Source organism: Ovis aries, chromosome 20 (genome assembly GCF_016772045.2).
Source record: "Ovis aries strain OAR_USU_Benz2616 breed Rambouillet chromosome 20, ARS-UI_Ramb_v3.0, whole genome shotgun sequence".
Taxonomy (NCBI): domain Eukaryota; kingdom Metazoa; phylum Chordata; class Mammalia; order Artiodactyla; family Bovidae; genus Ovis; species Ovis aries.
The window spans coordinates 46,494,872-46,558,545 of NC_056073.1; the positions used below are offsets into that span (position 1 = coordinate 46,494,872).

General features: G+C 44.2%; 1 long non-coding RNA gene across 3 annotated transcripts; it reads right to left on the minus strand.

Annotated features, from left to right (window-relative positions):
- Window positions 1-35,370: 35,370 nt before the first annotated feature.
- Window positions 35,371-36,980, minus strand: LOC121817384 (uncharacterized). 3 transcript variants are annotated; one of them, XR_009597753.1, is made up of 3 exons: window positions 36,755-36,980; window positions 36,231-36,466; window positions 35,371-35,785 (listed from the first exon to the last, which is right to left on the minus strand). It is a non-coding gene; the product is annotated as an uncharacterized LOC121817384 (long non-coding RNA). The 3 variants fall into 3 exon arrangements; XR_009597754.1 differs by having other exon boundaries at window positions 36,652-36,980; XR_006057266.2 differs by having other exon boundaries at window positions 36,231-36,980.
- Between the last annotated feature and the right edge of the window lie 26,694 nt (window positions 36,981-63,674).

The following is a 63,674-nucleotide window of genomic DNA, read 5'->3' on the forward strand; positions in this document are numbered from 1 at the left end:
AAGACGGAAGGGGTAACGGTCCCTGAGCCCTGTGACCAGAGTCGCATTGTAATTGGCCTCCGAGATCACTTATGGTGATCAGGGAAGTGGTATACTTCTGAATAATTATGAATAATTAGGCACATTTATGAATAATTACACTGATAATAACTATCCAACTTATTCCATTTTAAAGTTGTAACTCAGTCATCATGTGTTGGGTAGTCATTGCCCCCCTCCTGCCTTCTGCATATTCATGGTCTGATCCAACTGCCAATCTCACCGAGTCTGGAGCTTCTCTGCAGGTCAGGGTGGTGACAGCAACAGCCAGGTCCTGGGCTCATCCTGGGGACCAGAGATCTCACTGGCAGGCAGGGTCGGAGCCTCATGGCCTTCACAATTGACTTGGAAGCGTCTGAACAGCAGAAAGCAGCAGCAAGGACATAGGAAACCCGTTCCTGAAAGGCTGGAGCTCTGCCAGCTTGTGACTCATTAATCAACATGCCCAGGGCTTCAAAGTAACGGCCCGGGGCTCACTGGTGCTTTCAAAGCTGATGGTAGAAAGAAGCTGTTGTTTCCACCATGTGTCATTGTAAAGGATACCAGTAAACTGTACAAGAGCTGTCTCTTCGTGGTATCTTCTGATCAGAGTTCTAGGCTGCTTAGAAATCAGAAGTCCCAGCTGGAAGATGGAATTCAAAGACTGTGTGCTTCCCCAGGTTTTGAAGCAAAATGTGCAGCGGTCTTCTTGCCTTACTCTTGTTTCCTCTCATCCTACTTTCTCTTTTTCTTCCTCGGTCTCTCCCTCTCCCTCCCTCCTACACCTTTGCCAACTTCTCTGTCACTGTCATGCCTTTTTCTGTTCCAGTCTTAACAATGACATCATAAAAGTAAGCTGCTCGATGTTGTTTAATCGCTCAGTCATGTCTGACTCTTTGCGACCCCCTGGACTGTAGCCCACCAGGCTCTTCTGTCCATGGGATTCTCCAGGCAAGAATACTGGAGTCGGCTGCCATTTCCTCCTCCTAGGGCTCTTCCCAACCCAGGGACTGAATCGCCTGAGTCTTCTGCATGGCAGGCAAGCTCTTTACCACTGAGCCACCAGGGAAGCCCCCAAATAAGCTTATATTTCCCCAATTCCAAAAGTAATATGTGTTAACTCGGAAATTTGGAAAGGATTCGGGCATAAGGAAAATGGAATTTAAAAAGTCAATATCTCAACACCTGAGAGAACCAGTACGAATTTAATATTATGAGGTTTTTTTTTCCATGCATATTTTATACAACCAAGGTTATATTACAAAACCTATTTTGCATCCCAAAATTTTCTTTAACATTTTGCATAGAATTGTATTTTCCATATTATTAAACCATAAGCATATTCCAGTATTGTTAAAATTTATGTTTTAAAAATTTCAAGTTTGATATGGCCAAATGAAATTATATGAAAATGTGTATGAAAGTCATTTACTGATGCTTTGGATATCCATATGTCCTATTTTTTGGTAGTTTGCCATATAATCTTGTGGGGAAGTCTTTTCATTCTTATTTCCAACTCTGTTATTTCCATGTTCCCCTCCTCTTAGATTAAGACTTGACATGGGCGTAAGGAAGTACGAGGCTCCAGAAATGAGACACTGGTTTAGCATAATGACACTGGTTTAGCACACAGGCTTATGACAAACACACAATCTTTTGAGGGATGAGCAACAATAACATCCTGCAGTTTAACTCGAAACAAAACTTTTTGTGCAGAATTAACCATAACAGGATTCCGCCTTGGACCTTGACTAAGGGGACTTGGTAACTGAAACACCTTCTAATGCCTCCCTTCCTGAGACTTGATTACAGAAAAACAGAGGCCTGAATGGCGTTTTGTTGAGCTTCTGAACAGTCGTTTGCAAGGACAGCTTCGGAGGCCTCAGCACTACCTGGTGAGCTTTGTGAAAACGTGTGTTCCTGAGTCCACGTTGATACCCTGACTGAGTGGAGCTGGGGGTGAGGATCAAAGCGGGAAGTGAAGCAGGCGGCAGAGGTCAGGTGCCGCGTGTGTCATGCCAAGAACCCTGGACTGCACCCTAGAAGCGACAGGATTCGTGTGAGCGACCCAGACAAGGGGTCATAGGAGAAGGGTGAGCCCGGTGCAAGGGAGCAGAACAAACTGAGCAGCTGAGTCCAGCGTGCAGAGGTCCAGCCTGAGGGGAGGCTTCTCTTTCCTTCGTGAGGCAGGCAGCACCCCTCTGTAAGCTGCCACCACGCACACCATCAGCCTCTTGGAAAACAGCTTGAGCCCAAGTGTCAGCGAGCCCCCCACCCCCTTCCCCTCTGCCTTCTCCCTCCACACAAAGAGGCCATTATCTCCCGCCAACCGCTACTTTTTTTTTTGAACGAGATATTTGGATAATGATTCTGCTGCCCAGCCAACCCCTCCTCCCCCACTTTCCCCGCTGCCAGCTAAATTCTAATGATTGATGGGGGCAATACTTGGAAATTTTGAGATGTGGGGAGAGGGAGAAGGGAAGAGGACCACCGTGGACAAGGAGAGGAGGGGAAGCAGCTGCTGGAGCACCCGGGACATTAGAACGTGTCGGGGCTGGTAAATGCTTCATTGAGGTGATGATGATAAACATTTATCTCTGAGCATATATATGCATTTTACCTAACGATCTCAGGCGTCCATAAGGAAATCACAGAAACAGGCCCTAAATGAGAATCTCTTAGGAGTGGGATCTGAATTGTAAATGCCTGCCAGAATCTCACACATCAAATTACAATAAGCAGAATGATATTTTAAGCAGCTTAGTACTTAAAGGGTAGAGGGCGGATCTTCCCTGGTGGCTCAGACAGGGAATTTAAAGAATCTCCCTGTAATGCTGGAGACCCCAGTTCTATCCCCGGGTCAGGAAGATCCCCTAGAGAAAGAAATGGCCACCCACTCCAGTATTCTTACCTGGGAAATCCCATGGACAGAGGAGCCTGGTGGGCTACAGTCCACGGGGGTCGCAAAGAGTCAAACATAACTTAGCAACTAAACAAAAACCACCGCAAATAATCATACAATCCCTAATATCACTTTCCTCTGAGAATTCAAGATTGAATCCCGGGCAGTCCAGTGGTTAGGATGCCACACTTCCACTGCAAGGGGCACAGGTTCGATCCCTGGTCAGGGAACTAAGTTCTCCGAAGCCACATGGTATAGCCAACACAAAACAAAAATAGAATTCAAGATAGTTCAGAATTTTCCAATGCCTTGTGATCGTTTTGGATGTCACTTATTTTAGGGAGACGCATCATTTTTCTGGGACAAACATTTACAGATGAACAATTCTGAATAACAGAGAGCTTGTCCAGTAGAGTAATAACCGGAATGATAAGGAACAGCATGAGCTGACAGGAGGCCCAGCTCATCCTTCACTTTCTCCCCACACCCACCCTAACAGGCTCCTCCAGGCCCCCTTTCACACTTGAATAGAGATTTCAAGAGGCCAGGAAGCCTGCCCAGTTCAGGCAGCCTGTAAAAGGCAGAGACAGGAATTTGAACCCTGACCTACCTACCTGTTTACCCCTAAGCTCTTTTACTGAAGGCTCAGGAGCTTACAGCAAGGTTCAACTTACCAAGAACTCAAAAAAGAAAAAAAAAAAAGAACACTATTGAGAAGCAAGTAGAAAAACAGCCCATTTTATAAAAGGAAAACCACAATGCTAAAACTTAATATTAAAATACTTAGTATAAAAATTACATATGTGTGTGTGCTTAGTCGCTCAGCTGTGTCCGACTCTTGCAACCCCTTAGAGTGTAGCCTGCCAGGCTCCTCTGTCCATGGGATTCTCCAGGCAAGAATACTGGAGTGGGTTGCCATTTTCTTCTCCAGGGGATCTTCCCAACCCAGAAATCAAACCCAGGTCACCTACATTGCAGGAAGATTCTTTACCAACTGAGCTCCGAGGGAACCCCCCCCCAAAAAAAAAAGTATATAAAAATTTATTAAGAAAAAAGAGCTAAAAGAAAACCAGGTTGTAATGTAAACAAAGTTAAAAATAAAAGTACTTTATTATCAAGACATTAGGAACCTAATGTATTATTCAGTCTATTTGAAACTGATATGGAATTTATAATTTTATTTTTTGTTGACAAACTGGAGATAAAATAGTGGTAACCACTCTTTAAGTTTGTATTTTTCTTCTTCTTTTTTTTTTTTTTTTTTTGGCCCACCCATGAATCATGTGGGATCGGGGTTCAAACCCATACCCCCTGCGGTGGAAGCATGGAGTCTTAACCACGAGACCTCCAGAGAAGTCCCTGGAGCTTTCATTTCTAACACAATGGCTCAACTTCATTTTGCTATAACTTCTATCTTCCTATGTCCACAGGCTGATGGACTAAGATGAATTGTGATAGGATTGGTAGAACTCCAAGAAATGTCAAATAAAGCGTCTTACGTGTTGTTTCTGTTTTAATTGTGCAGCATCTTACAGGCTTTGGTCTCTACCAGAATGATCAGCCTGTCACTTGCATTGTTTGACTATTGATTAAGTTTCAGAACTGTGTTGACATAAGTCTGACTGTAAAAAGGAAGTCAGCTCCCCTGCCTCCTGCCGCCAGGATTCCCAGTCCCAGGCCAATGCCTTTTTGCATGATTAATGTTGTTCTGAAAAAGCTACAGAATCAATAAACATTTTCTGAAGCAAAGATATCTACATCCCTGAAGAGGGGTGCCTATTTAGTTTCCCACTCAATCTACAAAATGCATTACCCTTTGGAGTGGAAGGGTCAGTCTTGGCTGCTGGATAAGAATAAGGAATTTTGCTTAGATTTATTTCTTCTTTTCAGAGTGAAAGCTCTATGGTGAGGAGGACACCAAATAGTCTCCCGGGTGGCCGGGAGGACTACCCACACTCACTCTGGTTTATGAACACCCCTGACTGACCCAAGTTAGACACAGGAGGTATCAGATCCTTTGGAGCTTCTGCTTTGAATGCTTCTTAAAAGAACAAAGCTGAGGGCTTCCCTGATGGCTCAGTGGTGAAGCATCTGCCTGCCAATGCAGGAGACTCCGGTTTGACCCCTGAGCTGGGAAGATCCCACAACGCACGGATCAGCTGAGCCCGTGCCCCACAGCTACTGAGCCTGCGTTCTAGAGCCTGAGATGCGCAATTACTGAGCACACAGGCCTTAATTACTGAAGCCCGAGCACTCCAGCCTGGGCTCCAGAACAAAAGAAGCCAGCACAATCAGAAGCCCAGGCACTGCAGCTAGAGAGGAGCCCCCACTCACCACAACTACGGAAAAGCCCGCAGAGCAGCAAAGACCCAGCACAGCCTAAAATAAATAAATATATTTTAGAAACCCTCTTTGTTAAAAAAAAATTGCATCTCTCTCTCTCCTACCCTCCAGCCCCCGCACCCTTCCCCCCCACCCCCCGCCTCTGGAATATAAGATTCTTGGGAATAAACAGCATCATCTCCAAGCATTTAGAAACCTACCTTGTTCTGCCAGACATCATTCCACTAGGTTGAGAAAAATCCTCTTCTATGCTGAGGCTGTGTGACGCCTCTGCCCTCTTCTACTGAGGGAAGATGTCCACACACACAGCTGCTACAGACAAACCCAACTGCGTCCAACAGACACAGGTCCAGGGAGGCACAGAGCTGTCAGAGCAGCAGACGTGGATGAGATTCAGGTTCTCTGGAATCCTCTTTCTCCCACGCCATTACATAGAATTGCCATCAAGGAGAAAGTCTTGACTTCAGGTCTTTTCAAGATGAGGGCACCTTTCTAAGTAAAATGAATGAAATAATTTGGAACCAAGGTTCAACTGTATAAAGGGAAAAAAAGAACTCCCCACCAAGGTCGGGACTCTTGGCTCTCCCCCGCCCAACCCCCACCTTTCACGTGCTCAGTCCCCCCGCCCCGTGGCCAAGAGGTCCCGCCTTGAGTCACATCTGACACTGAGCCTCTGTCTTGCTGCAGGTCACTCCGGATCCACGGAAGGATAAAGAAGAATGGATGGATGCTGGAAGGCCTTTGTCTCATACCAACGGGATTCTTATTGGAATTCTGGTCTCTTGAGTCAGAGCTGACTCAAAAAATAAAGCAAGACCAGGCTTCCCTGGTGGCTCAGAGGTTAAAGTGTCTGCCTCCAATGCGGGAGACCTGGGTTCGATCCCTGGGTCGGGAAGATCCTCTGGAGAAGGAAATGGCAACCCACTCCAGTATTCTTGCCTGGAAAATCCCGTGGACGGAGGAGCCTGGTAGGCTACAGTCCACAGGGTCTCAAAGAGTCGGACACGACTGAGCGACTTCACCTTCACCTTCAGGCAATGCCATGTGATAAGCAGAGAAATGACTGCCAGTTCCCTCAGCCTCAGTGAGGCTCCTTCGGGACCCTGTCAACACGAGGTCAGCACGCTGGATCTGATCTCAGAGTTGCAACAGAAAACTTTCCCTGTGTGCTGAAGAGAGTGGGAAGACTAAATCTTCTTGAAGGGGACACCATGGCCCTTCCTTCCATGCAGCAAGGATTCCCCAATCAGCAAGCTTCTGAGGCTATTTGGGGCACAGCTCTTCAGTGAGAATTCTCTCCGTGCCTGGAAAGAATGAAAATTAGCAGTCCAACCATGTCATGGGAACAACCTGGGACATTACTTAGTAGATCTAATTACATGAGAATAATTTCATTAGCACCAGGTTTCAGTTGAATATGCTACAAATGTTCCCCAAAATGTGGATTTCCTTCCTGGAACCTATCCATAATGAGATTTTTGTGGCTGAGGGTTTATTCCATAGGACAATGAACACACTAAGCAGCCAGGCATGCTCGGGCTTGTATCTGTCATTGTTTATTTATAAAGTCTTCCTATAAACATCAGGATAATGTCATTGAAGTCATGTGGGCAGTGTTAGAGAGACTATCTAAGTGGTGGACACGTTTGCAGAGGCCAGGGATTCTGGCTCCTCATTGACCTCCCTTCTCTCCCAAGGTGGGAACTAGGGGAGCCCCACGATCCTCCAAGGCCCCTCCCAGGGACAGGGAGCACTTGCTCTCATTATGATGCAAAGACCTGCGTTTCCTGCTATGAACAGGCTTCAGATAAATCTAACCAATAAGATCTTTCCTTCCTTTCCTTCCTCTTCCCTCCTTCCACATCTTCCTTCTTTTCAATTTCTCTCTCTTCCTTTTGTTTCCCTTTCTTTCACTACTTCTCTCCCTCTTCTGCCCTCCAACTCTCAACACACTGGAGAGTAATCATTCAATAATGAATCTTGTACACACACACATATATTATATAATGGAATATTCAGTTCAGTTCAGTCACTCAGTCGTGTCCAACTCTTTGTGACCCCATGAATTGCAGCACACCAGGCCTCCCTGTCCATTACCAACTCTGGAGTTCACTCAAACTCAGGTCCATTGAGTCGGTGATACCATCCAGCCATCTCATCCTCTGTCATCCCCTTTTCCCCCTGCCCCCAATCCCTCCCAGCATCAGGGTCTTTTCCAATGAGTCAACTCTTCGCATGAGGTGGCCAGAGTACTGGAGTTTCAGCTTTAGCATCATTCCTTCCAAAGAACACCCAGGACTGATCTACTTTAGAATGGACTAGTTGGATCTCCTTGCAGTCCAACTAAGCCATGTCCTGTGGGGCCACCCAAGATGGGCGGGTCATGGTGGAGAGATCTGACAGAATGTGGTCCACTAGAGAAGGGAATGGCAAACCCCTTCAGTATTCTTGCCTTGAGAACCCCATGAACAGTATGAAAAGGCAAAATGATAGGATACTGAAAGAGAAACTCCCCAGGTTGGTAGGTGCCCAATATGCTACTGGAGATCAGTGGGGAAATAACTCCAGAAAGAATGAAGGGATGGAGCCAAAGCAAAAACAATACCCAGTTGTGGATGTGACTGGTGATAGAAGCAAGGTCCAATGCTATAAAGAGCAATATTGCATAGGAACCTGAATGTTAGGTCCATGAATCAAGGCAAATTGGAAGTGGTCAAACAGGAGATGGCAAGAGTGAACGTCAATATTCTAGGAATCAGCAAACTAAAATGGACTGGAATGGGTGAATTTAACTCAGATGACCATTATATCTACTACTGTGGGCAGGAATCCCTTAGAAGAAATGGAGTAGCCATCATGGTCAACAATGAAATTTTAGTCATAAGAAAGGATGAAATAGTATCAAACATCAACATGGATGGACCCAAAGATAATCATATTAACTGAAGTAAGTCAGACAAAGACAAATGTCATATAATACCACTTATATGTGGGATCTAAAAAAAATACAAATCAAATTATTTATGAAACAGAAATAGAGTCATAGATGTAGAAAAGAAAAAACTTATGGCTACCAAAGGGGAATGGGAAGGAAAGGATAAATTGGGAGATTGGAATGGACATACACACACTACTACATATAAAATAGATAACTAATAAGGACCTACCATAGAGTACAGGGAACTTTACTCAGTACTCTGTAATGACCTATATGGGGAGAGAATCTAAAACACAGCGGATATACTTATATGTATAACTGATTCACTTTGCTATACAGCAGAAACTAACACAAAATTGTAAATCCAATATACTCCAATGAAAGTTAATTTTAAAGTGATACCCAAAAAAATGAATCTTACTCTCTGATAATAAAGGATTTTTATTTCAATTTCAGCTCAGTCCAGAGTCTTCAAAGATGTCGCTAAGACTTACTTATGGAGAATCAGATCATCCCAAGACTCCTTAAAGACTAATCAATAAATATGTGAAAAAACAGCTTCTACCGCATCAAATCGGCAACCTGGGAAATGGGCATTAACATCATTTTCCTTTAACTTTCTCCAATTGAGCTGAGCTGCCAGCAGTCTCTCCTGTTACCAGCATTCCTCTGTCTTTTCTTTTGCACCAGCTAGAAGCACGGGTCTCTATAAATTGCCACCAAGTCCCTAATTACTAAACCGTGTCCGGTCTCCAGTAGCAGTGAAATGCCACTCTACTGGAATCAGCAGGAAGGGGTTGATGTTCCAGATGAAAGCAGGCCACCAATAAAACCTCATTAATACCTGCAGCTTTAGAGAAAGAACATGGGCCACCGCCATGCTTCAAAAATGTCAAGAGATGAGGATGACAAAGCACGCCTCCTCCCTGCTCCCCAAGCCCACCCCCCAAGGACAGACAGTGTTCTAACCAGGTTGAGAGAGGACAAGGCATTCCCAAAAAGAAGCCCAAGAGGGGAAAAACTGCACTAAATCCAGCCTTTTCCCCTCCATAAGTCATCTGCCTCCAGAAGTGTGTTCGTCCCCGCAGTCTCTCGTAGAGCAAAAAAAAAAGAGAGCTTCAGGTGAAAGGTTACCTACATTTATAATGTCAGGCACCAGGCCTGCTGAGGTAAAAGGTAAATGGTAATTTTATCATTAGCATGCCCGACCCCTGGCCGCCCCATATCTCACAGGAAACGTTACCAACAGCTCACCTGTCAAGACGTAAATGCTTAAAGGTCAATGAGCACAGAAATCTTCCAGAGCTCACAGCTGAATTGCTGACACCTCTTATTATTGCCGCTTAAATAAATGATTCAAGGAGCAAGATAAGGAAAGACCGGCTTCCGGGGGAGGTTCCATGAGGGCTTCTTGGGGGTTTTGTTTCAAAACTCTAAAACTCTTTGCTGTGCATTGGCATTGCGGAGCAGGCCAGGCTTCAAGGCTTCATAAATATTCCTGGACTTGAAGGGTTTTCAGTATTCCTCAAAAAGACACCATCCATTTGTAATGGAATTTGGCAACGAAGTTCCCTTCCTGTTTTGCTTTTTATCCTATAGAAATTGAACATTTTCTCCTCCTTTCTATTAGTGGCAGCAGGGCAGATAGTAAGTCTGCTTTTCACAGCATCGTGTGAATATTGCCCAGTTGGAAAAGCAAGAGGGATGAATGGAGATTTGAAAGATTGTTCACTTATTTTTTTCACAATTAAAATCATAGGTAAAAATATGTCGTTTAATTTAAGCATGGCAGTTCCTCATATGGTTCCAAATGGAGTTCCCAAGTGGTTAAGCAACACATACCACTTCTGGAGTTCTACCCAAGAGAATCAAAAGCCAAGGCTCGAACAGACACTGGTACAACACGTTCACAGCAGCGTTATTCACAGTAGTCACAAGGTAGAAATAGCTCAAGTGTCCATTCATGAATGAATGGGTAAACACAACGTGATATGCGCTCACAACAGAATGCTATTCAGCCTTGAAAAGGAGCTCAGTTCAGTTCAGTCACTCAACCATGTCCAACTCTTTCTGCCCCCATGGACTGCAACACGCCAGGCATTCCCTGTCCTTCCCTGTCCTTCCCAGAGCTCGCTCAAACTGATGTCCATCGAGTCAGTGATGCCATCCAACCATCTCATCCTCTGTCATCCCCTTCTCCTCCTGCCTTCAATCTTTCCCAGCATCAGGATCTTTTCTAGTGAGTCAGTTCTGTGCATCAGGTGGCCAAATTATTGGAGTTTCAGCTTCAGCATCAGTCTATGCTGACTATTCAGGGTTGATTTCCTTCAGGAGTTAAATTCTGATAAATGATACAACATGGATGAATCTTGAAAACATTTTGTAAGGTGAAAGAAGTCAGACACAAAAGGACAAAAGCTGTAATCACTCCACTTGTATGAGATGTTCAGAAGAGGGTGCGCCATAGGGACAGAAAGTAAATTGGTAGTAACTAGAGACTCAGGAAGAGGAAGGGAATTGGACAGGAGGTCCCTCAGGGGAGGGGAGCACTTTCTTGGGCTGATCAAAAAGCTCTGTGTCATCACAGAGCACCAAGCTGAGCCCCCTGTGCTACACAGCAGGTTCCCAGGAGCTCTCTATTTTTCACATGGTATGTATTTATAGGCTTTCTTGGTAAGCTCGGACTTCCCTTGTGGCTCAGCTGGTAAAGAATCCGCCTGCAATGTGGGAGACCTGGGTTCAATCCCTGGGTTGCGAAGATTTCCCTGAGAAGGAAAAGGCTACCCACTTCAGTATTCTGGTCTGGAGAATTCCATGGACTGCAGTCCATGGGGTCGCAAAGAGTGACTGAGCGAATTTCACTTTCACTTTTTCTTGGTAAGCTCAGGGGGTAAAGAATCTGCCTGCAATGCAGGAGACCCTGGTTCAATTCAGGAAGGTACCCAGGGGAAGGAATAGGCTACTCACTCCAGTATTCTTGGGCTTCCCTTGTGGCTCACCTGGTAAAGAATCCACCTGCAATGCGGGAGACCTGTGTTCCGTCCCTGGGTTGCAAAGATGCCCTGGAGAAGGGAAAGGCTACCCCCTCCTGTATTCTGGCCTGGAGAATTCCATGGACTGTATAGTCCATGGGGTCGCCAAGAGTCGGACGTGACTGAGTGACTTGCATTTTTCTGTATTCTTGAGATTTCCTGGTGGCTCAGACAGTAAAGAATCCACCTGCAATGTGTGAGACCTGGGTTCGACCCTGGATTGGGGAAATCCCCTTGAAATGGCAACCCACACCGCTATTCCTGCCTGGGAAATCCCGTGGACAGAGGAGCCTGGTGGGCTACAGTCCGTGGGGTCAAAAAGAGTTGGACGTGACTGAGCAAGTGAGCACAGCACGGTGTATATATGTGAAACTTCACCTCCCAGCACATCCCACCCTCCCCTTCCTCCTCTGTGCCCACCTGTCCGTTCCCTATGCCTGTGTCTCTCTTCCTGCCCTGGACGTGGGGGCCAGAGGGAGAGGACATATGTATCCATGTAACTGATTCACGTTGCTGTGCAGCAGAAATTTTCGCAACATTATGAAGCAATAATACTCCAATTAAAAGTTAAAATAAATTTCAGATTGCTACATACTTCTTTCATGATCTAAAACCGAATGTGGTGATGAATTTACAATTCCTTAAGCGTAATAAAATCCTGAAATTCTGTATTTTAAATGGGTGAATTGTCTGATATGTGAGTCTTATCTCAAGAAAACTTTTTGAAAAGAAAACAAGATGTATTTGGATGTAAATGCTAATGTCACTGATGGAATAAAGATGGAACTCCAAGATAAAATACTGGTCCATTTTATCTGGTAAATCTCATTTCCCTAAGTTGTTCTAAGCACTGCCGAAAAACTGTATCCATACTATGCCTGTTTGATTCATTCTCCACCAGGATCAGAATTTGGAATCACTGAGAATCCCTCTGAATTTGTGCTTGCTCGGGTAGACCAACCATGGCTGTCACGGGTTTCTTCAGCTCTCCACCGGGGCCAGGCTGCAGGGGTTAGGGGTTTCCCTTGGAAATGTTCCTGATGAGCCCCCAAAAGTTGGGGCTTCTAGCCTTCTGGAATTTGGGGGGAACCTGAGCTCCCTTTCACTAGTCCCACGAAAGAAGGAATGACACCTACCTGCGGAGCTTAGGGAGGGGTCCTGAGCGTTTCAGCCCCATCTGTGCTCATTTCCTCAGTCTTAACTAGCCTACAGCCCACGAACCTTCTTCCCCAGGTAGAAAGCAGCCTACACCTGCCAGGAGGCCCATAGGTCCCCAGCTGGCCAGCACACAACTGGCTAGTTAAGCTCATGCAATTCAAAGAGGAAAAACAGAAAATTTTCCTTCTGGCTTTCTACTGGGTGATCCTTATCAGACCCTTTGTCTCAAGTGATTCAGAACCCATGTGGGAAAGGATAGTCATCACTTGTTTCCTCCAAAACCCAACAGACTTTCAGTTCAGTTCAGTTGTGCAGTCGTGTCTGACTGTGATCTCATGGACTGCAGCACGCCAGGCTTCCCTGTCCATCACCAACTCCCAGAGTTTACTCAAACTCATGTCCATTGAGTCGGTGATGCCATCCAATCATCTCATCCTCTGTCGTCCCTTTCTCCTCCTGCCCTCAATCTTTCCCAGAATCAGGGTCTTTTCAAATAAGTTGGCTCTTTGCATCAGATGGCCAAAGGATTGGAGTTTCAGTTCCACATCAGTCCTTCCAACAGACTTTACCAGTCAGGAAAAATAGTCATCACACTTGAGGCTGTCCCCTGCCTTGTATTTAAATAAAACCTCACTCTCTTTCAAGCTGCTTTATCACAGCCACATTGCTGGAGCCTGAGGCCATGCTAACAAAAAGATCACCACAATCTCAAGTGAAAGATGGAGGCGGTCATTCCAAGCTTTATTTTTCAAGCTTCAGAGGATCATAAAAATGGGCTCAAGGAAAGAAAATACACAGAAGGGAAATCTACAAATGGTCTTAAATATAAAGTTACTAAAAATTGATTTTTAAGGCCGTCAGAATTTTATCTTCTAATTTTATCTTGAAAAACTAACGTAAGTTTTAGTTGCTCAGACGTGTCTGACTCTTTGCAACCCCATGGACTGCAGCCTGCTGGGCTCCTCTGTCCATGGGATTCTCCAGGCAAGAATACTGGAGTGGGTTGCCATTTTCTTCACCAGGGGATCTTCCTGACCCAGGGATCAAACCCAGGTCTCTTGCACACCAGGCAGATTCTTTACCATATGAGCTTTCAGGGAATTTTATCTTGAAAAACTAAAAGCAGAAGGAAATATCAACCACAAACCTTCCATCTGAGCCCCTTTTCCCAAATCTTCAAGGGAATCTACTGGCAGCGTCTACCTTCATAGACATCAGTGGCCACTCCACGAGGCATTGTCTGGACATACGACCATCTAGACAATGAGGAGAAAGGACACTTGTGGGTGGTTTTTTAAGTTCTTTTTTTTAAAACAAGTATAGTTTATTCACAGTGCTGTATTAATCTCTGCTCTACAGCAAAGTGACTCAGTTATATATATGCATATATAAATCCTATTTTATAGTCTTTCCATTATGGTTTATCCCAGGACATTGAATATAGTTCTCTGCGCTGTTCAGTAGGACCTGCTGGCCATCCTTTCTATCTGCGATGGTTTGCAGCTGCCAACCCCAGACCCCCAGTCCGTCCCGCCCCCACCCCTCCCCCCTTCGGCAACCGAAAGTCTGTTCTCCACGTCTGTGAGTCTGTTTCTGCCTTGTAGATGGGGTCATTTGTGTCCTATTTTAGATCTCCCATGTAAGTGACATCGTATAGTATTTATCTTTCTCTTTCTGGCTTATTTCACTTAGTACAATAATCTCTAGGTCCATCCATGTTGTCAAAAATGGCATTCTTTCATCCTTTTTTGTAGCCAAGTGGCGTTTGACTCATGTGTTTTTGAGGGGGGAAATGATCCCAATAAACAAGGCATCAGCCTAAGTCTTCTCAGGGATTTCCCCCCCAAAGAAGTAGCTCTTTGCTCTAATAACTGTGTTTCACCTTCATTTACCAGACCATCCGTTAGGTCTTAGAGCTTCCTCTGGACCTTCCCATTGGTTATGCACCGGAAGTGACTCAGGTCATTTCCAGAACTAAACTGAAGACTCCTACCATCCCCACGATTGCAAGATCCAGAGAGAGACTCCAATGGGAACTGGGGTTCCAGGCTGGTTGTCCTCTCCCTTATTCCCCCTCCTTTTTGCTTCCCCTCATCATCCATCATTCTCCCCTTTCTCTCCCTGTCCAGCCCTCCACTCTACTAACCCAGATTCCCACACGAGTTACATTGTTCCCTGAGGACCGTTGATCAAGAAGCTACCGGATGAAGTGGCAGTTAGGACAAGCGTGTGTGTTAGTCGCTCAGTCATGTTCAACTCTTTGCGACCCCATGGACTGTAGCCTGCCAGGCTCCTCTGTCCATGGGATTCTCCAGGCAAGAACACTGGAGTGGGCTGCCGTTCCCTTCTCCAGGGGATCCTCCAAATCCAGGGACTGAACCCACATCTCCTGTACTACAAGTAGACTCTTTGCCATCTGAGCCACCAGGAAAGCCCCATAGTTAGGACAAGACCCTCCAACAACTAGCATTCTTTCCCAAATTCTTACTGCTGTTGGGGTACCAAGAGCCTGTGAATAAGATGAATTTTCTATGGACCCTATCAAGAGCATCCTTGCTTTGTTAGCTGCCTGATTAACCGTCAGGCACCGAGAAAGGGGAGGCCTGATTATAAGCAGCAGCGGCAAGTTCAGGCTCTTTAGAGTTTTGCCCTTTGCTGGGGAAGCTGGAGATGGGCTCTCAAGAAGTGGGGCATCCCTTGTGATTGGGTAGGGGTACATATTTGGTTTTTTTTTTTTTTGGTTTGGTTCTAAGTTGCAGGTGGGGACAAAAATTAGGGAAGCCGTCAGTTATTCAGTCCTGAGCATTTGGGGATGATCATCACAGGGGTTATTGTTCGGCTTCCTGGATTATTACTGGAGATAGTAGTCTGACATAAACCTGTCTTAGAGACAGCAGGCTGGCAGCCAGGGCTGACTACTGCAGATAATGGATGGGTTTCCTCGGCTGGTTGCTGCAGCTCTGTTTTCCTATATGCTCTGAAGACCATCCACTTGTATTTACCAGCTCTCTGTCCACATACATGAAATAAGAACTGGCTTCTGGGTTTCTGGCTGGCACTAAGAGTAAGGTCTGTTTGGTAAACACACAAGCGTTTGGGATGAAAGGGCGCAGGAGGAGTTGCATGAGGGTGGACATGTGCAAGGCCAAGGCCAGCCACGTGCTCACAGGGTGCTCGGCTGTCGGGGCTGGAGTAGGGCGGAAGCCCAGGCTGCTGCCCCGAGGGGCTGAATCCTCTGGAGAAAAGGACACATTTTCAAGGCTCAGGGTGTGGATAGGACATCCCTGGGCCTGTTCTATACAGCGTGTTGGCCTCTACATTCCTTGGATACACCGTCCTGCAGACACCACCTCAATCTTTGATAGTCATGCAGACACCATCTCAATAAAATGCCTGGCTTCTCTCAGGTGGGAGCCAGTAGCAGAATCCCTTATAGAAGCTACTGGAAGTAAAGCATGAGAAGCAAAGTGACTTACAATTTTATTCTTTGGGGACGTCCCCAGGTGAGCCAGTGGTTAAGACGCCATGTTTCTAATGCAGGGAGCACAGGTTGAATCCCTGGTCAGGGAACTAAGATCCCACATACTACACCGCATGGCCAAGAAATAAAAAATAAATTAAATTTCAAAGGTTATTTTTTTTATATAAAGTTCAGGTGTGCAGCATTTCAGTTTAACATCTGCATCTACTATGGAATGCTCCCCACCGCGGAGACTCTGCTCTGACGAGACAGACATGACCCTCATGTCACTTTAACAAAAGAAAGACTTGTCTCTTGTCAACCCTCCCCTGGATTCTCGAAGGCTTGACTGGAAAGGCTAGTATCAGGTGTCCTACTCAGGTAGTTGGGTAAAATAGTCAAAATATTTTTATAAAGGCTATAAACGGTTTTACAATCTACTGACTCTTTATGAGAGAGGCCGACGTATTGGGAGTTTTCACAGCTGTGACAGACACACGGAAGAACGGCCAGGGTTTCTTACGGAGTTGTGCTAAAATGCATTAATCCTACTCACAAAGCCAAGTGTAAAATTTTAGTGGCTTCTGAAACTGTCACCTTTTTTTATGTTCCTCGTCTGAAGCTCTCTGGAAAACAATGGAATCTGACACAGCCAAACATATTTGCTTCTGTGAACCGTGTTCATGAGGCTGCATTCGCTTACTGACACAGGGCAGATGACCCAGGGGAATGGAGGTGTAAATATCACCTTTTAAATAATTACGACATGAAATAAAACAGTATTATGAATGTTTTGAAAAACTTTTTCACTTAACCTGAAAGCCTTTTCGCCCAATTAAATGGTATCTTTTTACACAAAAAAGTTCGACAACTGAAAACTTGAAAAAATTATTGGAAGATAAGGATCTCCAGTTTTTAAAAAGGCGAGAATGAAAATAAAATGAGCTGGGACACGTCAACCTTTTTTTTTTTTTTTTGCAGAATCAGAGAGAAAGTTTAAATTATTAGCGTTCTCTTTAATAGCCAATAGCAAATAAACAGAGTTTAATGATCTTAATGATATAAATTCTTTTGAATTAACAATGTGCTAGAAAATTATAAGGAGATTCTCATTAGACTCCCACAACCAATATTGAGAGATGACTACAATTTGGCAGATGTTCTTTTTTTTAATTGAAATACAGTTAATTTACAATTTGTGTTCAAGTGTGCAGCAAAGTGATTCAGTTATCTGTCTATCCTCTTTTCCATTACATGTGTATATGTGTGTGTGTGTGAACTCACTCGTATCCAACTCTTTGCAACCCCATGGACTGTAGCCCGCCAGGCTCCTCTGTCCACGGAATTCCCCAGGCAAGAATACTAGAGTGGGTTGCCACCTGCATTGGCAAGAGAGTTCTTTACCACTGAGCCACCTGGGAAGCCCCTTTTCCATTATAGGTTATTACAAAATACTGAGCATAGCTCCCTGTGCTCTCCAGGAGGTTAAGGAGGGAGGGAAGACGGAAGTCTTTAAATCAGTTGTGTTTCCTGCATAAACCCACTCTCTATCGGGTGCCATTTCTGTTCAGACATACCTAATAACTCTGCAGTCAGATTTCAGTGCGTATAAACTGCTCCTATTAGAACCGAATGTGCCTGCTGCCCCAAGTCAGTAGGACAGCAACCCTTCTTCTTAGCTCAGTAGCCAGGCAGTCATACATAGATTGAAACCCGACTCTGCCCTGTGCTCCGCTCGAAACTCCCGGAACCCTCTCTCGGCCTCTGTCACAGAAGAAAGACACCCCCTCAGAGGACCATTTGTTCTTCTTGTTCCGTTGCTCAGTCGTGGCTGACTCCCTGCGACCCCATGGACCGTAGCCTGCCAGGCTCCTCCGTCCATGGGCTTCTCCAGCCAAGAACACTGGAGTGGGTTGCCCATTTCCTCCTCCAGGGGATCTTTCCAATCTAGGGATTGAACCTGCATCTCCTGCCCTGGCAGGCGGGTTCTTTACCACTGAGCCACCAGGAAAGCCCCCAGAGAGCCGTGAGCATACATCCGAATGAGACAAGTAGGTAAAATTCTGGCATATAAAGGGCAGTTCATTTTTTTCTCCACGTTGATTTTCTCGTTTTATTTGGGCATCCGAGATCAGAATCCAGCAGCCCTGGTCTGGTAGGTTCTGCATCGCCGCAAGCACCCAGTCACACAAATTAGTGATCGTTTTTCCTCTAGAGGAGCCCAGAGTTTAAAAGCTTTGATATTTTTGATCGTTGATGACTCCAAAATAGGAAGTTACATTCTCAAGCAAATCCATTACCATGGAGATGCGGGGTCGTAGAGCTGGGAGAGGAAACCCTGCTCAGGGCTGTAGCCTTAGAAACCCACTTCTCCTCTGGCCTTGGTGTCCCCCCATCCATCCTCCCCTACTCCTCTCTCCACGTCGGGACAAAGGTGTCCCAGACACAGCTGGACAGACACAAGCCTCTGAAAGAGCTGCTCTGCATTTCAAGGAGCTGAAAGAGCAGCTCAGCATGCTACTTTTTCTTCCAGTAAAAGCAGAAATATTGCCCAAGGTAAGGATAAGGGCAAAGAGCCTTGGGGGCAGGAAAGAGGCCGTTCCTGTGACTTCCAGAGAAGACAGAACGGAGGGCTCAAAGGGCAGCTTCTGTGGCCTCGCCCCTCTCCTGCAGGTCCTGCCTGCTCCCTGGCTTTATTTACAGCGGCTGCCATCACAGCAAAGGATGACAAGCGGTTTTCTCAGTTTGGGAGGTGGGGAGGGATCAGGAAAGTAGGAGGGAGAGAGGAGGGGTAGTGCCAGTGGAGAGAAAAAGAGTTAAAATTGCATAAAACCAGAGAGGGCGGAACTCTACCAGCAAACCAAAGGACTGAGGGCCATGAAGGCTCCAGAGAGCAGCTCAAAGTTAATCTGAGCAGGTGAGGTTCACCTGGTGCCCTTTCCAAACCCTCCGTGTGGGGTTATCGTCCATGGAATGAGCTCAGCAAGGCAGAATGACCGAAGGCTGGAAGGAGCTGTGTGATCACAGGTCACTGAACGCTGGCGTCAGTCTCTCTGACATTTGCACACCTGGGAACAGAGCTGCAAAGATGCGAGCAGGCGTCTTTAAATCCTGAAGAAGTGCGGTGTGAAATCTACCAGCTTCCACCCTGAGACTGCCTTCCTCCCACCCTCTCCTAGAAGAGGGCGCAGAGGCAAGCTCAGACAGAATCCCTCTGGTTCGGCTGAGGCTGACTTCACTTGCAGACTCTCCCAAGGACTTGATATACATACCATTCCCAGCAGGCAGAGGCAGCAAACCGTCTCACTTGGATTATGAGCGAGTGGACTCTGCAGGGAAAGGGACCCGAAGCTGTCAACGCAACACCAAGCACAGCCAGAGACTCACAAGCCTCCAGAAACCCTGGCCAAGACCCTGTGTCACGTTTCAAGTCTGACTTGACCCAGCAGAGCCAAATCGTCCCCCTTCTGTGTCCCCACACCCTGTAATTCATACCCGCATTATATCATGGCGGTGGTTTACTCACTAAGTCTGACTCTGCGACCCTGTGGACTGTAGCCCACCAGGCTCCTCTGTCCATGGGATTTCCCAGGCAAGAATACTGGAGCAGGTTGCCATGTCCTTCTCCAGGGGATCTTCCCAACCCAGGGATCAAACCCAAATCTCCTGGATTGGCAGGCAGATTCTTTACTGCTGAGCCATCAGGGAAGCCCCTATTACCTCATAAATGTGTTTAGCAGAATCTGTAGACATACAGCCCTGTCTGCCCAATACACTAGGAGGCTCTCAAAGGCAAGGAGCGAGCCTCGTTCAGTGCTTTATACCTCTAGAGTTTAACACAGTGCCTGATACGTTATAGATAACCAGTCAATGTTCAGTGTGTAAATGGATTAAATTGAACAAATTCTAAAAGAGAGAATCTTCCGTGGCGGATTCATGTCCCTGTATGGCAAAACCACTACAATATTGTAAAGTAATTAGCCTCCAGTTAAAATAAATAAATTTATTTAAAAAAAGAGAGAGAGAGAGAATCTTCCTCAGTTGGTCTCCACTGACACCAAAAGTGATCGGAGTGAAGAAATCAATAATTAATCCACTTTCACATTTCCACCTTACAACTTGTGTTATACTTACTAAAGGCTTCCAACATAATTTTTAAAGTAAACTGCAAATATCAACAATTTTTCAAAAGAGATAGTAAATTTTTTCACTTATTCTTGCTACTCCCCAAAGCATCTGGGATTTCTAGCACTTTAATCAAGAATCCCAGGGTGGGGAGACGGATGAAATGAGTGGGGAAGATTAAAAGGTACAAACTTCCAGTTATAAAATGAATAAGTCACAGCATGTTATGTTCAGCATAAGAAATATAGTCAATAACTTTGTAATAACTTTGTATGACAGATGGTAGCATGATTTATCATGCTGATTATTTTGTAATATTTAAAAAGTATCGAATCACTATGTTGTACGCATGAAACTAATATGATATCAATTATATTCCAATTTTTAAAAACGTCAAAGATAATTTTCAGATATAATAGTCTCTACTAATTTTCTAAAAGGCTGGTCTTGAAACTACAGAGCCTGGGTCCTGCCCCAGCCTCACTGCCTTAGAGCTGATAAGAGAATGACTTAGGAATCCATATGTTTTTTAAAAGACCAACCAGCAGAACCATTGTTAGGATCAGAGGCAAAGCTATAAGAAAGTGATAACGTGCTGGAAAAGTGTCATTCTTATGATGAATTCTGTCTCAATCCTAACCAACCAGCTTATTCAAAAATTTACCTTTGGGAGCTTCCCTGGTGGTCCAGTGGTTAAGATTCCAAGCTTCCACTACAGAGGGAATTGGTTTGATCCCTAGTCCACGAATTGAGATCCCGACAGCTACATGGTTCGACCAAAAAAAAAAAGAAATACAACTTCTTCTGGTTCCAAGAGAGCATAATCTCTCCAAGCTGAGAATAAATAAGCATTTCAGTGCCTAGCAATACAGCCAGGAATCCCTCCCCCACCCCAAAACTTGCAAACGTAATGGTTTCCCAGTAGGGTGAGTTTCAACCCAAGAGCCCAAAGACCAATAAGTGGGCTTGTAAATCTCATTAACACAGAAAGAAGACAGAAGAAGCAAACCAGTGAGAGGCCTTACCCTTCTAGAACCTTCCCAAGGCCTCAAGAGCACCACCTGCCCAGGTGAGAAGTGAAGGGCCAACTCTGCCGTGGTGGAAAGTGCAGCCGTCTGTGCTCTGCAGGCATGGGCAAGGGGCAGAGGTTCTTTCTCCACACAGGTCATCTGCGACACATTCTAACTGGGAATTACCCAATTAAGTTACTTCACTTGGTCTGGTTGGGGAACAGGTAAAACAAGGTGCTCATCCTTCTCACCTTTGGTTTCAGCTGAGCTGTAGATAAACTGTTGATACAGTGGATCAGCCTCTCCATCTTTCACCCTCCATGCAGTTCTCCAAAGTCCGTTTCGGTTGCTTGTTCCTAGGTTTGCCTGCTTACAGCTGACACCCTGTGAAGTTGAGTGAGTTTTTCTGCATCAGCACCAGGAGTTTCAGTTCTGAGAAAGCTGTTTTCCAGGAACAGTCAGGGCTGCACAAGCAGCTGGAGGGATCTGAGCACAGCTAGGGTGAAATTGCACAGGACAGATGTCACAGGCAGGGATAAACGCCACTGCAGACAGAGAGTCTAACAAGGTTAGCCTGTGAGGAATAATTTTATAGCAACTAGGTTTGCCAGATACAGCAAATAAAAATACTGGACACTCAGTGAAATTTGAATTTCTGATAAACTTGTAATTATTTAGCTTGTGTATGCTCCAAGCAATATTTGGTATACAGAATTTTACTAAAATTATTCATCAGCTATCAGATTTAACTGAGTCCTGGATTTTATCCAGACAACGTCGATAGTAACAATGAGTTCTATTTCTTTCTCTGGTGACTCTCAGCTTTGGCTGCCCATTAGTAGCATTGACAGAAATTTGAAAAAAATCTTGATGCCAGACCAGTGAAACAGAATCCTTACGGGTGGGATCCAGGAGACTTCTGTGTTTTTAAAACTTCCATGGAATCACAAACCTCAGCCAAAGTTGACTACCACTGTCGGACTTTTATTTTTTAACTAAAGAAGGATAGACCATCACTGCTAATAGTTGCTTCTTTCGAGCTTTCTCAAATTGGAATAAAGTTTGAGCACCTCATCGAAGTCCTTATCACCAGGAAGCTATGAGCTTCCATAAACAAGCCCTAATTCAGCGCCATGCACAGAACTAGAGAAGCAGAAATGGGCACGACACAGCTCCTGCCATCCTACAGTAGACTTTTACCAGAAACCTTCCCAGAAAAAGCTCTTTCTTTTCAAGGAAGAATGGAGTAAAGAAGTTCAGAGTGGAATCTGAAGCATGGTAGAATGATGCCCCCAAGTATTTGTGGACACGTTTCATCGGAAGCAGGAAGACTTAGTTGCTCGGCATGTAGGATCTTAGGTCCCCAACCAGGGACCAAACCTGCATCTCCTATATTTCAGGCAGATTCTTAACCACTGGACCACCCGGGAAGTCCTCAGTGCTACTCATGTTTCAATGCCACATTCACCAGTAACCTTTTTCTGCCTAACACTTGAGCCTAAAATTAGCCTAACATTTAGCCTGTCATTTCACCAAGAATCATGAAAATGAAACTGTTCTTAGAAATTACACATCCTAGTTCAACCCTTTTATGGTATTAAGGAGGATGTTGGTGCCCAAAGAAGTGACAGGGTTCCCCCGACACCTACCAGAGAATAATCTGGTAACCAAGCCAGCACCAAGCCCACGGGTCCTGATTCCCTCCCAGATGAACATTTTGGCTTCAGTGTAAATAAGTTGAATGAGGTATTTCCTAAGAGCAGAGTGAGAGAGATGGCAAGAAGGTATTGGATTCCTGAAATAGGCAGAGAGTCACAGAGAGAAAATGAGTAGACCCAATTCACAAATTCTGCCTCGGGCTAGACCTTTATACATTTAATATATGATCATAATAATAATAGATCTGCTCAGTCGTTCTTTTCTTCCCAGGGACTAAATTCACCGGTTCTTTCCAATGGTCAGATAGGAATGACATTTGGGGGCAATGACATTCTATATACATCCTGCCCTTGACGTCCCAGGGTGCATCTTCCTTGAGGGTTATAATTCTTTAGCTGACTTCTAGTCTACGCCTGGTTCTCACACCAATGACTTACACCCAAGAGTGTATATCTATTATAATTGCTACCTAAAGAGAATAAGAATTACAGATAAGTAATTTTCTTTTTCTAATCTAACCCCCTGGAGGCATTTTAGCAGCTAATACGGGTGATGACAGGCATTTCTGCTATAATTTATACAATTTCATTTTTCTTAATCATGGGTTTCAGTTCTCTTACGTCACTCGCTTGAAATGGAAGCGAGATTTTTTTTGTCACTGCTTCTACACTTGGAGTCTCTTCAGCAAAGTGCTTAAAATGTCCACACAATTATGGTAAATTTAGATTAACATCATCTCGAAAATAGCTTCCCTCTAATTACTTGGAAATCCTCTGAAAACAATTTATAAGGCATGAATTTAGGTGCTCCAGTGGGACACCATATTTTCAATACTTAAGAATACATGAGAAAAGTAAATAAGTGGGCCTAAAGGTCCACTTATAAAGAGCTATTTACCTTTGTAAAGAAAATGGTGATTAAGAATGTATATTTAATACAATTTGTATGGTGGAACACAGAAGAAAATTTAGGGAATGCCTGGTGTGGGCTTGAATAATTCATTTTTGTGGTTCTCATATCTAACACAATGCTAGGTGCATGGAAAGATGTCAGTAAATACTGATAACTTGAATTTAATACAGTTCAGTCCCATGGGCGGAGGAGCCTGGTAGGCTGCAGTCCATGGGGTTGCTAAGAGTCGGACACGACTGAGCGACTTCATTTTCACTTTTCACTTTCATGCATTGGAGAAGGAAATGGCAACCCACTCCAGTGTTCTTGCCTGGGGAATCCCAGGGACAGGGGAGCCTGGTGGGCTGCCATCTATGGGGTCGCACAGAGTCGGACACGACTGAAGCGACTTAGCAGCAGCAGTGGTGTCATCAAGTAAAGGAGTATTCTGATCACACCTTTAATTTCCCCATCCATTCCTTCAAAGCCAATTCATTTCAGCCAGCCTGGCAAATCCAAGGCAAGCTAGTAATCTCCATTCAAGTCTAGACCATGATCATCTGAGATCTAGAACTGTGGGCGGCACCACCATTAATGGGTCATGAGATCAATTTAGTAGCTCACCAAACAGGATTTTGTTGGAGTGGAATGCAATGTTATAGAACAGAATGGAACAGATTGCATCTCCCTGTGGTAAGAGACAGCACTGTTTGTTACAATTCTGTTTCCCTGGATACATGGGAGCTAGGTTGTATTGTAACAGTATTTCTTCCTACCATTCAAAACAAGTTTGAGAGCCGCGGTAGTAAATTGAATGGAGGCTCCCAAAAAGGTATGTTCATACCCTAATCCCCAGAACCTGTGAACTGTTATATTATTTGGAGAAAGGGTCTTTGCAGATGTAATAAAGTTGAGAATATCAGGATGAAGACATTCTGGATTATACAGGTGGGTTCAAATTCCAATGGCAAGTGTCCCTGTAAGAAAAAGTGGGACTTTCCTGGAGGTCTGGGCTTCCCTGACAGCTCGGTTGGTAAAGATTCCGCCTGTAATGCAGGAGACCCTGGTTCGATTCCTGGGTTGGGAATGTCTGCTGGAAAAGGAATAGGCTACCCACTCCAGTATTCTTGGGCTTCCCTTGTGGCTCAGCTCATAAAGAATCTGCCTGCGATGCTGGAGACCTGGGTTTGATCCCTGGGTTGGAAAGATCCCCTGGAGAAGGAAAGGCTATCCACTCCAGTATTCTGGAATGGAGAATTCCACGAACTGTATAGTTCATGCGGTCACAAAGAGTTGGACATGACTGAGCAACTTTCACTTTCCATGGCAGCCCCGTGGTTAAGACTCCTATCTTCCAGTGCAAGGGTCTCACGTTCGGTCCCAGATTGGGGAACTAATAGCCTGCATGCCATGTGGCACAGTTCAAAAAAAAAAAAAAAAAAATGGAAAGGAAAAGGGAAATTTGAGACAGAATCAAGAGGAGGAGGCAATGTGACCATGTAGGCAGAGGCTGGAGTGATCTGGCCAGTGATCTGGTCAGTGAATACCTGGAGCCACTAGAAGGGGAAGGAATGGATTCTCCCTGGAGACTGTAGGGAGCAGGGCTCTCCTGACGAATCAGTTTCAGACTTCCAGCCTCCAGAACAGTGATAGAATAATACCTGTTGTTTTGAGCTACCCAGTTAGTGAAAAATTGTTAATAGCAGCCACAGGAAACAAATATAGCCCTTGATCTAAAACTTGCAAAGTCCTGGGTTTTTCAGCAACTCTAGAATCAGTTTTGTCCACTCCTCATCTTCACAGAAAATGCAAAGTTACCCAAAGAATTAAGTTTATTCTTTGGTTCATCAACTCAAAGGACATGAGGTTGAGCAAGCTCCACGAGTTGGTGATGGACAGGGAGGCCTGGCATGCTGCAGTCCATGGGGTCACGAAGAGTCGGACACGACTGAGCGACTGAACTGAACTGAATTGAACCCAAAACTCAACAATATTTATTTGAAAACAGAGCCCTTTAAAAAAAAATTAATTTCCCTTTTTTTACTTTTTGAATTTTGGGTTTATTTCTGGATCTTCGTTGCTGCACTCAGGCCTTCTCTAGCTGCTCCTCCTGGCGGCGCCCAGGCTTCTCACTGCAGTAGCTTCTCTTGTTGCAGAGCTCGAGGCCCCAGCTCAGCACTCGTGGTGCACCAGCTTAGATGCTTCGAGGAACAAGGAATCTTCTCGAACCAGGGATCAAACCTGTGCCCTCTGCACTGGCAGGCGGATTCTTATCCACTGCACCACCAGGGAAGTCCTGAAACCACAGCTTTAAGAGAAACATAAAAATTCAAGGCCCCACAAACCAACATAACCCTAGGATGGGAAAAAGAACTCTATACCAAAGCCAAATAAACACAACCCTCAGCCCGTTCCTTTCAGACGAGGACATTTCATTAAGCTTAATTTTCTGTACTGTAAGCATTTTGGCATGCTGCGATTCATGGGGTCGCAGAGAGTCGGACACAACTGAGTGACTGAACTGAACTGAAGCATTTTGTTTAATTTTCCTAACATAAATTTATAATAATAGCTATGCTTTTTCAACCTTAAAGAATGGATTAGAAAATCACTATTTTCAACTTCTCCCTAAACACTAGAGCCAGCCAGAAAAGAACTTGGCAAGAATGAGGAAAGATGGCTCCTTAATAACAATATAATTCTTCTCTCTATACTCTTTCCAAGATTGGCCAAAATAAGGGTTATTTATAGAAATGTCTGGATATCAGTTACCATAAGGCATGCTATCCAGTGCTGGCCTCATCCATGAGCCCTTAGCAAGTGTCAGATATCCAAGCTCCATAGCATACACTTTAATTGGACCATAATAAAACGGAATTCTAAGTGTTTATGATGAACCCATTGCACCATTAGTATCAGCAATAAGTAGTGCTATGAATTGCCAAGGACCTACCATAGTTGTGGGCTTCCCTGGTAGCTCAAATGGTAAAGCATCTGCCTGCCAATGCAGGAGACGTGGGTTCGATCCCCTGGAGAAAGGAATGGCAACTCACTCTCGAATTCTTGCCTGGAGAGTTCCATGGACAGAAGACCCTGAAGGGCTACAGTCCATGGGGTCCCAAACAGCTAGACACGACTAACACTTTCACTCTCATTTTCCTTTACCATTTGGCTCTTCTCCAGCTTAACATGAGGACTGCAGTGCATGTCATTTCAAGGAGCCAGCACCTATGTGAAAAATACAGGAGGCGGGACTTCCTGGTGGTCCAGGGGCTAAGACTCTGTACTCCCAGGGTAGGGGACCTGGGTTCGACCCCTGGTCAGGAAACTAGATCCTACATGCCACAACGGAGACCCAGTGAAGCCAAATAAATATTTTAAAAGAAAACAAGAAGCAAGATATTCCATATCTAATTCACTCACATAGTCATCACTGTCTTTAAATCTTCATGATAGTGACTCTTTGCACTAGTTAGGACACCTAGACAGCACTTTGTACATAGTAGTCACTCCGTAAAAACATCAAACCTAATTATGCATTTTGAGATGGTAGCACAAACTAGATATTAGGATAATTATCAAGGGGTAAAAAACAGAGGGAGAAGCGAGAGTAACTATGACAAAGCCATCAAACCATTTATTGTATTCCTGACCAGCATGCTCTTTCCCCCTTTTTCAGTCCTGTGGCCACTGCTGAGTTTTCCAAATTTGCTGGCATACTGAGTGCAGCACCTTCACAGCATCATCTTTTAGGACTTGAAACAGCTCAACTGGAATTCCATTACCTCCACTAGCTTTGTTTGTAGTGATGCATCCTAAGGCCCACTTGACTTCACATTCCAGGATGTCCGGCTCTCAGTTCAGTTCAGTTCAGTTCAGTCGCTCATTCATGTCCGACTCTTTGTGACCCCGTGAATTGCAGCACGCCAGGCCTCCCTGTCCATCACCAACTCCCAGAATTCACTCAAACTCACGTCCATTGAGTTGGTGATGCCATCCAGCCATCTCATCCTCTGTCATCCCCTTCTCTTCCTGCTCCCAATCCCTCCCAGCATCAGAGTCTTTTCCAATGAATCAACTCTTTGCATGAGGTGGCCAAAGTACTGGAGTTTCAGCTTTAGCATCATTCCTTCCAAAGAACTCCCAGGGCTGATCTCCTTCAGAATGGACTGGTTGGATCTCCTTGCAGTCCAAGGGACTCTCAAGAGTCTTCTCCAACACCACAGTTCAAAAGCATCAATTCTTTGGCGCTCAGCTTTCTTCACAGTCCAACTCTCACGTCCATACATGACTACTGGAAAAACCATAGCTTTGACTAGATGGACTATTACCTTGTAAGCAAAGTAATGTCTCTGCTTTTTAATATGCTGTCTAGGTTGGTCAGAGCTTTTCTTCCAAGAAACAAGCGTCTTTTAATTTCATGGCTGCAATCACCATCTGCAGTGATTTTGGAGCCCAAAACAATAAAGCCTCTCACTGTTTCCACTGTTTCCCCATCTATTCCCCATGAAGTGATGGGACCAGATGCCATGATCTTCATTTTCTGAATGTTGAGCTTTAAAGCCAACTTTTTCACTCTCCTCTTTCACTTTCATCAAGAGGCTTTTCAGTTCCTCTTCGCTTTCTGCCATAAGGGTGGTATCATATGCATATCTGAGGTTATTGATATTTCTCCCAGCAATCTTGATTCCAGCTTGTGTTTCTTCCAGCCCAGCGTTTCTCATGATGTACTCTGCATGTAAGTTAAATAAGCAGGGTGACAATATACAGCCTTGAAGTACTCCTTTTCCTATTTGGAACCAGTCTGTTGTTCCATGTCCAGTTCTAACTGTTGCTTCCTGACCTGCATACAGGTTTCTCAAGAGGCAGGTCAGGTGGTCTGGTATTCCCATCTCTTCCAGAACTGTCCACAGTTTATTGTGATCCACACAGTCAAAGGCTTTGGCATAGTCAATAAAGCAGAAATAGATGTTTTTCTGGAACTCTCTTGCTTTTTTCAATGATCCAGCGGATGTTGGCAATTTGATCTCTGGTTCCTCTGCCTTTTCTAAAACCAGCTTGAACATCAGGGAGTTCATGGTTCACGTATTGCTGAAGCCTGGCTTGGAGAATTTTGAGCATTACTTTACTAGCGTGTGAGATGAGTGCAATTGTGCAGTAGTTTGAGCATTCTTTGGCATTGCCTTTCTTTAGGATTGGAATGAAAACTGACCTTTCCAGTCCTGTGGCCACTGCTGAGTTTTCCAAATGTGCTGGCATATTGAGTGCAGCACTTTCACAGCATCATCTTTCAGGATTTGAAATAGCTCAACTGGAATTCCATCACCCCCAGTAGCTTTGTTTGTAGTGATGCTTTCTAAGGCCCACTTGACTTTACATTCCAGGATGTCTGGCTCTAGGTGAGTGATCATACCATCGTGATTATCTTGGTCGTGAAGCTCTTTTTTGTACAGTTCTTCTGTGTATTCTTGCCACCTCTTCTTAATATCGTCTGCTTCTGTTAGGTCCATACCATTTCTGTCCTTTATCGAGCCCATCTTTGCATGAAATATTCCCTTGGTATCTCTAATTTTCCTAAAGAGATCTCTAGTCTTTCCCATTCTGTTGTTTTCCTCTATTTCTTTGCATTGATCACTGAAGAAGAATTTCTTATTTCTTTTTGCTATTCTTTGGAACTCTGCATTCAGATGCTTATATCTTTCCTTTTCTCCTTTACTTTTCGCTTCTCTTCTTTTCACAGCTATTTGTAAGGCCTCCCCAGACAGCCATTTTGCTCTTTTGCATTTCTTTTCCATGGGGATGGTCTTGATCCCTGTCTCCTGTACAATGTCAGGAATCTCAGTCCATTGTTCATCAGGCACTGTATCTATCACATGGGTGTGGCCAAATACATATTAGCTAAAGTTTTTTAGAAACTAAGCAGGAACTAGATTAATTTTAATGACTTCCAGCTTCTCTCCACAACCACCCCTCCTTCCATCCAGCTTCCCACTCAGACTGAAGGCTCCCTTCAAGGCTCTCATCCCTCTCCTTGGCTCGGCTTGCATGATGCCCTCTGCCTGAAGTGCCCTTTTCCGTTCCTAAAGATCCAAATCTTGCTCATTCTTCAAAGCTCAAGTTTAACACCATCTTTCCCGAAAAGCCTTGCTTCTGCGCACAAGAGACAATCGCCTGCCCTCTGAGCTACCTGGTCTTTGGCCTTCTGGAAACCCTTCACATTGAGTTTATAATCATGGCTCTCAGTCCAATCACCCCAAGTGAATTCTCTAAGGGTGAAATATCCACCTGCATCTTGTTCCTGGGCACAGCTCAAGAGCTTGAAAAATACTTGTTGAAAGAATGAATCAATAGCAAAGAATGTGCATTGTAAGAAAAACCTATATGAACTCTCCATGCTCAATTAATAAAGGAGAAAATTCCCTGAAGCAAAGATTTGCCTTCCACTTTACTCTGTGTGTGTAATTAAAGGCATCTGCATGTGCTTACAAGGAAGTTTAAGGAGTTTCCCAATGACTGCCTTCAATATTCCCAATATTTTGCGGCCCCTCATTTCCTGTAAAATAGCAAATAAAGCTAACTGTGCTCCTTTTTGGTTCTTGACAGCATTGGGGCTCTGTGTAAAAGAAATCAAAGCAATCGGTTATTTCATTAATTCAACAGTGGGAAATGTCAAAATATCACCTGTCTTTGCATACACTTGTGAACTGACTGAATTTTTCTCTCCTAATTTGTTCAGCAGTCATATAAACAACACGTCAAATGCAACTAAAATATCCAGCTTTCTGAAAATTTATTTCTATGATCTCTTTAAATTTTGCGGGTTTTTTTAAATTTTAAAATATCCTCAATATTTAAAATACAAATAAATGTGACTATACTAAAGTCGTGAATCAAAAATAATATGTTTCTTGAATTCCCTGGAGTCCAGTGTTTAGCAGTCTGGGCTTTCACTGCCATGGGCACAGGTTCAATCCCTGGTCCAGGAATTAAGATCCCACAACCCACATGGCTCAGCTGAAAAGATACAACCACAGGCTTTTTCTTTACGACATCCAAAGAATGAGAAACTGAGCCCATCAGCTAATTTCAACCATCAGCTGTTGAAAGCCACGACCCACGATCTTGTTTCATTGGAATCAAACTCTTCTGCTCCATTGTGCTGTCCTGAGCATGAATGGCAGACTCCCAACTAAGGTCAAGGCAGAGAATAAGTCTCATTATATGTAAAGTTGGCTTCCCAGGTGGCTCAGAGGTAAAGAATCTGCCTGTCTGTAGGAGACGCGAGTTCAGTCCCTGGGTACGTAAGAGGAAATGGCAACCCACTCCAGTATTCTTGCCTAGAAAACCCCATGGACAGAGGAGCCTGGCGAGCTACAGTCCACGGGGTCACAAAGAACTGGACACAACTTAGCTACTGAACAACAACCACCACCATACATAGACCAGCATCTCTCTGTTCCAGAATACGCTTCTTGTCAGCTCTCCCTGGGACATAATCAGACCAACATTTAATGTACTTGTAACAATAGCAAAGCACTTCCAGGTTGTGATGCGAAAAGTATAAGTCAGAAATCACTCCAGCTTTCTTTACTATGCTGTCATTTACCGTCACGTGGTAAAGGCCGAAGGATCTACTTCCCTTTGCTACCGGGGTTGTAGCAGCATGTCTCTCTCAGGCAGATTTCCTATTTCAAACATGCTTCACCAGGTTCTCGTTGTTACACGGCGTCATTCGTCTGGTCTTCCCACTGTCTGAGAACTCACATGAAAAAAGTGAGTTTAACCCAAGACATTATGCTTCCACCTTGTGATCTCTTCTGGTGTCTGCCCGAGATAAAATTGAAATACAGTGTTTTTTTATGTGAATCTGTTTACATCTATGTTCTTCACTACAAACATTTTTAAACTTACTTGTGTTGTTCAGATGCCGATGACAGAGCCATGCCAGACCATATTGAGGCAAAAGGAAAAATCAGTAACACTGATCCTGTCTTCAAAATTTTAATATTTTGTTCATCATAGATTTTTTGCATTAATTTTTAAAAATATATTGTCTTAGAATATTATTTATCTTAATTACTGAGTGTTTTGGCAGCTCCTTACAGTGTGCAGCTGAAGAAAATGACTTAACCTCAACCTGGTCCCAGTACAAAAACAAAATGCTAATGGCATGTAACAGAATCTCCTTAAGAAAAAATGCAAGACTGAAAAGCATAGCTTATTCATTCTGCCATTCAGAATTGTATCCTACCCACTGTATTCATTTCCTAACGCTGCCATTACAAACTGCATAGTTTAAAAACAAGAGAAATGAGGACGTCCCTGGTGGTCCAGGGGCGAAGAATCCATCTGCCAATGCAGGGGACACAGTTTCCACCCCTGGTCTGCGAAGATTCCACACACCGAGAAGCAGCTAAGCCTGTGAGCCACAACTGTGGAGTTCCGGCGACAAGAGAAGCCACCACAATGAGAAGGCCAAGCACCACCCAAAAGAAATCAATTAAAAAAAAAAAAAACAGAACCATAGTGTCTCACAGTTCTAGAGACCGGAAGCCTGAAATCAAGATGTCCGCATCGCCTGGCTCTCTCTGAAGGATTCCTGGGGTGAGTCCTTTGTCTTCCTGGCGTGTAGTGGGGCCGCACTCTGAGCTTGCAGCCGCCTCGCTTCACTTTCTGCCCATCATCACCCGGCCTTCTCCCTCTGTGCCTTCCCGACGTCTCCTTGGAAAGTCCTCAGACATAACAAGGTCCTACCCTTCTCCAGGATGACCTCATCTGACTGAGGCCTTGAGGGTTAAGGCTTCAACACTCTTTTCTTGGAGGACGCAATTCAACCTCTAATACCCACCAGAGCAGGTGATAACTCTTGTTTAAATACTTGGTCTGCCAGCGTGCCAAGCTGCTTGTGTGGGGGTGTGACCCCGTGTTGGTGACCAAGGAAGGTCTCTGTGGCCACCCGATGGCCCCGCCCCCTGTCAGTCACTCAGGGCCCTCCCATCAGGCCCCGCCTACTCACGCGCCCTGCCTTCTCTGCTCTGACCCGCTGTGTGTTAACACCTCTCGGCTCTCACTCTGTCCTGACCCCCGACACAGCTTCCTGACCTCCTGCCTCCTCCAAGTTCCAATCCACATCCAACTGCCCCATGGATGAAGAGCCTGTGGTCTTCATAGTTGGTCATTCTTTGACTAGTTCCATCTGTTCTCATTCAGTGAATCTGAGCCTCCTAATTTTGCTGAAGTCGGGTTGTGGAGACCTCATGTGAGGTTCTCATGCCTCATATCCACCTTCTGGAGGCTTGTTTTCCTCCCTCCATGGAGAAAACTTCCAAAACTCCAGATGTGAGCTACCTTCCCACTTCACGAGGTGGAAAAGAGAAAGGACAAAGACTTGGAAAGCCAGCATCCATCAACCCCACACCCTGGCTCTCCATTCTTCCTGGACAGCCATCATCACCTTTGAACAGTAAACCATTTGCTTAATCACTTTGCTTTCCCTGACTGCTGGTAATGAAATGCTGCACTCTCTAAAATAATTTCCTATTTGCTAAGATTCATCTCTGACATTTCATTAAATATGATCATTTAACTGTACAAGTACAAATGCATTTTTAATTTAGCTTACCGCAGATATTACAGATGTGGGGAAATGAATTCACATTGCTCTAGGACAAATATATCATTCACATATGCAAGCGACAAAAGAACAAATTATTAAAAATTACTGAAACTTCCATGAAGATTTATATTTAACTTTTCCATTTTCAACCTCCACGTCACTGGGAAAACATATAGCATATCACCCTGTCAGCCATGATTCTGTGAAGAATGTGGGCAGCATTCCAAAAGGCTCTCCATCAACAGCCTTGTCTCTGTCATCGACACACTGAGGCAGGAAAGAGATGGAGACAATTTCAAGAGTGAAGTTATGAGGTTGGCAGTCTTATCACTACAGCAGTTGCTAATTTGCCTTCCCTACAAAAACAAAACAGCAAAAGGAAGTATGTCTTCTATGCCGTGTGCCATAATCCAATCAGAATAAATGCGAAAGTTTTATTGAATAGGAAAGTGCTCACATGCGAACTGACATTCTTGAGGGTCTTCTTGGGATCGATTGTCATTGAATTCAAAGCTGACTGAGGAAAGAACAAGCTTGGTTTGGGGGCTTGAGCTATAAAATCAAGAACTTAACAAGTCATGAGCTAACAATTAGAATCTCATAGGGTGTCAAGCGTTTCCACAGAATGTGCTTTTATTACTGTAGAAAGAGATAGGATTCTTTTCCAAAATCTTTAAGATATGGTGTGGCGGCTCAGCAGTAAAGAACCTGCCTGCTGACAGGAGACTCGAGTTCAGTCCCTGGGTCGGGAAGATCCCCTGGAGGAGGAAACGGCAACCCACTCCAGTATTCTTGCCTGGGAAATCCTACGGACAGAGGAGCCCGGCCTACAGTCCATGGGGTCGCAAAGAGCCAGACACGACTTAACAACTAAACCACGATGACGGTTGGTGTGGTATGGCAATCAGGCGGCGGCCTGAACAGACCAGGAAGGTTGACCCTCCTGTTAGTTCCAGGGAAGCCTCCTGCTTGGCTGCTTTTGAACCAGGACGTTGGTGTTTACCGGCCTTCAGACTCAAACTGATATATGAGCTCTTCCTTCCATCTCAGCCTAGAACATCATCTTTGGCTTTCCTGAGTCTCCAGCTTGGTGACTGCAGATCTTATTCCATAATCCCATGAGCCAGTTCTTTACAATAAGTCTCTTTCTCTATGGAAATGCATCCCGTTGGCTCCGTCTCTCTGGAGAACCAATAATAACCCTGGCATGTCTAAACTTCACACCATTTAGAAATGCTTTTTAAAATTCCCCAGCAGTCCAGTGGTTAGAACTTGATACTTTCACTGCTGTGGACCAGGTTCAATTCCTGGTCAGAGAACTAAGATTCCACAAGCCACATGGCAAGACCAAAAAAAAAAGAAAAAAAAAACTTTCCAACTCTCCACTCAGGAAAAACTTTAACTTAGGCAAATATTGTACACACCCAAAGCCCAAAAGCAATTTCAGAAATAGAAAACTTGGGGACTTTCCTGCTGGTCCAGTGGCTAAGACTCCATGCTCCCAATTAGGAAGACCCAGGTTCAATCCCTTGCCAGGGAACTAGATCCCACACGTTGCAACTAAAATCTGGTGCAGCCAAATAAATATTTTAAAAAAAAAAAGAAAGAAAGAAAGAAAACTTGCCTGCCAGAGCTATTGGATGATAGCTCTAAAATTGATGCCACATAAATATCACACATTAAAATCCTCTCACTATGTAACAATAAGAAGGCTGTCATTCCCAGGCTGAGTTTACTGTGAAGCTTACCAACTCAACCGTCTTTTCCCTGCATAGGTGGTTTTGAAACATCACACTGAGTGGTCACACCACTTGCAGGATGCCTGGGACTCCTTCAGTCATTCACATTCGGTTTGGACTTTCTCTCTTCTGATGAACCAACTGTCTTTCTCCCTCACCAAGCTGTGAAGGGGGCTATTTCTAAGCACAGCATGTTAAAATACAACTGGAGAGAGGCAGTGACCCCCAAGTTCTCTTACTTTTGCGTGGTGGCTAGGATCAGCTTGCTGCGTGATGAAGCAATTAGGCCAGCCAGTAACTCTGATTCCTGAGCTCCGGGCCTGTAAAATCCCACCACTCACAAGCGTCACCATTCTGCTGCTATCACAAGTGATGGCACTGAATGAGGCTGCACGCCTGTGAGGACTCTGCTCATTCTAGACGAAGGGGGTTAAGGGGCGTCTAAACCTCCCAAAATGATGAGATGACCATTGACAAAGTTGTTTTGTTTTTTGTTTTTTTTTTAACCACAGGAGCAAACGTGCCATTTGTCAAAAGCTGAACCTTGATCTGCTAATCCAAAGGGATTTTGAATGCAATGTGTTGAAACTAAGAGACTGATTCTGTCTCTTAGCAAACAGCTGGACCCAGGACAGAAGTGGACGTGTCTTCCCCCATCAGTGTTTGCTTTCCAGTTTCATAGATTCGCATCACACCTTTAATTTCAGAAGCTTGGCAGCAGGCGCTTCTTTGTCTTCTGGGAGAACAGCAGCATTGTTCCAGTCGCCTCTAGTGCACAGGGGGAAACTTGAACCCTCTGTTGGTTCCAAGAAATGTTTTCCCTTCTATCATGAGCGGCAAGGAAGGAGCAGCTGTACTCTGAAGGCAGCGGGAATGACGGGACGGTCCGCTCACCTGCAATGAGACAGAGCTTCCGGCTCCACCAGCAATCTCCCAAGGAGAAGTGCAGGTAGGTTTATCTCGACACCCCCAGCCCCTCCCCAGCCCCTCCTCCTGGGAAGTTTCAGTGCTCGTATCCGGAATGACCAGCTGGACCGCTTCACCAGCCCTGCTCAGCAGTGAACCAGGCTCGCGTAAAAGGAATGCCTGCCAGTTTTCCAACCTTTATGAACGTTGGTCCAGAACAGCCACATTTACTCAGCTGCACCTGTTCCCTGTCTTGTCTGTTTCAGATTGCCATTCATTCGTCAGTTGCCCCTCTCAAGCCGATCCCTCTGCCCCAAGGTTGATGTCGAAAATGGCCATCACCCCAGACCTTTGACTTCTGATCTCCCATCTCCCCCAGCACGAACTAAGACCAATAATGATCTCACTGTTTAAAATCAACTACCCAACTCACCTACTAAGCTTGCAGGTAGCTCCGCTCAGAAGTCACTCACCCTTTGGACAGTAGATGATGTGCGCGTTCACACAGTGGAAAGTCGAGGACTATCAGGAGGAGAAAAGTGACTTTTCCCAACTAAGCATAAATCCACACAACAGGGACTTCCCTGGTGGTCCAGTGGCTGAGACCTTGCCTTCCAAAGCAGAGGGTGCAGGTTCAGTCCCTGGTTGGGGAGCTCAGATCCCACAAGCCTCGTGGCCAAAAAAGCAAAACATAAGACAGAAGCAATACAGTAACAAGTTCAATAAAGATCCACATCAAAAAAAAAAAAAAAAAAAGCTTTAAAATCAATCAATCAATCAATGCACACAAGGTTTCCCCACCCATTGAAGTAGCCAGGCCCACCTGGCAAACATGCAGACTCAGCAAAACTTACCTCCGTGGGCCCAGCGGCCCAGCCTCCCACGTTCCATGCTCCCTTTGGTCCTCCTAAGCCCTGCCTCTCCCCACCTCTCTTGCGGGCACCAAACTCTCATTACCTTACTGCCGATCCTTTAACTTTCTATCCTCTTCTACTCTCAAGAAAGGATGTGCTACCAATTCTTCACAGCCCCGTGTGAAACCAAGTTGTGCTCTGTCTACTGACCGAACAATTATTCAGTGTCCAGTGAGTGCATGGCCCCACCTAGTAAGAGAAGCAGGGAGGAAAACAGAGAACTCCAGGCTGAGTCCAGAGACCTGCAACCAGGCTCGTCCACTCCAACCAGTCCGATGACTTTTACCATCAAGGATGTCAGTTTCCATGGCACTGGATTGGGTGGAGTCTAAGAGATTTGCCACTCCTATGTACCTATGGACTTAAATTTGCATAGCATTTTATACTTTTCAACATACTTTCATTCACCCATATTATCAATACCTATTATCTCATCTTTAGCTTCAAAACAGCCTGTGAGGAAGCTACTCTTCCTAGCTCCCATATCTTAGATGGGAATGCTAAAGCTCAGTGAGATGAAATTATTCCACCAAGTCCTGTGACTTTGAAGGAGAATTCATACCAAAAAAAAAAAAAAAATTAAAAGACGAAGAGGCGGGGAGGAGGAGAACATGATAAAAAAGTAATCATTGCTTTGTAAGGTAAGTACTGTGGGAATTCAGAAGAACGATTCCACTCTCCCAAACCCCAAACTGGGAGGACTTTAGTTTAAAAAAAAAATACCTCCCCATGGAGGGGCCAGACCAGAATGAAAAAGCAAATTTTAGTAAATGATGCTGACCCCAAAGCTATCTGCAGCAAGGAAAATAGTGTGAGCAAAGATCTCACATGTTATTATCATTTTCTCAGATCTGTACTGGACACAGGACCTTGCTTTCAATTCTACTAGGAAACAAGTTGATTTCATCAAGGTAAAGGGTAACTTTTTTTTCAGAAAAGAAAAACAAGTAATAGCAACAACATTAATAATAAATAACCCAATTGTAGTTTGCATCTCAGTTTTTCTCAACTCTTTTTTAAAATTGCAGTGTAGTTGATTCATAATGTTGTATTAGTTTCTGATGTACAACAAAGTGAGTCAGAGATGTATGTATTATTTTTCAGGTTCTTTTCCATTATAGGTTCTCAAAGGCATAGATCTAGTTCCCTCGCTATACAGCAGGACCTTGTTATTTACGTAAAGGTGACTGTTTGGTGTGATTGCTCGACCATAAATAAGAAATACGTCCAGTGAGCTCCAAAATCAGTTGGTACTTAGGATAACTAAGTACAGATGTTCCAGATGTTCAAGCTGGTTTTAGAAAAGGCAGAGGAACCAGAGATCAAATTGCCAACATCCACTGGATCATCTAAAAAGCAAGAGCGTTCCAGAAAAACATCTACTTCTGCTTTACTGACTATGTCAAGGCCTTTGACTGTGTGAACCACAACAAACTGTGGAAAATTCTTCAAGAGACGGAAATACCAAACCACCTGACCTGCCTCTTGAGGAATCTGTGTGCAGGTCAGGAAGCAGCAGTTAGAACTGGACATGGAACAACAACCTGGTTCCAAATTGGGGAAGGAGTACGTCAAGGTTGTATATTGTCACCTGCTTATTTAACTTAGATGCAGAGTACATCATAAGAAACGCTGGGTTGGATGAAACACAAGCTGGAATCAAGATTGCCGGGAGAAATATCAATAACCTCAGATATGCAGATGACACCACCCTTATGGCAGAAAGCGAAGAAGAACTAAAGAGCCTCTTGATGAAAGTGAAAGAGGAGAGTGGAAAAGTTGGCTTAAAACTCAATATTCAGAAAACTAAGATTATGGCATCTGGTCCTATCACTTCATGGCAAATAGATGGGGAAACAGTGGAAACAGTGACAGACTTTATTTTGGGGGGCTCCAGAATCACTGCAGATGGTGACTGCAGCCATGAAATTAAAAGACGCTTACTCCTTGGAAGAAAAGTAATGACCAACCTAAACAGCATATTAAAAAGCAGAGATATCACTTTGCCAATAAAGGTCCGTCTAGTCAAGACTATGGTTTTTTCTGTAGTCATGTATGGTTGTGAGAGTTGGACTGTGAAGAAAGCTGAGCACCGAAGAATTGATGCTTTTGAACTGTGGTGTTGGAGAAGACTCTTGGGAGTCCCTTGGACTGCAAGGAGATCCAACCAGTCCATTCTAAAGGAGATCAGTCCTGGATGTTCATTGGAAGGACTGATGTTGAAGCTGAAACTCCAATACGTTGGCCACCTGATGCGAAGAGCTGACTCATTTGAAAAGACCCTGATGCTGATTTGAAAAGACAGGAGGAGAAGGGGACCGCAAAGGATGAGACGGTTGGATGGCATCACTGACTCAATGGACATGATTGTGAATAAAGTCCGGGAGTGGGTGATGGACAGGGAGGCCTGCCGTGCTGCCATCCATGAGGTCACAAAGAGTTGGACATGACTGAACTGAACTGAACTGAACTGAGAATAAACAGAAATCATCAGGAGGAGAGAAATGTCTCACTTACCCAGATCAAGTCAAACACCTTGTCATGTATCCAGGGCTGCTTGTGATCACCAAGGAAATGACTATCCCGGTCTTAATACTGCTTCTCATTGCTATTATTAGGAATCAAACAAAATACTCCTAATTTTATAAAAGTTACAAGGATAATTTTAGTGAAAGTCTTAGAAGAGCTAAAATACCCTATCAAGCAATACAAGACTTTTCTAAATTAATTCCTAAAATAATATCCCACCTCTTTCCTAATTCTCTCTCTGACAAATAAGAGGAGGGAGTAAAAATATTTTCGTGACCTTGCTCTGGAGAAGGAAATGGCAACCCACTCCAATATTCTTGCCTAGAGAATCCCAGGGACGGGGGAGCCTGGTGGGCTGCCGTCTATGGGGTCACACAGAGTCGGACACGACTGAAGTGACTTAGCAGCAGCAGCTCTGGATGAAACACACAGCATTCACAGCTTTCCTTCACTTCTCTTTTTTTTTTTTAAAGAAGTGTTATATGTAAAAGCAATGTTTCAATTATTTTTGCAATCCAAGCTCTTATTTATTTTTCACTTGTTTTCATATTTTATTTTAATATTTATTTGAATCGTAGTTCCCTTATACTGGATGACTTAGAGAAGCAAGACTGTACATTTTTATGCCATTTTTATGGCATTCTCATGCTGCGTCACATAAGAACTTAATGGCAGTGAAAAGGAGGGTGCTGCAAAGATGCTGTTAATTAAGATGATGACGATAGTGATTGTTGTTTAGCTGCTAATTCGAGTCCATCTCTTTTGCAACCCCATGGACTGTAGCCCACCAGGCTCCTCTGTCCATGGGATTCTCCAGGCAGGAATAGTGGAGTGGGTTGCCATTTCCTCCTAGAGGGGATCTTCCCGACCCAGGGTTGAACCCATACCTCCTGCGTTCCCAGGCAGGTTCTTTACCACTGAGCCGCCAGGGAAGCCCTGATGATGGTGATGGCAAGGATGAAGATGCTGACGAGGTTCACCGTGACTGATGAAAAATCCTTCCTCTCCAATGACTTCCACAAGCCATTTTCCTATGGCTTTCAAGTGTCCTTCCTCTTCAGAGACACCATGTTTCCCTAAAAGACTTACTGGCTCTTCAGCGCGATTTAGCGGGATGAAAGAAAGTGAGAAATTTTCTGTAACTCAGAAAAACTCTTGCTTTATCACAAGGAAGTTCAGCAGTCTAATGTCGGGTGGGGGAAAGGAGAAATTGAAGAAGAAAACGAAATCCTAATAAGCCTCAGATGACCCCCTCTGAGTAGGAAGACTACAGAGCAGAGAAATGAGAAAGTTAGGTTGTGCCAATAAATGTTTGAAACTTGAGTGCCTCTAAGGAGATGCTGGAGGCAAAATGCCATCTGATAGCAGAACTTGGTCTGAGAAGGCAGGGCTGGGCTACCTCAGGCAGTCGGAGCTGATGAGCCCTGACAGGCAGCTCTGAATAATTGCCCTAATCGCTTCAGTGAGCCCTCTACTTCATCCTAGGAAAGGAGTCATGCCTCAGCCGACTTCAGAAGCCAGGCACCCCTAACCTGACATCTCCAACAAAGATGCATTTATTTCCAGGGAAGCATTATTTGATGTTGCTCGTCGGAAGTGGAGATGGGGGGAGTTCAACAGAAAGTTGGCCGTAGATCAGGACCTCATTAAACCACTCTGGAGTTTGTATTTGCAGGCTGCCTTGATGTGATGACCAGTTAGTAGAGACTGATAATCCCAAGAAAGGCAGAAATATGTCACCCGGAATTGGGTTGTAGATTCCACTCTCCCAGAGAGTAGGAGATAATTAGGGCGATGAGTCATCAAAACTTTTCACGTCAAGTGTAGAACACACTCTCTCTAAATAAGAAACTGTCAGATCCGCTTAAAGCTGTGAGCGACAGGGACCTCTTTCCAGCCTGTACCTTCTCATCAGAGATGCCAGCTTATTTTAGAGGGCAAAGGGCTGAGACGCTTCACTTGAGCCTCAGTCTCCTGTCCATTTGTTTGTTTTGCTACAGAATGAAACATAAATGATGAAATTTCTCAGCCCTTGAGGCAATTACGTGCTTGTGGCTTTCCCTGATACTTGAGCATTTTTGCCTCACTACTCAGGTAATTTCTATAGAAGACAAAGTAATTGATTCTGATACTGAGCAATGAATTATCCCACCTGTCCATCTAAAGGGAAGGAATTTTCATGGGAAGAAAGTATTGCATAAAATTCCCTGTAATGTGTTAGAAACTATGGGAGCTCATAGGTGTCAATCCACGTAACCTTTTAGAGTAACGACATCAACCATTTACTCACCAATGTGCACACCTCTCTATTACTGATTGTAGCATATCTTATTTGAGATCATTATTTTTGTGTCTGTGCCCCCACATGAATTTGAGCTTCAAGAGGGCTGGAATCACCCTGTTCACCATATAACCCTAGGGCTTATCCTGCTGCTGCTAAGTCGCTTCAGTCGTGTCCGACTCTGCACGACCTCATAAACTGCAGCCCATCAGGCTCCCCCGTCCCTGGGATTCTGCCGGGGGCCAGCGTGAGGAACTCTGCCCATGGCAAAGGTCATGAGGAAGGAGGCTTGGCATACGCAAAGGCGTGATTAAGCCTCAGGAAACCCCCTGTTCCCGAGCATCTAACCCCAAAACCAGAGTCTGTTTTATGCTCTCACCTACACCTCTGACTTTACGGGGGCTCTCCCCCATAACCGTTTCTCTCAGAGAAGGAGTAAACGTGCAGCTCCAAGGCAATAAAAATTCCTGGGCATGACAAGAGTGTTTCAGCTTACGGACTCCTTTGAAGGTTATCTAGCCCACCTGTATAGGTTCATCCGGCCACATGTGATTGTTTACAGCCTCCCAACCTGAGAGGCACGAGATGTTTTAGACTTACTAAAGGCAAATTCTTTGGGGAAGTTAGAAATTATTAGTATAGTGGGTTGGTTAGGAATTATATTGGTGAAGGGTTTTTCATTTGTGGTGTCAATAATTGCTGCTAATTCCCTGCTCTGGGTGGGACAAGGATGTCTCAGGTCAAACCTCTCTGCTGACAGACTAGCTTGTGTGACAGGATTATCCATACTCCTGCCACTATGCACATGATTGTTTACTACCTCTCAACCATAAACAGCACAGAGAGTTTTGGAGCATTTTGAGAGTCTTAATTAGCATAGGGCTTTTCCTTCTTGTTGAGTCAATGATTGCCGCCAGGCCTCCATATCCTTAGGCACCTGGGAATATATTAATCAATGTATTTGGAATATAGAAAAGGAAATATAGTAGTTTTTGATGTTAGCAATACTAGACTTTTTGAGTTAATGGATTGTCTCTTTTGTAATAGATCACTGTGCTTTGTTATAAATCACTGTGTCCTTGCTATGTGAAAATGTAACTTTATCACTATCCTAAGACTAAATAGATCTTAAGGGGAACATTGGTGAAAGGATTTTTATTTGTTGGGCTGATGTTTGCTGCTAAATCTCCATGTTCCCTGCCCTTATAATGAATACAACACATAGGAGAAATAAGTGTTAACCTTTAAGCATATAGGAGAAATAAGTATTAACCTTTAAGATTAATCATGTTAACCTTGGGTTAAATAGATTCCTTTCTTGATTGAAACTCACTACACCCTCACCCTATAGGAATGTAACTTTATTTGGAGGGTGGTGCCTGGTTTAAGAAAAAACACCCTTGGAAAAAATAAGTTTTTGGTTATCAGAAAGAAAGGATCATAAAATCCCTAAGACCTTTTTATGTGAAGCACCTGATTTTGATAAAGGTCAGGACTGCTGACCCCCGTGTGACTCTGTATTCATCCCTATGTGTAACAAAAGGTATATAAGCAAACCCAAAATAAAGAAATGGGATCAGTTTCCGGAAAGACTGATTCCCCCATGCCGCTTCTTTCTTGCTCCCATTTCTCTGGCTGAATTCCCATCTGGATTCAGCCTCCTTTTCTCCACTACACTATCTCCTACTACACTATCCGTTTCTAATCTCTCTCTGTATCTGTAATTAAATATGTATTTTTCCAAAGACGCCGACGCTGTCCCCCCACCTTCGAATCACACTGCATCCACCGGGGCTGGACCCCGGCAGGATTCCCCAGGCAAGAACACTGGAGTGGGTTGCCATTTCCTTCTCCAATGCATGAAAGTGAAAAGTGAAAGTGAAGTCGCTCAGTTGTGTCCGACTCTTAGCGACCGCATGGACCGCAGCCTACCAGGCTCCTCCGTCCATGGGATTTTCCAGGCAAGAGTACTGGAGTGGGGTGCCGTTGCCTTCTCCAAGGGCTTATCCTAGTCCCTGGCAATTAACAGGTGCTCAATGAATGTTGCACCATCAATCTTTTTTCTTGGCCGTGCCATGAGGCATGTGGGATCATAGCTCCCCAACCAGAGATCAAGCCCACACCCCTGCAGTGAAAGCACAGAGTCTTAACCACTGGACTGCAGGGAGGTCAGCACAACCCATTTTCTTAAACCCTGAGTTCATTCTTTCCGTTAGCACAATCCCGAATAACCATCTCGACTAAAGCGGTGCTTCTGTGCTGACTTTCATGTTGTGTTGGTGCCATCCCTTTACTCTTTTTTGTTGTCCTCTTTGTCGCTTTCTTTTCCCATCCTTCATTCATTGTATTTCATTTACTATGAGGCTAATGTAGGGGTTTCTTGAAGAGTATGTTAGAAAAAAAAAAAGCGAAAGAGAATGGATATTTATTGAGTGACTAGGGTGAGTGCTAATGAGAGAGACAACATAGATGATTGAATAGTTAACCCCACTAGGGGATTGTAAGTAAAAAATACGAGACCCCCATAAGCCAATCCAACAGGCATTCCAATGAATTGACCCTAAATGTGCCCAGTCTTGTTTGATCTCGAAGCTAAGCAGGGTCTGGCCTGGGGGTTGGGAGACCAAAGAATTGACTGCAAGATGTTATTCAGTCGCTAAGTCCTGCTGTCTCTTTGCCGCTTTATGAACTGCCGCACGCCAAGCTTCCCTGTCCTTCACTATCCCCCCCAGAGTTTGTTCAGATCCACATCCATTGAGTCCAGGATGCTATCTAACCATCTCGTCCTCTGTCACCCTCTTGCCTTCAATCTTTCTTCCTTTTATAAAGGTAGCATTTGGCTGTATTCATCTATGGATGAGAACCCAAGGCAAATTCCATTAACATTTGGAATGATACTAATGAACCTTCTGTGCATACATTGAGGGGCTAAAGCTGGTTGAATAAGGCAGCAGGTTGGAAAGTCTGGATCCTCATTTCTAATTCTCATGCCACAACCATGCAGGGTTGGTTTTTTAAAAAATCTATAGACCCAGTATTCATAAACTGCTTGAAATAGTTTGGCAATGGTAAACAGATAAATAGATGGGATATCTAAAATGGAAGGACAATGGAAAGCAAGATCTCTGGGAGAAAACCTGCTTCTCTGTGATACGGGAAAGACGATTCCGTGGAGACCATGTTTCCATTTCATAAATTTAACTGTAGACTTCCCTCTTTAGAATTTAAGGAAACCATTCAATCTCCCAGATAAATTTAGGTAATTATAAGTAACATGTAGCAGTAAACGTCATTCCTCTAATCCACTATTTTACTTACTGAGACTAGTGGCATTTGTAGCAAAGACAACTAAGCCTTTCTCCTTAGGTAAGGAATCGTGATCCCAAATCCTCTTTGCTGATTCTTCAGCAATAAATGCTTTGGCCTCTTTTGTGCCCACCTTCGCTGTCTTTCTGATCAATGTGCCGGTTGTGCAGACCTTGCTTTATAAACTCACAGTTACTGCTATCATAAGAACTAGACCCAAGTCACATGACATAAACCTATGTCTTTAGCTGCTGCTCCCTTCAATAACCATTCCATTAGCATTCTACAGATGAAACAACGTAGCGCGAGCAAGCACGCAAAGAAACAAAAAAGCATAAAATAAAGAGGAAGCATTTTATAATCACCGTGTGTGTGTGTGTGTGTGTGTGTGTGTGTGTGTGTGTGTGTGCGCGCGCGCGCACGCGCTCGCTCAGTGGTAGCCAACTCTTTGTGACTCCAGGGACTGTATCCTGCTAGGCTCTTCTGTCCATGGGATTCTCCAGGCAAGAATACTAGAGTGGGTTGCCATTTCCTTCTCCAGGGGATCTTATCCACCCAGGGATTGAACCCACGTCTCTTGAGTCTCCTGCATTGGCAGGCAGATTCTTTTACCATCTGAACCATCAGGGGAGCCCTTTGATAATCACTATCAAGAATTAACACACACAAGATAGTAAAGAGTAACATGTAGGGAATTTTAACAATCAGGCATCCAGAGCATACTGACACCAGTTAGATAACAGAATCTAAATGTTACAACTCCATAAATAGGACAAATAGATTGATACATTGCTACTTAAATTTTTGTTTGTTTGTTTGCATGAGTTGGACTTTTACTGAGTTTTCTGTTCGGTGTCACAAAATGACATGATGATGTCGTCCAGGCTCCTTTCAACCAGTTTCAGAGCTTCCTCCCTGCGTACCGCACAGAACTTGCACGTGCTCAAGTCGACAAGCATCTTAAACAAACTGTCCAGGTGCTCGATTCATCTCAGTCTATTTATTGGAAAGTAATGAATTAATTCATCTTGAAGGGAGGTTCTTAACGTGTCTCCCACTGAGCTTAATGAAGGTGAAATAGAAAATTGGAGAAAGAAGACAGAGGGTCAAATATAAGAAGAGATCTGAGAGGCAAGTTCCCTGGATCAGATCTCCATCTGGAGAAAGTCCTCTCTCCTTTTTCTCTTTGGCTGCCTCCTCATCCTCAGTTTTCTTATCTAAAAGCCCAGGAAGTATCCATTTTCATCCAGAAATCACTTGGATGAAAACCAAATTAATTATTGTTTTCAAGTTTTCCACTGTCATGCAAAGTTGAGATATTTTAAAATCCCATGTTTGTTATAATATTATTTTATGACATCATAGACTTATAGTTATCAGATGAGGTTATGCTGGGTAACAAAATATCTCCCACATTTCAGTGTCTTAAAGTATCATATGTGCCTTCTGGTCATTTTTATTGTCCACACCATGTCACATGAACATGGGAGATTAGGATTCCACCCCCAGAAGGGCCATGCATAATTGTAAACAATAATAAGATCTACAGCAGTGATGAACCAGTTGACAACATTTTAAATGGATGTGTTTTAATTTTTAAGTCACTAACTCACTGAGATATTTTTATATCATAATTTATTTTTTAATGGAATGTGGCTAGAAGCCATAGGATATATACAATTCTCAGTTAAGTTAAAATAGAATTCTTTTGAGACAAAATTTGATATTTTATAGTTTATTATATATTTAAGAATGTTTTTTAAAATTTACAAATTTTATATACTATAGCTTATACTTTATGGTGTACTTTATTGTATAAAATATATTTATAACAATGATTCATACATATTTATATGGTTTTAAGTCTGCATAATGATCTGGACACCAACCCACGGCATAAAAAAAGGGATTTTGCTGGAACTTCGCTGATGGTCCGGTGGCTATGACTCGTGCTCCCAATGCAGGGGGTCTGAGTCAGGGAACTAGACCCCACAGGCTGCAATGAAGATCGGAGATCTCCTATGCTGAGAGTAAGACCTGGTACAGCCAAATAAATAAACACTTTTTTTTTTTTTTTTTTTAAGAAAAGAGAGAGAGGGATTTCCCTGCTGGTCCAGGGCTTAAGAATCCCCCTGCCAATGCAAGCAACACAGGTTCCTTCTGTTCCGGGAAGACCCCACGTGCTGCGGGGCACGTAAGCCTACGCACCACAGCTCCCGAGCCCGCGTGCCCCGAGCCTGTGCTCCGGAACAGAAGCCGCCGCAGCGAGAAGCCCTCGCGCCGCAATCAGAGAGCAGCAGCAGGGGAACGTATTTCAGTCAAATAAATCAACATCTCAGACTGGTCAGCTCATTTCTAGACCAGAGAGGGGGTGGAAGAGGCGTTATGGACTGAATCGTGCCCCCCACCCCAATCATCTGCTGAAGTCCTAAACCCCCAGCACCTCTGAATGTGTCTGCCTTTAGAGATGGGTCTTTAAAGGTGATTAAATTCAATGAGGTCCTTAGGGTGGCTCCTAATCCGATCTGACTAGTGTCCTTTTGTGGAAAGGAAGTGCAGACAGAGGGGCAGAAGCCTGGATACTCACAAGCCCAGGGGGTGGTCATGTGAGGTCGCAGGGCGAAAACGGCTGTCCACAGCTGGGGAAGACGGAGCCTCAGAAGGAACCAGTCCTGCCCTCCAAGGGAACCTTCCACCACCTCGATCTTGAACTTCCAGCCTTCAGAGCTGTGAGAAAATGAACTTCTGCTGCTTAAGCACCCAGTCCCGATATTTATTATGGCAACCTGAGTGGACCAGCGTGGAGAACACAGTTAGTAACCCCAAGTCAGCAGGTCTGTCCTTCAAACACTTTATTTTTTTGTTTTAAGCAACTGTGTGCACTTTTATGATCCCAAATAAACTGTTTTGTATATGTGTGTGTGTGCATTTAATTGAAGTATAATTGATTAGTAATGTTTCGGTTTAATACAACTTTAACCTTTCAACTCGGGAAGGCTTCTCTGTGGCCTCTGAGAGCCTGTGTATGACAGCAAACAATGGCATAAATACCTTCGACCTACAGAAATTTTCAAGATTCTTATTAGGTCTTACTCCTAACCTTCCCCCCTGTACCTCACCTTCAAGATTTGCAAAAACCTGTGACCAAGAGACTGATCTGAAATCTCAAGTCCAGCTGGGACTCTATGACAGCCCACCCAGATCAAGAGCAGGCACAGAAAAGGAGGTCTAGAAAATACACCACCCAGTTAATCCCCGTTAGAGGTCGTCCTAAGCTAGTTGCAGGGCTTCCCTGGCGGCTCAGATGGTAAAGCATCTGCCTGCAATGCAGGAGACCCAGGTTCGATTCCTGGTTTGGGAAGATCCCCCAGAGAAGGAAATGGCACCTCACTCCAGTACTCTTGCCTGGAGAATTCCATGGATGGAGGAGCCTGGTAGGCTACAGTCCATGTGGTCCCAAAGAGTGGGACACGACTAAGCGACTTCACTTTCACTTTTCAAGTTAGTTGTACCTAAGAAAGCAGAAGCAAGAAGAAACTAAAGGATTATTAGCCTGACCCTCACCATTCACAAAACAGAGATAATAGATTCATTATCTCAACCCCTCTCCTTAACAGTATGGGTTTGATTGCCCTCTTGCCTACAGGTAATTCTCCATCAAAATTAAATCTGTCAGCTCGTTCTCAATTTTATAAACTACACAGGCAGTGGGAGAGAGGAGGTTGGGCGGAGCCTGGCACTGGGTGGGGGGAGGTTATCTTTCCCAAGGCTGCCAGGATGCCAGTCCAAAGTTCCTCTAAGCCAAGGACTTGGAACCATGCCTGCATTCACGGTCCCATAGTGACATCAGCTGGTCAGTTCCCAAACAACAGCCCAGCCAGGGAGGAACAGGCTTGAAAGCCTTTAAAAGTCAGCTACAGACAAGAATCATCCAGTAAAGGTATTTTTCAACACATGCACAATAACTCGATTTTCAAAGTGTCTTTTATAATGATTCTTCCAGCTAGGTAATATCAATAACTGGTAGTAATAACAAATTTAGAAGTAAGCTTTCAGAAACGGGAATTTAAAACCTTCCAGGGACAACAAGTATAATAATCAGTCCAAATAAAGTACCTGAATTTTGTAGATCAAGAATGGATTTTAACGTAAAAAGTGGAATTCAAGCACAGTTTGAGACGGATTCTCAGACAATATTAAGACAAAAAGTGACTCTTTTGGAGAGTTACAACTTTGCCAACTAGCCCAGGCCCAGCATGAATGGGGCTTCCCAGAAGGCACTAGTGGTAAAGAACCCTCCTGCCAATGCAAGAGATGTGGGTTCATTTTCTGGGGTCAGGAAGATCCCCTGTAGTAGGAAGTGGCAACTCACTCCAGTATTCTTGCCGGAGAACCCCATGGACAGTGGAACTTGGCGGGCTACAGTCCATGGGGCTGCAAAGAGTTGGATACAATTGAGCGACAGAGAATACAAGAAAATGAACAATTCAGGGGAATGGTCATAAGAGACCCGAGTCAAGTCTATCTTAGTTAGACCCCTTTTATTGGGTTACCAGAAAGAGGGCTTTGGGCAGGAATGTTAGCGTGATGCTGATGGCTCCTTAACCCTACTGTTTGCTTTTTTTTTTTTTTTAAGCCATACAGGAGATTCTGTGGATGAAGCAGAACAAGAATGCAGGTACAGATGATTGAGAGGCGGATTGGAAGAAGGTTCTGAGCATCATGTCTCTAATTCTCTAATTCACAGCATGGAGCCGAGTGGAGGAGAAGAAATATTCTTGGGATTCACAGAGCACAGTTTGGAAAGTGAAAGTCGCTCAGTTGTGTCCGACTCTTTGCGATCCTATGGACTATACAGTCCATGGAATTCTCCAGGCCAGAATACTGGAGTGGGTAGTCTTTCCCTTCTCCAGGGGATCTTTCCAACTCAGGGATCTAACCCAGGTCTCCCGCATTGCAGGCAGAGTCTTTACCAACTGAGTTTGGAAGCAACTGTCTATAACTTAACAGTGTTCTGAAGGGAGAAACTGGATGAGCAAGAATTAAATGAGATAACCTAGGCACTCAGTGGAGAAGGAAATGGCAACCCACTCCAGTGTTCTCGCCTGGAGAATCCCAGGGATGGGGGAGCCTCATGGGCTGCCATCTATGGGGTCGCACAGAATCAGACACAACTGAAGCGACTTAGCAGCAGCAGCAGCAGGCACTCACAGAATGATTTCTCTCTCTTTTTTTGCTATTTCTAAATTACTTTTTATTGGAGTAGAGCTGCTTTAGAATGCTGTGAAATTTCTTTCTTGATTCAAGGTAAACTCATTTTAAAGGTAAAGGAGATATGGTGATTTAGTCGCCGAGTCGTGTCCAACTCTTGCGACCCCATGGACTGTAGCCCTCCAGGCTCCTCTGTCTATGGGATGCTCCAGGCAAGAACACTGGAATGGGTTGCCATTTCCTTCTCCAAAAGGAAATATACTGGTACAGAAAGAATAAGAAGACTGATTAAAATGGAAGAAGCCTTAAAAATTTAGACACTAGAATTAGATATTGGCAATTGGAATGTGTTATTATAAAAACACAACCAATGACTCTATTTCTAGTTGATTTTCTCACGTATGAAGAAGTGGGTATATGTAACTACTGCCCACAATAACAATAATTTCATGCTCATTATCCATTTAAGCTGTAGGTCAGCAACTGTTTAATGTGCTTTCAGCTTCGGGCTGAAGAAATGCCCCGTGTCTGGGACATAGCAACCTAGCGGCAAAGAAAAGAGCTAAGACCAAACCATAGAGCAGCTCTTAAAGCTCCCACTCACCAGGCATTAACCGAAATAAGCCAAATGTCCACCCCTGACATCTGCGGGCAGAGAAGTATTCATATAATCCGTCACATAGGGAGACACTGCAACCCATGTGGGTGGGACTGAGTAATAGTAACACCAGGACAATAACACTAATACAATCTGCCAGTAGTGGCACAGAATCCACCTGCCAACGCAGGAGACGCAAGAGACTCAGGCTCAATCCCTGGGTCGCGGCAACCCCCTGGAGGAGGGAATGGCAACCCACCCCAGTATTCTTGCCTGGGCAAACCCATGGACAGAAGAGCATAGTGGACCACAGTTCACGGAGCTGCAGAGTTAGACGCGACTGAGCACGCACGCATCGATACGCACAGTAGCATGGGCAAGTCTCAAAATAATGATGGGCAGTGAAAGACCAGAAAAAAAGAGTACATTCTGTATGATTCCACTCATATAAAATTCTAGGAAATGCAAACTAATCCGTGATGACAGAATGTGGTGACCTGGGGAAAGGAGACGTCGGGATGGTGGAGAGAGTAGATAAGGGAACTTGGGGGTGATGAATATGTTAATTATCTTGATCGTGGTGATGATTTCATGGGTGTATTCATCTGTCAAAACCCATCAAATTGTAACTCCAAATATATGCAATTTATTGTGTGTCAATTATGCCTCAATAAAACATTGAAAGTACTTTTTAAAGATTGCTTGAAAGTGAAAGTGAAGTCTCTCAGTGGTGTCCAACTCTTTCCAACCACATGGACTATAGCCTACCAGGCTTCTCTGTCCATGGATTTCCCAGGCAAGAATACTGGAGTGGGTTGCCATTTCCTTCTCCAGGGGATCCTCCCAACCCAGGGGACGAACCCGGGTCTCCTGCATTGCAGGGAGACGCTTTACCATATGAACCACCAGGGAAGCGCTGGTGAAGAGTGCTTACTACATGATTATATGAAGTTCAACAAACAGGCAAAATTAATCTCTGGGCTAGGTCCTGACCAGAAGGATTATAAGGATACAGGTGATGTTGCCTTTGAGCCGAATGCAAGTCAGAGCTACACAAGTGTGTTCTATTGATGAAATTTCACTGAGGTGTGTGTTTATGATGAGTGAGCTTTTCGGTAGGCAAGTTATACTGTAATAAAAAGTTTTAAATGTGCTGCTGTTTGTTTTTTTTTTAAACAAAGACCAACCATTTAACACTATTAAAGAAAGCCATCTTCATAAATAATGTATGACAGAAAAATAATGGTTATGTGATTGCCTTATTGATCACCTATTTTGGAAACTCAAGGGCTGTGAGTGAATTTTCGTTTTCTCCCCATTTACTGGAAGGACTGATGCTGAAGCTGAACCTCCATTACTTTGGCCACCTGATGGGAAAAACTGACTCATTGGAAAAGGCCCTGATGCTGGGAAAGACTGAAGGCGGGAGGAGAAGGGGATGACAGAGGATGAGATCAGTCTGAGCAAACTCCGGAAGTTGGTGATGGACAGGGAGGCAGTCCATGGGGTCACAAAGAATGTGCTGCAGTCCATGGGGTCACAAAGACTCGGACACAACTGAGCGACTGAATTGAACTGAGGTCTCCATGACCAAGGATTTGGATCCCTGGATATGGGATGCTACCCCAACTAAATCCTAGAAATATTTTCAGGACTGAGAGCTTGGTAGGAGCCCTGAAGGCCTTAGAAAGACTTGGGAGAACCTTGATGACGGCCCCAAGGAGACTGTTGGTGAGAGCTCAAAAGAAAAGAAAATGTTCTAGGAGACCAGAGGAAAGGGGCAACTTGTGATGCTGTAGCTGAAAATGCAGTAACACCGTGGCTATGGGAACGTGGAATTAGAACGTGTACTTCTGAAAAGGATAGTCTAGCTAAGGAGACTTCCAAGCAGAGTATGGAAGGTGCTGCCTGCCTCTATTTGCCACTATAGAGAAGGTGAGCAGAGAAACAGACTCAGTAAACTAAAGAACTGCTAGATACAAAGAAATCAGGACTTCTTAGGCTCAAAAATAAAACTCTCCTGCCAGCTTTCCAAGTAGCAAACAGTGCTAAGATTAAGAAATGCCTTTCAGACAAAGATCAAACCCAAAGTACGTCAGGAAATCACGGTCTACAGATGAAGCCAAAGAGGTGAAGATCTTATAAGGCAGCTGCTGCTGCTGCTGCTGCTGAGTCGCTTCAGTTGTGTCCGACTCTGTGCCACCCCATAGACGGCAGCCCACCAAGCACCCCCATCCCTGGGATTCTCCAGGCAAGAACACTGGAGTGGGTTGCCATTTCCTTCTCCAACGCATGAAAGTGAAAAGTGAAAGTGAAGTTGCTCAGTCGTGTCTGACTCTTTGCAACCCCGTGGACTGCAGCCTACCAGGCTCCTCTGTCCATGGGATTTTCCAGGCAAGAGTACTGGAGTGGGGTGCCATCGCCTTCTCCGCATAAGGCAGCACTTGTTTCAAATAGACAAATCTGAGTCTTAAAGCCTTGGTTCCTCAGACGCTGCCTTACAGGCAATCTAAGCTGCAGAAAGGTTTAGTTGAGAGATTTCAAGTGTTTGTTTTAGATAATGGAAGGGATTACAGATGAATTCACACACACATACAAACTATGAATTTTTTAAGGAATTACACTAGCTTGAATTGAGAGCACAGAGAGGAAACATGAAACGATGCCTTTGAATGCTCAGATTTATATGGTTAGAAATGAGATTGAGAAATTATTCAGCTTCAAACAAGGGCACATTTCATGGAAAAGGAAGCCTATTTCAGAGGGTGAAGCCAAGAGCCGCTGGGAATCGTTCCCAGGCATCGGAATTGCGCCCTCATCGTGGACCTGGCAACACATGCCCAGTTGAACTCCAGAATTTGCCGAACCTGTAACTGCTGTGTGTCTTCACCTTTTTTGAATACAAATGTCTCTAATGGCAGATACTAGGAGCCCCTGCCACAGCTGTGGAGACATTAAAGTCTGGACTCATGGAAAGAGCTGGGAGAAACTCAGCATCTTAGGAACACAGAGGGTGTAGGGATTTCCCAGGCGGCAGAAGAGAGAATCCGCTTGCCAGTGCAGGGTAGGTGGGTTTGATCCCTGGTCGGGGAAGATTCCACATGCCTCAGAGCAGCGAAGCCTGTGTGCCAGCAGCTACTGAGCCCAAGTGCTGCGATGCTGAAGCCCGGTGTCTCGAGTCTGCGCTCATGCCCTCCAGCAAGAGAGGCCACCACAGCGGGAAGCCTGCCCACGAAATGCAGAGCAGCCCCGCTCACAGCAGCTAGAGAAAGCCTAGTCGAAGCAGCAAAGACAATGCAGGCCAAACAAATACATAATTTTTTTTTAAGGCAGAAGTCTGGATTTGTATGTAAAATTTCTTGATTTAAAATGTTGGCTACTAAATTCAACATTTGGCTACTAATTTATCCTCTGAAACTGTACAGTTCAACATCTTGCTGGATAAACCAGCACATCTATAGATTAAGGCAGATCTGCTGGCTGCAAATTTGTGGCCCTTTTGTTTCCCCTATACAGCTCACACCTTACATTTACAGGACGCAAGTTTATCCTTAGGAAATGGGTCATTGTATATGCTTTAGCAGCGACTCACTGGACAAAATGGAGAATAAAGACGTGTGGCGGACACCCTCTTGAGTATGGAATTTGGAGCCTCCGTATCGAATCCCTCCATGGAATTAGCCATGCAAATGTAGGATCCTCCTGGAGCTCTTCCCCTTGGAATCGTGTCCTAGACTGAATAACTCAGTCTCAGGGAAATACACCAGTCAGAAGAGAGAGACCAATCTCAGTGCATATAGGATGGAGTTTTCTGGAAGGTCGATGGACAGCCATATCTTGGAAGTTTAAAAGTTGGGGGGGAGGGGGAGTACCTCTGCACACTTGCATAAATGTGTGGCGGGCAGAAATGAGATTAGGATCTGGGAACGCCCATGAAGGTATTCCAGACATCCTCCTTGGAAGGGCATAGCTTCTGGAATACAGACCTGTTATTGAAGGAAAGGAAACAAATTTGCAACATAATTTTAGGCTTCTTTCACTTGTAACTTACTGTTGTTGCCTTGACCCTTCAGGCGATGTGCAAGAAAACAAAGGAAGAAGGCAGAAATGGGTGTGGAGCCTGCCTACCCTTACTCCTCCACAGGCATGTGAGAGCAAGTGATGCTCATTGCAGCCAGCAGAGAAATGAATAATCCTTGTCCACACCAAAGCTGTGGGGCTTCCCTGGTGGCTCAGATGGTGAAGAATCCACCTGCAATGAGGGAGACCTCGGTCCCATCCCTGGGTTAGGAAGATCCCCTGGAGGAGGGCATGGCAACCCACTTCAGTATTCTTACCTAGAGAATCCCCATGGACAGAGGAACCTGCGGGCTCCAGTCCATGGGGTCGCAAAGAGTTGGCTGTGACTGAGCGACTAAGCATAGCACACCGAAGCTGGGAGAAGAGATGAAGAGGGCCAATGGCTAGAAGGACAGCTCAGGAAGAGCACACATCAAACTCTTCTCTTTCAACTTATTTGGAGAGTGACTTCCCCGGTGGTCCAATGGCTAAGATTTTGCACTCCCAGAGCATGGGGGCTGTTTGATCCCTGGTCAGGGAACTAGATCCCACGTGCCAAAATTAAAAGTTGCATGCTGCAACTAAAGATCTGGCTTACTGCAACTAAGACCCAGCACAGCCAAATAAATGAATTTTTTTAAAAAAAAATAACATTGGAAGGACTGATGCTGAAGCTGAAACTCCAATACTTGGGCCACCTGATGGGAAGAACTGGCTCATTGGAAAAGACCCTGATGCTGGGAAAGATTGAAGGCAGGAGGAGAAGGGGATGACAGAGGATGAGATGGTTGGATGGCATCACCAACTCGTTGAACATGAGTTTAAGCAAGCTCTGGGAGTTGGTGATGGACAGGGAGGCCTGGTGTGCTGCAGTCCATGGGGTCGCAAAGAGTCAGACACGACTGAGTGACTGAACTGAATACAGAGAATGACCCTTCAAGAGAGGGAGGCATACGTTACCTATAAAATGGAGTCATAGAACCCTCAGACATTATCCATCAGTTTCTCCATTTACTTTTCATAGTTCAGTTCAGCTGCTCAGTTATATCCAATTCTTTGCAACCCCATGGACTGCAGCACGCCAGGCCTCCCTGTCCATCACCAACTCCCGGAGTTCACCCAAACGCACTTCTCAAAAGAAATTTTATGTGTTGAAACTGTGTGATCATTAATAAGGATTTATCATATTACTCTCTCTACTTGTGTGTATGTCTGAAATGTTCCTTATTAACTCTTTTTAAAGAAAGATAGCACTGAAATTGAATAGACGAAACAAACTGAATGCTTTCAGTTGAAACACCGCCAAATTAATTCTGTCAATATTCTACATTCTTGCTGAGAATCATTTCCAAGGACCTCTCGGTAGATGGTCTGGTACTGCTTCAATGCTTATGATGACAAGGGGTGCACTCATTTGGGGCAGTCAGAGGCGGATGGCTTGGCTGGTAAGGAAATAACGTTGAAATGGATCCAAAATAGGACCCCTTATAACTTCCAGTGAAAATCAGACAATTCCTCCACCAAGAAAGTACCGTTATCGTTTTTGTTTTATTCAGTGAAGTTTCATAGACTCCCCCCCACTGGCACCGCTCAGTATTCAGGATCACACCCATGCATGCCACCGAGTCTGTTAGAGAGCTGCTCAGGGCTGTGTTCCCACCCTCTGGGCTCAAAAGATGTGAGCAAAATATTTAAGGAAAATTAGGATACCTACAGGCAAAACCTGACAAAGTGTTGCACACTGTGCTACATAATAGATTGAGATTTTTTTTTAATATCATAGCTCCCCATATCTTCACCTACCTGTCAGCTCCACATCATTTGTTATTAATTTAACACCAGAGAGCCTGGAAAGAGCTCCAAGCTAGTGAGAGCCCACAAATCAAGAGCAAAGACAGCAAACCTCCTTGGAGATTCTTGTTCACAAACTTTAAGGGAATTTGAAAAATGCCTCTCAATTGGGAGGATGTTTGATAGGAAATCAAACAAAGTAGAGAAACATGAGTTTTAGTTGCCTAATTTAAAGCAAAAACTGAGACTAACATACGGGCAGCCAGGTCATTTATGGAATTCCAAGGAGCAAATGAGGTATGGTTGATTTACAATACTGTGGTGGTTTCTGATATACAGCAAAGTGACTCAGTTATAAATGAACATGCCTTCGTTTTCATATCCTTTTCCATTGTAGGTTATTACAAGGTTATTTAATATAGTCCCCCATGCTGTACGGACTACCCTGGTGGTTCAGGCGATAAAGCGTCTGTCTACAAGGCGGGAGACCCGGGTTCCATCCCTGGGTTGGGAAGATCCCCTGGAGAAGGAAATGGCAATCCACTCCAGTACTATTGCCTGGAAAATCTCATGGACAGAGGAGCCTGGTAGGCTGCAGTCCATCGGGTTGCAAAGAGTCGGACACGACTGAACGACTTCACTTTCACTTTCCCGTGCTATACAGTAGGACCTTGTTTATCCATGGTAGTGTTAATTCTAATTTATTATAATCCCTAATGCAACCCTCTAATTTATCCCCATTTATGGTAACCATAAATTTGTTTCCTACATCTGTGACTTTGTTTCTGCTTTGTAAATAAGTTCATTTGTATCTCTCTCTCTCTTTTTTGGGTCAGGGGCGATGGGGGGTGGGGGGGCTGCAGCACGGTTTCCAAGAACTCAGTTCTGAACCCAGGCCCTTGGCAGTGAAAAATGCCAAGTCCTAACCACTAGGCTGCCGGGACATTTCCCAGGTATGATAATCTTGAGGCTCATCCATCAGTGATGCTTCATTACTTCATCCTCTGTGGCTGAATGATGGTCCACTGTACTAAGTACCACATCTTTATCCATTCATCTCTTGGTGGACGTCTGGGTTGCTTCCATGTCCTGACTATGGTAAATATGAGTGCTGCAGTAAACATTGGGGCACATGTATCATTTTGAATTAGAGTTTTCTCCAGATATATGCCCAGCAGGGGGATTGCTGGATTATGTGGCAATTCTTTTTTAGTTTTCTGAGGGACCTCCGTATCCTTCTCCACGGAGGCTGCACCGATTTACATTTCCACCAATACTGTAAGCAGGTTCCCTTGAAGCAAAGATTTCTTAACGCAGTTGGCGAGACACCTGCTTGCTTGCCCAGCTTCCCTCCCCTCACTGACCCAGAACAGCTCCTGCAAGAATAGTGTTCTCAATGTACAGCCTCTGTATGTGCGATCCCAGGCTTCCCTGCTGGCTCAGTGGTAAAGAATCCACCTGCCAAGCAGGAGATGCAGGCTTGATCCCTGTGTCAGGGAGATCCCCTGGAGGAGGTACACGGCAACCCACGCTAGTATTCTTGCCTGGAGAATGCCATGGACAGAGGAGCCTGGTGGGCTACAGTCCACGGGGTCGCAGAGAGTTGAACACAACTGAGCAGGTGAGCAGCAGCCTGTGCAATCCCCAACCCCCCCCCCCCCACCTCTGCACCACTGCTCCATCTCACCTGTCACCTGAAAATCACCTTTTCCTCCCTCCAGTCTCAGCTCAGACACCTTGACCTCCAGGAGCCCTTCGCTGATCTTCCCCAGTTCCAGAGGCAGGGCTTCTCTGTGTATTCTTGCCTTTCTCTCTGTGTCTGCTCCTTGTCTCCCACACGATTCTTTATTCTTCCCACACAATTCTAATCCTGTCTTCAAGCCTCTTCCCTCAAGGCTCCCTACACTGGAGCTATTGTTTGTCCATGTGGCCCTAGCGCTTCATTCAGGGCTGGTGAGCAGTAATGGCTTAATGAACCCTTGGGATAAATGCAGGACAGACGTGGATGTGGGAGTTACGTGCACGATATCACAGCAGGCACTCACCTGCATCACCTTACTTACCACGCGGTTGATGGCGATGAAACACGGGTTTAAGATCCCAGCGTCTTCTGCTACAGAAAGTGAAGTTCTAGAACTGAACCTTTTCAGACAGGCACCGCTAAGAGCGATCCGATACAGTAACAGTTTCTGGCACATGCAGCTCGTTTTAACAGATGCCGAGATGACAGACAGAAAGCTGTCAGGCCTGCTCCAGAAAAGAAAATCAGCCGGTTCGTGTTCCACTTGACAAATTAATTTCCTTTGACGTTTAATTTGTATCCTCAGGTACTGTAGATTTAAAACTTGACTAGGACAGCAGCAGATTAGAGAAGGGTTCCATTTCACAAAATCAAATTGTCAAGTTTTTTTTTTTTTTTTTTATGAGCAACGTGGTCCCTGCATGGATATTTCCAAGTCAAATATCCAGATTATTGACTATTGTAAATAAAATACAACCTCTCTTATCATTCTGAGGCTTAATGTTGACAGCATGCATCCACTCACCATAAAAACAGGGGAAAGGACAGTGGGAAGTTACAAGTGTGTGGGCTTCAGAACCGGAAAGTTAACTCAAAAGTCCAGATTCTCCATTATTACGGGAAGGTCTCAACCCTGACTTTGCATTAAAATCACCAGGGAATTTTTTTTCCTTTTCTTTAATTCAAGTATAATCAATTTACAGTGTTGTAGTCTGTGCCCTTTTGAAGCATATAGAAAAGCAATGCAGATAAACAGACATATATGTGCTTTTTCAGATTCTTTTTCCTTACAGATCATTATGAGACACTGAGTATTATTCCTTGTTCTATACAGTAGGCCCTTCTGTATGCTATATATATTGTGTATGTTAATCCCAAACTTGCCAGGGTCCAGCCCCGGTGGATCCAGGGTAATTCGAAGTGGGGATGGAGTCGGCGTCCTAGGAATTAATTACTTAATTAAAGATATAGAGAGAGATTAGAAACGGACAGTATAGTAGGACATATTAGTGGAGAAAAAGAGGCTGAATAACTTGGTTTACGTGGGATGCCAATAAAATTCCAAGACAAGGAATTTGCACCATCTACGTTGGGCCACTGGTGCCACTTGAATATCGGAAGGTGCCCCTCCTTGGGCTCATTCTCTCATGGAACTTAAAAGCCAGGGTAAGTAAGTAGACGTGGTGAGCACCCACGCTCCAGATGGGAATTCAGCCAGAAAAATGGGGAGCAAGAAAGAAACGACACGGGGGAATCAGTCTTTCCAGAAATTGATCTGATTTCTTTATTTTTTAGGTTCGCTTATATACCTTTTGTTACACATAGAGACAAATGGAAATTTTAAAGTCATGTGGGGGTCAGCAGTCCTGACCTTTATCAAAATCAGGTGCTTCACATAAATGTATTAAAAAAAGGTCTTAGGGGTTTTACATCATCTTCTGGCCATGAGGCCTGCTGACATTTTACAACTCTTTCTTTCTGATAATGGTCAGTTAACCAGAAAACTTATTTTTTCCGAGGGTGTTTTCTCTTGAACCAGGCACCACCCTCCAAATAAAGTTGCACTCCTATAGGGTGAGGGTGTAGTAGGTTACAATCAAGAAAGGAATTTATTTAACCTAAGGTTAACATGATTAACCTTAAAGGTTAATACTTATTTCTCCTATATGCTAGTTATATTCATTATAAGGGCAGGGAATATGGAGATTTAGCAGCAAACATCAGCCCAACAAATGAAAACCCTTCACCAATGTTCCCCTTAAGATCTATTTAGTTTTAAGATAGTGATAAAGTTACATTTTTACACAGCAAGGACACAGTGATTTATAACAAATACAGTCATCTATAACAAAAGAGAAAATTCATTGACTCAAAAAGTCTAGTATTGCTAACATCCAAAACTACTATATTTCCTTTTCTATATTCCAAATACATTAATATATTCCCAGGTGCCTAAGGATATGGAGGCCTGGCGGCAATCATTGACTCAACAATGAGAAAAGCCCTATGCTAATTAAGATTTTCAAACTACTCCAAACTCTCTGTGCTGTTTATGGTTAAGAGGTAGTAAACAATCATGTGTGTAGTGGCAGGAGCGTGGATAATCCTGTCACACAAGCTAGTCTGCCGGGGGAGAGGTTTGACCTGAGACACCCTTGTCCCACCCAGGGCAGGGAATTAGCAGCAATTATTGGCACCACAAATGAAAAACCCTTCACCAATATAATTCCTAACCAACCCACTATACTAATAATTTCTAACTCCCCAAAAGAATCTGCTTTTAGTAAGTCTAGAACATCTCGTGCCTCTCAGGTTGGGAGGCTGTAAACAATCACATGTGGCCGGACGAACCTATACAGGTGGGCTAGATAACCTTCAGAGGAGTCCGTAAGTTGAAACACTCTTGTCATGCCCAGGAATTTTTATTGACTTGGAGCTATAAGTTAACTCCTTCTCTGAGAGAGGTAATGGGGGTCAGCCCCCGTAAAGTCAGAGGTATAGGTGAGAGCATGAAACAGTAAAGTTGGCAGACCCTGGTTTGGGGGGTAGATTCTCGGGAACAGGGGGCTTCCTGAGGCTCGATCCCGCCTTTGTGTATGCCGAAGCCTCCTTCCTCATGACCTTTGCCATGGGCGGAGTTCCTCATGCTGGCTCCCGGCACAAACTCCTAGTTTATCACCCCCCACCTTTCCCCTTTGATGACCATAAGTTTGTTTTCTATGTCCATGAGTCTATTTCTGTTTTGTAAATAAGTTCATTTGTATCATTTTTTCAGCTTCTACACATAAGCAGTATCGTGCGCTATCTGTCTTTGTCTTACTTCACTTAGTATAACAATCTCTGGGTTCATCCAGGTTGCTGTAAATGGCATTATTTCGTTCTTTTTTATGGCTAATATTCCATTGTATGAATGAACCACATCTTCTTTATCCATTCCTCTGTTGGTGGACAGTTAGGGGGCTTCCATGTCTTAGCTATTGTAAACAGTGCTTCAGTGAACATTTGAGTGCATGTATCTTTTCCATATCCTTAAAATCACCAGAGGATTTCTTTTAATACCAATGCCTATTCCCATCACAGACAAAATAAATCAGGATCTCCCAGGAGTATGGCATGACATCTGCAATTTTTAGATCCTCCGGGTGATTCATGCATAGATCTATTAGCCGTGTGGATTTTTTTTTTAACTTTTTAAAAATTGATAATTGTTGTAAAAAATTTTAAGTTTTTCAGTCAAACATCAGTAAGCATCAGCATAGATATACCCATGTCCCCTCCCTTCCGAACCTCCCTCCCATCTCCCTCCCCATCCACCCTTCAGTCTGTCGCAGAGGCCCTGTCTGAGCTCCCTGAGTCACACAGCAAATTCCCATTGGCTATCTATTTTACATATAATATTGTAAATTTCTACATTATTTTCTCCATACATCTAGCCATGTGGATTTGGGCACCTTAACTTAATATTCCTGGCATATAAATGGAGTGTCGTAGACACCCGTCACTGTCATAACTGACCATAAACATTTTGCTTATTTAATTACAGCTTTTTTTGGTTTGTTTTTAGAATTAAGCTTGGAAAAAAGATTCATATATTGTAATTTATTGATATGTCCTCATATCAATGTAATTCTTTACATTTTACAAATGTAACTCTTTACATTTATCGGTTCCATCTCCCCTCTGCCTTTTCTTTTTTCTTTGCAAATTACTTACTAATGGTCTGAAATGATCAGACCATTCACTTGTCCTATAGAGTTTCCTGTGGTTTAGAATTTGCTGATTGCCTATCCATGGTTTCACTTAATTAGTTCTTCTTTCCTATTATTATTTCCTGTGAACCGGTTGTTTGATAAAAGACTTAATCAGATTTAGACTCAATTAGCAAGACTACCTCCTAGGTGATGAATGTACCTCTCTCAGAAGCTCATTCTGTCTCTTTGCCTCCATTTGTGTGATGTGAAGTTATTGATAATCATTGCCTGGATCCATTATTTCACTGAGATATGCAAAACAATATCAACATCAATAACCTCAGATACGCAGATGACACCACTCTTATGGGAGAAAGCGAAGAACTAAAGGGCCTCTTGATGAAAGTGAAAGAGGAGAGTGAAAAAGTTGGCTTAAAACTCAACATTCAGAAAACTAAGATCACAGCATCTGGTCCCATCACTTCACAGCAAATAGATGGGGAAACAATGGAAACAGTGAGAGACTGTATTGTTTTGGGCTCTAAAATCACCGCAGACGGTGTCTGCAGCCATGCAATTAAAAGACGCTTGCTCCTTGGAAGAAAAGCTATGACCAACCTAGACAGCATATTAAAAAGCAGAGACATTACTTTGCCAACAAAGATCAATCTAGCCAAAGCTATGGTTTTTTCCAGTGGTCATGTATGGATGTGAGAATTGGACTACAAAGAAAGCTGAGTGCCAAAGAATTGATGCTTTTGAACTGTGCTGTTGGAGAAGACTCTTGAGAGTCCCTTGGACTGCAAGGAGATACAACCAGTCAATCCTAAAGGAAATCAGTCCTGAATATTCATTGGAAGGACAGATGCTGAAGCTGAAACTCTGATACTTTGGCCACCTGATGCAAAGAACTGACTCCTTGGAAAAGACCCTGATGCTGGGAAAGATTAGAGGTGGGAAGAGAAGGGACGACAGAGGATGAGATGGTTGGATGGCATCACTGATGTGATGGACACGAGTTTAAGTAAACTCCAGGAGTTGGTGATGGACAGCGAAGCCTGGCGTGCTGCAGTCCATGGGGTCAAAAAGAGGTGGACACAACTGAATGACTGAACTGAACTGATGCAAAACAATGATATTCTATTGTTTTATCTTCATTTATTAGCTGGAACACTTCTATATAGAGAGACTTCTGGGACTTCCCTGGTGGTCCAGTAGGTAAGATTCTGCATTCCCAATATAGAGGGCTTGGTTCAATTCGTGGTCAGGAAAATAGATTCCAGGTCTGTTGGTATTACGGTGAGAAAGTATGAGAGGAACATTAGACTCCCCCTTCCATGGCCAGCCCCCAAATATGCTCAAACAAGCAAGCATTTTATTTACACACGACAGTCAGCCCCAACAAAAGGCCCTTCCAGGCAACAGTACAGAATTGCATTAGTAGGACCGAGGAGCCTGGTGGGCTGCAGTCCATGG